This window comes from Mustela erminea, chromosome 14 (genome assembly GCF_009829155.1).
Source record: "Mustela erminea isolate mMusErm1 chromosome 14, mMusErm1.Pri, whole genome shotgun sequence".
Taxonomy (NCBI): domain Eukaryota; kingdom Metazoa; phylum Chordata; class Mammalia; order Carnivora; family Mustelidae; genus Mustela; species Mustela erminea.
In genome coordinates this window covers 54,820,396-54,891,306 of record NC_045627.1, presented here as the reverse complement: position 1 = coordinate 54,891,306, position 70,911 = coordinate 54,820,396, and the positions used below count along the sequence as shown (strand labels likewise).

Sequence of the window (70,911 nt, the reverse complement as noted above, 5' to 3'; positions counted from 1 at the left end):
GCCTCTCACTGACTGATCTGAGTTCTCTACATAGAGTAACTCATTGCATTCTCAGCGTGGTGAGATAGGTTCTGTGACTATCACATTAGTTGGGAAGCACAAAAGTTAAAGGAACTTCCATGCCTCATGGCCAGTGCACAGCACAGTAAGGAGTTAGACACAGTCTCCAGGGCTCAGATATTTCCACATGGGACTGAGCATTCCTGTGAGCTCCAAGACACTAGCTCTTTATGCTAACTCAGTTATCAGTCTGGCTTACAATTTATTCTTGTCCCCTTGCCTCTGTCTGGGAAATGAAAGGCAAAGCTGAGAATCACAGGAAGGAAAATAAACTGTACCTCCATGGCAAGGAATGCCTCAGATTCTCTTTTCCCTTTGATATGGGCTCCTGTAGGCTGAAGCTAAGGGTGGCCCCCACCCTCAGGGGCTCTTGGGAAGATGGGAAGCTCTGAGGGGTCAGCATGTTCTACAGTTATTCTCGACTGAACAGGCAAATGCAAGAAAGGAACCAGAGATGTATTCACTGAGTCAGTCGGCACGAAAACGTGTGCCTTCTGATAATTTCCACAGCCCTGCACTAGAGGCAAGGTATGATTACTGGGGGCAGGCATCCCACAGGCTCCCCTGGCAGGCCAGAAACTTTCAATATTTCTCAGTGAAATTGGAGTTACTGAAAGACCTTATAGCTTATGATAATTTACTGTTTCTCTGTTGATTCATGCTGTTGAGACTAAAGTCCATTCTTGAGGCTTCTGGGTGGCTCAGTCATTAAGCATCTGCCTTAGGCTCAGGTCATGATCTCCAGGGTCCTGGGATCAAGCCCCACATCAAGCCTACTTCTCCCTCTCCCACTCCCCCTGCTTGTGTTCCCTCTCTCGCTGTGTATCTGTCAAATAAATAAAATCTTTAAAAATAAAGTCCACTCTTTCAGAGCAGCCCCCAAGAACTGAGCAAGGCAGGAGGCTCACCTGGCCATCTCCACTCAGCACTTTGCTATTGAAAAGGCAAGTCCTTGCTCTGAACTCCCGCTGGGTTGACCAAGCCATTCTCAGGTCTGCATCATGGACTGAGTCTCCCTCTGCCCAGGCCTGTATCTTTCTGCTTTCCCTTTCATAGGCATTGCTCCCCAACAAACCCCTTGCACACATCCCTTTGAGGCAGAGCATCTGAACTGACACCCTCTGTCTTCAGCTGCTAACAAGCAGATTTGGGGCCTTGTGACAGGTTTTTCAACCATCAACATGGATCTGGCACCTTCCCTCTGCTCACCCTGTGATGTGTGGAATGGATATTAATGATATGGGATGACGGCAGGAAAAAAGTTAGATGGGGCCCAACTTACTGAGGTAGGCTTATTGAGCAGAGAGCACAGATTACAGATTGTTGTAGGTCGAGGGGCTAGGAAACATTCTAACAGTTGTTTTGGGTTTTTTTAAAGATTTTATTTATTTATTTGACAGACACCCAGGTGCCCCTCTAACAGCTGTTTTGGCTGACTGAAAGCTGAACCCAAAATGGTCTACACTAAATTAAGTTGAAATGCCAGAACTGCCTTGGTATACTATCGAGGAAAGTATCCAAATGCTTGGGAAAATTATAATATTAAGAGTGCATTTAGGGGCGCCTGGGTGGCTCAGTGGGGTAAAGCCTCTGCCTTCGGCTCAAGTCATGATCCCAGGGTCCTGGGATCGAGCCCCACATCGGGCTCTCTGCTCGGCCTCTCTCTCTGCCTGCCTCTCTGCCTACTTGTGAGCTCTCTCTCTGTCAAATAAATAAATAAAATATTTTTTTTTAAAAAAGAGTGCATTTATAGGGGTGCCTGGGTGGCTTGGTGGGATAAGCCTCTGCCTTTGGCTTAGGTCATGATCTCTCTCTCTGCCAGCCTCTCTGCCTGCTTATGATCTCTATCAAATATATAAATAAAATCTAAAAAAAAAAAAAAAGAGTGCACTTATGGGGGCACCTGTGTGGCTCAGTGGGTTAAAGCATCTGTCTTTGGCCAGGTCATGATCCCAGGGTCCTGGGATGGAGCACCGCATCGGGCTCTCTGCTCAGCCGGGAGCCTGCTTCCCCCTCTCTCTCTGCCTGCCTCTCTGCCTACTTGTGATCTCTGTCAAATAAATAAATAAAATCTTTAAAAAAAAAAAAAAAAAAAAAGAGTGCACTTTTGATGCAGAACCTGTTCACCCATCCCAGAAGGATCCAGAAGAGACATTTTCACCATGACTGTAAGAAAAATTTGTGAGGGGCCCCCAGCATCCTTGAAGAACAATCTGGTCACTCTTCTCTATACTGTACGTCAAAACATCCAGTAGGAACTGCTGCCACTGAATCGGGATCCCCAAAAGCAATGGGGATAATTGGGTCACGAGGTGGCAGGAGCCAAGTGATGGCCTTCAATCTCCAATAGACAAGTTGGTTAATGTTTTGAAAACAGGGTCAATGCAGTAATCAGAATAGTCTGACTCACAGAGACCTATGATGTTGGCTAATTGATCATGGCATCCCTAGAAGACAAATAGATGAGCAGTATACTAAACTCTTATTTGATCTGGATTAGTAGAAGAATTCTAGGTCAGGTGAACTGAATCTTATGAACTTGAATCATAAAAATGGGAGTCACAGCCTTCATGCGATTCCCAGTCTTAAGCCATTTTACAGACCCAGAACTTCTTAAATAAAGGGGAGGCCATGTCCCCTTGAGGAAGGACCCTGCTAAACTGCCAAAAACTTATATTGTTAATCTTTCTCTTAGCTTTCCCCAAAGGGACCAACAGCTACTTTCCAGGGTCACTGCTATGAACTGGAGAAAGATAAGAAATTATACCTTCAGAAATTATTGGACACTGACTCTGAACTGATAGCTGGAAACCCACCATTCAGAGCAGAGGCTTATGGAACACAGGTGATCCATGGAGTTTGGGCTCTGGTTCATCTCACAGCAGGCACAGTGGACCCCTGATGCCACCCTCTGGTTACATGCCCAGTTCCAGAATTGGAAGAGAGAAGCTCAGCAACTGGCAGAGTTCTCACCAGTTCCCTGACCTGTGGAGTGAGGGCTATTATGGCAAGAAAGGCCAAGTGGAAGCCACTAGAACTGCCTCTGCCTAGGAAAACAGTAATTCTTGAAAGGTTTGCAAAGATTAGTGCCACCATCAAGGACTTAACGGATGCAGGGCTGGTGACCTCCTCCACATCCCCGCCCAACTCACCTATGCAGAGGACAGACTGATCCTAGAGAATAACAATACACCTGGTTGTTTATTTTTCCTGGAAGGAGAGATGCGTGAGTCTCTGCCTATTCATGGGTTGTAGCCAGTGTTTGGTTAGACGATCAAGGATTTGGAAAGAACACAATTGGAAAATTGGGGATGGTGAATTTGGAGGAAGAAGTGTGTGAATAGACCTCTCTAGGCTAAGAAACATGATTTGTGTCCTGTGTGAATGCTCACCAAAGGTGACCTCAGCAGAGGAGGCTTGTAATAATCAAGTGGATAGAATGACCCATTCTGTGGTTACTACTCAGCCCCTTTTCCCCAGCCACCCCACTCATCACCCGATGGGCTTATCATCAGAACAAAGTGGCTCTGATCACAGGGATGGAGCTTATGCATGGGTTCGGCAACAGAGATCATTCACCAAGGCCAATCTGGATGCAGCCACTGCCTCACTTGCCAGCAGCAGAGACTAAGTCCCCAATATGGTGCCATTCCCAAGATGATTCTGTTGGACAGCTTCCATCCTGGAAGTGACAGCAAGCACTTTGATCTTATGGAAATAAAAGCTTACTCTGGATATGGACTCCCTTTTCCTGCCCACAATACTTCTGCCAAAACTACCATCTGTGGACCTACAGAATGCCTTATCTACCACCTTGTCTTCTACACAGCACCACTTCTGGTGAAAGAACTCACTTCATAGCAAATGGAGTGAAGAAATGGGCCTGTGCACATGGAATCCATTGATCTCACCATGCTTCCCATCATCCTAAGGCAATTGTCTTGACATAATGGTGAAAGGGCCTTTCAGAGACTTGGTTTTGGTGCCAGGTAGGTATAAATACCTTAAGGGACTGTCAGAATGTCCTGCTGAGTGGCTCAGCTGGTTAAACATCTACCTTCAGCTCAGATCATGATCCCAGGGTCCTGGATCAAGTCCCACGTCAGGCTGCTTGCTCAGCAGGGAGACTGCTTCTCCCTCTCCCTCTGTCTGCTGCTCCCTCTGCTTGTGATCTCTCTCCCTCTGACAAATAAATAAATAAAATCTTTTTTTAAAAAAGAAGAAGAACCTGCTGAGCCAGCTTCTGCGCATCTCTCACAAGCACCAGGCATGTGAATGAAGCCATCGTGGGCCCCCCAATCACTCCAGCTACCAGTGAACACCAGCAAGCAACCCCAGTGCACACTCACTAAGCAGGAGTAGCTGCCTGAGCCCTGCCTGCCCTCCTTACCCATGAGATCATGGCTGTTGTTTTAAGCCAGTGAGCTTCAGGATAGCTGGTCAGGCCACCATGGTAACCAAAAGAAACACATTCTGATTTCATCACTGACAGCAAGAGTTGGAGCTGGGGCTCTGTGTTCCCTGGTGCTAGGCTGGTGGAAGCCCAGAGCACTGGTCCCAGGTTCTCCCTCCTCAGGGGTACCTGAGAACTCAGCTCACAGGCAGACAGCCTGCCAATGGGATGAACCGAAGGGCCAGGAGAGAGACAGCATAGGACAAAGGTGTGCCTTTGTCCCCATTCATGGCCAGAGAATAGTCATCCCTCAGAGATTAAAAAGAAGGTTCATCCCCTCAAAGAGCACCCATGAAAACAGCAAACACTGATTACTCCTCATGGACCACCCCAAGCTTTCTTAACCTTTCTTCAAACCCTGCAAACCCTGTGATATGAGTAGTACTGTGAGCAGGTGGGGAAAACCAGGCCCCAAAGCACTTATTACCCAAGGACACAGATACTGTTGGAACAGAATTCAAACCCACGAGGCAGTCTCTCTCCAGAGTGGTCTGTCTCGCCCTCCCACTTTCACTAGGAAGGAGAGGGCCTGAAAAGGATGAGAAGGACTCAGGTAGGTTGATATAAAATACAAAGAGAAGGGATGCTCACAGATGGATGGAAGGACGGACTGGACCAGAAGGAAGAAGCCAGCAAGGAAAGGGGTGGTCTTTCCCTGAGGAGATCAAACCACACAGGATGTGGACACCCAGGAGGAAAGGGCTAAATAGTTAGCTGGGAGATGGAGGAAGAGAGAAATAGGCTCTGGCTCTGGCCTGTGGGCTCAGGTCGGCTCCATCTCCTCCAGGGACTCAGTCTCCCTGGATGGTGTCTCCTCTGCTTACCTGCTGACCTCTTGGCACAAAGAATCCCAGGTTAGTAGGGGACCGTCATGGCTTCACATTTGCTGATGAAGTTACAACCCTCTGCAACCAGGACCTCTAGTCTTATGAGGCCTAGAGCTGCAGAGACAGAAACTTTCAACTCTCTAAGGGGTTGCTGAGAGGCAATGTGAGGGGGCAGAGCCTCACATAATGGGAAGGACTAAGGAGGATGGCACCCTATCCTTACAGGGTTAGTCTCTTAGCTGGTGCCTCGGCTGCCTCATCAAAAGGCCATTCCAGGCCTCTGTCAAGACAGCAGTTCTGGGGAGAGGGGACAGGTATCATTTGCCAGAATCAGGACAGCCTAGAGTCACATGCCCACTTTGCTGCCAAGGAGCTTCCTTGGTTCACTGCGATGTTCTGCAGAATCACACACTGAGGGATGAAACACTCTGTATGACCTCAGAGAGTGAAGCACGGCAAACTCACACTCAGAATATGTGTCAGCTCCACTCAAGGTCACCACTGAGCGGAAGACAACCCAGAGCAGAAGGGTCCAGGGTAATCAACTCACTACCATGTATTTGGTTTGTCTCCTAGGAGGATAACGCGACGTTGCTCATTCAGTGTTGGTCCCTACTGCTGGGAGGTTGAGCAGTGGGCCACGGTGGTATTCAGACCAGCCTTGGTGAGGGGGAGACGGGGCTGTGGGATCCACGCCCACCTCACCCCTGCCACCATGGCTGCCTTGTTCGTGTGCCCACGGTGCCCATCCTGGTTGATGCCAGTGGGCAAGCCATGCTGTATACAGGCCTAGTAAATGCTTCCTCCATGGGCATATGCAACACTTGGACCTTTACATGCCCAGTTCCATAGGTCCTCACCTTGTCTGGCAGTTTCCTAGGACCACCATAGCGAATTCATGACTTAAGAAAATAGAACATTATTTTCTCAAAATACTGGGGGCCAGAAGACTATAACTGGTGTATCCTCAGCAGGGCTGTGCTCCCTCCAGAGGCTCTAGCAGAGAACTGGCTCTTGCCTTGTCCAGCTCACGGTGCGCTAGTGTTCATGGCTTGGGGCTACTTCACTCCAATCTCTGTTTCCACCACCACATGGCCTTCTCTTCTTCCTTTTTTCCCCAAAGATTTTATTTATTTATTTGAGAGAGAGAAAGCATGCACGCAAGAATGAGCGGCGTGGGGTGGGCGGGAGAGAAGCAGTCTCCCTGCTGAGCAGGAAGCCCAATGCAGGGCTCAGTCCCAGGACTCTGGGACCATGACCTGAGCTGAGGGCAGGTGCTTAATGACTGGGCCACCTGGATGGCCCCAACATGGTCTCTTCTGTGTGTCTCCTCTCCCTCTGCCGCTAGTATAAGGACAATTGTGATGGCATTTAGGATGCACCCAGATAACCCAGCTGCTCTTATCTCAAAATACTTAAATGAATTACATATGCAAAGACCCTTTTTCCAAAGGTTCTAGGAATAGAACATGAACATATCTTTGGAGGATGGGGGTGCATTTTCTGTCAACCACATCCTCCAATCTTTTTCCTTCTAGATTCACGCTTAACTAGCCAAGCCATTAGTCACTGCCCTGAGCTCATATATATTCCAAGCTCAGTCCACTTCTTTCCACACAAAGTGAAGGACCAGTTGCACTGTCTGAATTCCTGCCCATCAGGAGGGTTCCCCTCACCCCTGTTTTTCACAGCCATCTCCTATGAGGCTGTCATAAAAGCAGCATTTTTAGCTTAGCTCAACCTACCTATTCATGGCTCATACTTGACGCCTTTCTCCCCTCCTGCATAAGCTCTTCACAAGGGACCCTTCACGCAGCCCCAGGTATAAGCTGAAAGGCCCTAATGCAACATTCGTGGATCACATGGGGCCTGGACTACCTGCTTGTACAGCTGACGTTACCTGGTCTGTCAGCCATGTGCCCTACATGGGGTGAGCTGCTACCATTTACTATAAACTGCTATTGGGCCCACTGACCTGATCCCTTGGTGGGTCTGACAGACCCCCAACTCAAGATGGGCACCTCTGGCTGTAGAGTCACTTGAACTGTCTTGATGGGTTCTGTTTTCATCAAGGTCCAAGAGCACACTAGGGGCAGGTGGGTTGGGTTGGGTTTTTCAGATGATACATATATCATTCTCAATTACAGATGAGAGGGCCTTGATCCAGAACCCTAAGGGTCAACATCAACATTGTGATTCTCTCGGGGGCTTGCCATAAGTGCCAGAGAGCATCTTTTCCTAATGCAGGTAACACAAATACAGTGAGTTTACCAGACTATGTGGTGCATGAGGCAGGGCTGCCCATGGCACAGCCCGACTCACCCCAGAGCCCTATCTAGTCAACACCAACAGCCCACCATGTCATTCAGTAAACGGGCCACAGCAACATTCCCACCCATGGAATCCACCAACCTCAGACCCAAAGAAGCCTACTCAGCATTGTGCTTCATTCTTATTGGAGGCAAGTATGAGATATAATTATTTACCTTTTCACTTTGGAGAGAATATCTAAGCATGCTGCAAACCACTAGGCCCCTAAAATCTTCACTGACCAGCTTAACAGGTTAGAAGGCACAAGGTCAACACATATAAATCAACTGGATTAACTCAAAATGGATCATAAATCCAAATGTACAATCTAAAACTATAATATTTGTATAGCACGAATCAGCTTCAGCAGATCTGGGTTAACTACACAATCATCTCAAGGTATTGACCCTTGGCCAACACTGTAGACAATATTAACTAAAGATAAATGATGTTCTAAACCATGGGTAGTGGAGCACCTGGGTAGCTTCAGTGGGTTAAGCATCTGCCTTAGGCTCAGGTCATGATCCCAGGGTCCTGGGATCAAGCCCCACATCAGGATTCCTGCTCCGTGGGGAGCCTGTTTCTCTCCTGCCTCTGCTTCTCTCTCTCTGTCTCTCATGAATAAACAAATAAAATACTTTTTTTTAAAAAAGCCCACGGGTAATAGAGTTGTTTCAGAGCAGGACCACCAACCTGTCAACACTGTTCAGTAATCACTGAATTTGTTATTGTACCCAGTCTTAATGAGGCCTGGGGGATGTCAGAAGTTAAGGCTGGTCACATAGCTGTTATGTGCCTCTGGGACCAGCTCACTATAAGACCCTACCACAAGCAGACGTGGGCTTCCAATACGGAGGGGTTTCACACATGCTGTACACAAATGGTTTGAGACCCAAAATAAAAGTGTGTCCTGAGTAACTGAGTGGTAGAAGTTCAAAAAAGCCTGCCTCTGGGATCTCAGATCCCTGGTGTGCATATCCTCCTTCTGCTGGGACTACAATTCCCATAATAAGTATGAGTCTAAACTGTATGAGTCCTGTAGGTCATCTCAGCAATTGAACACTGAAGATAACTATGTGTAAATAGCACAAACTTCTGGAAGAAAACAAAAGAGAAAATCTTAGTGACCTTTGGTGTGGCAAGGACTGCTTAAATAAAATACAAACAGCATCATCCATAACAAAACAAAAACCAGTAGAGTTCATCAAAATTAAAACTTTTGTTCTTCAAAAGACACAAGATGCTGCTATGAAAATGGAAAGGGAAGCTATAAACATGGAGACAATTTTTGCAAAAATATATATCTGACAAAGGACTTGATTCTGGAATATATAAAGAACTCTTTAAACTCAATGAGAAGAGAAACAACCCAATTTTTTAATAAAAGATCCAGTCAGTGAATGAGCAAAAGACATGAACATACATTTCACCAAGAAGATACACGTTGGCAAATAAGCTCATGAAAGGATGTTAAATATCATTAGCCATTAGGGAAATGCAAATTAAAACCACAATTAGAGGGGCGCCTGGGTGGCTCAGTGGGTTAAGCCGCTGCCTTCGGCTCAGGTCATGATCTCAGGGTCCTGGGATCGAGTCCCGCATCGGGCTCTCTGCTCAGCAGGGAGCCTGCTTCCCTCTCTCTCTCTCTCTCTCTCTCTCTGCCTGCCTCTCCATCTACTTGTGATTTCTCTCTGTCAAATAAATAAATAAAATCTTTTAAAAAAAAAAAAAACCACAATTAGATATTACTACATACCTATCAGAACGATGAAAATGCTGGCAAAGGATACAGAGAAACTAGATCATGCATACATTGCTGGTCGGAATGTAAACTGGTACATTATTTCCCATTCTGGGAAATAATTTGGTAGTTTCCTATAAAACTAAATATACACTCACCATACAACCCAGCAATCACACTCGGACATCTGTCACAGAGAAATGAAAACTTATGTTCACTCTGAAATCTGATCACGAATGTTTATATAGCAGCATTATTCCCAATTGCTAAAAACCGGGGGGGTGGAGGGGAATGTCCTTCAGTGGGTGAGTGGTTAAACAAACCGTGGTACATCCACATCAGGAAGTAGCAATAAAATGGAACAGCATACGATAAGTTCAACAGCTCGGGTAAATCTCAAGTGCATCATGTTGAGTGAGAAAAGTAACACTGATCCAATCTTGAAAGGCAACATACTGCATGATTTCATTTATATAACATTTTTCAAATGATGAAATGGTAGAGATGGAAATTGGACCAGTGGCTGCTGAGGGTTAGGAGTAGAGGAGAGGGAGAGAGGGGGGCGGAGGTCAGTAAAGGACAGCCCAAGGGAGTCTTGAGGTGATGTAATTGTTCTGGGTCTTGAGCACAGGGCCAGTTACATGAACCTACCTCTGTGATAAAAACTGCACAGAACTATTCACATTCACACAATCACATGCACGCGCGCCTGTACGCATGCACGTACGTACGCACCTGCACATGAATGCAGGTAAAACTAGTGAAATTTGAATAAGCACTGTCAATTTCCTAGTTTCATATTGTACTGCAGTTAGGGAAGATGTTACCTTTGGGGACAACTGGGTGAAGGGTACATGACACCTCCTTGTACATTTTTCTGCAAATTGTCATGGATCTATAATTATTGCAAAATAAAAATGTTTTAATATATATAATTTTTTTAAATGCTTCCCCACCCTGCTCCTCTCCATTGCTGTCCTTCTGTTGCTAAGGCCAACACCAAGAATAAAACTACAACTGTTCAGTGTTTATGTAACACTCAAATAAAACCACTCCCCACCCCCGCCCCCATCATCTCTGCGTAGTGACACAGCCAAAAGTAACACTGACCCAATTCCAAAAGCTTTGAGCAGACATGAAGACCTTAGGCTTTTCTGGAGGGGACACTGAGGAGAGGTTCCTCCCAGCAGAACCCCTAGCTCCCCACACCTCCTCTCTGCCACCGATGCCTCTCTCCCCCTTAGCTCCCAGCCTTCTCCTCCTCTCCTCCCACTCCCCACCAAAAGAATTCTTTAATTCCCCCTACCCCAGCACTCCCAGGTCTGTTCTAAATAGATCATTCTAGACCCATGCCCCTTCTTCTCATCTCTACCCTTAAAGAGCAGCAAAGACATCAACATCTCCTCAGAAGACAGAGGAAGGGGAAGGCTGTGAGCACTTACTTGCACAGTATTTTGTTCCTGTTTTTTAAAAAATGGGTTAAAAATATGAATAATCACTCCAGCAAAGAAGATAAACCAATGGCAAATAAGCACATGAAAAGATGCCCAATATCATTAGTCATTAAGGAAGTGTAAATTAAAACCACAGAGAGATACTACTACACACCCACTAGGACGGCTATGATCAAAAAGATTGACCGTACCAGTGTTGGCAAGGATGTGGAGACACCAGAACTTTCTACGCTGCTGGTGGAATGTAAAACGGTGCAACTCCTTTGGAAGAAGGTTTAGCAGGTTTTTACAAATTTAAACATACATATTCATTCGACTCTGTCGTTCCACTCCTAGCTATTTACCCAAGTTTCATGAAAATATATACCCACACAAAGACTTACTAATGTTCATAGGAGCTTAATCTGTAATAGCCAAAAACGAGAAACAACCTAAAGCGTCCATCAGTTTGAGAACGGATAAACAAATTACGGCACATCCACAAAATGAAGCACTTACCCAGCAATAAGAGTGAACTTTTGACGTGGTCATGGATGAAACTCAAAGTAATTATGCTGATGGGAAGAAGTCGGACGAACGAGTATCTATTGCATGATTTTTATCTACAGAAAATTCTAGAAAATGCAAACTCATCTATACTGGAAGAAAGCAGACCAGGTACTTGTCTGGGGAGAAGGCAGGGGGAAGGGGCTTCAAAAAGAGATGCCATCCCTTGGGTCCAAGCTCCTTGGTGGAGATGTGGCTGCCAGCAGGCAGAGACCTGGTGTCAGAAGGAACTTCCCAGTTCCTCCCACAGCTCACCTTGCAGGTGGCAGCGGGCAGACTCAGCACCCACAGGTTTTTGTAACCTTGCGGGTAGACACACAACCCTCTGAAGTGCTATCAGTGACAGAGGCACTGAGAGCAGAAGTAGGCAGGACAGGAGCTGGTGGGAGCACAGACAACCTCCCGCCAGAGCACTGGGAGGGCCAGGCAGAGGTAGCACCCTCCCCTGCACGAGCCCCAGCCCCCAAATACCCCGTCCCAATGCCCTGGAGAAATAAGACCTGTCCTGCCAGCCTGGACTAGATGATTATTTACCGGTTCCCCATTAACCCTCTTCTTGGTTCTGTCAGCCCCACCTTAGCTTGAATTATTCTTTTTTTTTTTTTTAAGATTTTATTTATTTATCTGACAGAGAGACATAGCGAGAGAGGGAACACAAGTGGAGGAGAGAGAGAGAGGGAGATGCAGGCTCCCCGAGGAGCAGAGAGCCCGATGTGGGGCTCGATCCCAGGACCCTGAGATCATGACCTGAGCCGAAGGCAGAGGATTAACCCACTGAGCCACCCAGGCGCCCCTTGAATTATTCTTTTATATTGAACATACTGCATGAGGACTGGGGACTGGGCCTGTGCAGGGGCAGTACGGGTCTCAGACTTGGTTCTTCCTTCTCTCATTTCTTCAGATAGGGTGAGCAGCACCTGAAGTCCTGGCCTGGATGCTAGGGGCCTGACGTCAAGCCTCTGGCTCCTTCTGGATGTCAGAGCTTCAGGCTCACCTTGGGATAACCATGCCGTCAACTGCAGGAAGATCCCCTTGTGCCTGGAGAGGCTCCCAGACTTCTGCTCGCTCACTGCACTGTCTTTGCTATTCATTTTTTTAAATTACAATTTTGGGCATGCCTGGGTGGCTCAGTTGCTTAAGCATCTGCCTTTGGCTCAGGTCATGACGCCACGGTCCTGGGATCAAGCCCCGCACCGGGCTTCCAGATCAGCGGCGAGCCTGCTTCTCCCTCCGCCTGCCATTCACCCTGCTTGAGCTCTTGCTCTCTCTCAAATAAATAAGTAAAATATTTTTAAAAACAAATAAATCACAATTTTGGTTTTCAAATACATGAAAAACAATGTGACAAGCCCATATTTGTTAGATGTCCCCAGGTCTCCAGAGTAGGACATCTAGGTGGGGGACCTGCGGTTGATCCCATCAACTCTCTGGCCGCAAACCACAGGTGGTTCATGGGTGCTTCCTTGCCCCCGCGGCCCTAGCAGAAGGGCTGGCCAGCAGCAGCCTCCCAGCCTCAGGATCAGGCTCAGGTCAGGTCAGGTTTGCCCACTGAGTCCCTGGACACAGCATCAGGTCAGGAACAGGAAATCAGCCTCTGAATCTTTATTCCTGGCCGAACTTTTCTCTGGTGACAGGCTCACAACCCATGTGTCCCAGATGGACATGGCCTCTGCGCAGTGAGCACCCCTGGTGTTCTCCCTGGGAGTCTCCCCACAGCTTGCTGATGGAGAAATCCACCCCACTGCTTACTGTACGCAGGCTCCTTGGCTCCCGTGGTGCTAATGATTAGACATTGAGCCGACATTTGTGAACACGGGGCTGCTGGGCCCGGGGCTCCAGGATGCCTGTGGACAGGTGAGGCCCAGCTCCTCCCCGGTTTGGGTGAGGGACACAGAGGAAGCCAACCAGCTGCAGCAGAAGGTGGAGGGCAGAGTTTGGAGAAGGGCTCCTGGGGGAGCAGGAGGAGGTAAGCCAGATCAAATGATAGATGTCAGAAGGCTTTCCTGGGAAGGGAAAATTGAAGAAGAAACAGAATTTCTGCAGGTGCCTGGGTGGCTCAGTCCTTAAGCATCTGCCTTTGGCTGGGGGCATGATCCCAGCATCCTGGGATCCAGACCCGCTTCAGGCTCCCTGCTGAGTAGGGAGCCTGCTTCTCCCTCACCCACACCTCCTGCTTGTGTTCCCTCTCTCACTGTCTCACTCTCTCTGTCAAATAAATAAATAAAATCTTAAAAACAAAAAGAAAGAAAGAAATAGAATTTCTGGAAAGGGTCGGGGAAGGGAATGTGCACAACCAAAATCTTTCCTCATGGTCCTTGTGCTGCCCCACAGCGGGACAGCAAGGCAGGCCTCACTCTGAGGTCGCACTCGGCCACCTGCCTCTCCTCAGTGCCCCAGGGTGCTCAGGGCTGCCGAGGTTCACTCTGCATCAGCAAACTGAAAACAAAAGAGCAGGACCTGGGGCAGGAAGGGAAAAATGGGCTCACTCCAGCCATCGGTTATATAGGTCACCCAGGGATTTGTAAGACGGGAACTTCTGGGTGGTGCAGGCCCGGCTCCTTATCTAGGTGTGTAGCTTGAGCTCTGTGACATAGCTGGCAGTCTGTTTATCCAGATGTATGCCTCTGAAATGGACGCCTGGGCACTCAAAAGCTTACGTCAGGCACTTGCCGGACAAAGTTTCCTTCAGCTGCCAGCCCCCCTTGCCAGCTACAAGGCCAGGCTACCCTGTGGATCTCCCTCTGCAGGAGCTGCCCTTAGCTCCAAGATAATCTGTGGCCTTTCTAAGCTTCCCTGGGACCCCTTCCCCAGGTAGAAAGGAAGGAAAGAAAGAAGGAAGGAAGGAAGGGAGGGAGGGAGGAAGGAAAGAAGGAATCGTCCCAAAGAAAAGGACAAGGCCGTGGAAAGTGAGATGTACAGTAAGCTTTGAAAGGTGGGCCTGGGTGTCTCAGTCATTAAGGGTCTGCCCTGAGCTCAGGTCGTGATCCCAGGGTCCTGGGATTGAGCCCTGCATCGTGCTCCCTGCTCGGCGGCGGGAAGCCTGCTTCTCCCTCTACCACTCCCTCTGCTTGTGTTCCCTCTCTCACTGTCTCTCTCTCTGTGTCAAATAAATAAATAAAATCTTTTAAAATAATAAAATAAAAAAATAAGAACTATACCACTAAAAGTCTCTGGAAATTGTCTTAAGGGTAGTCAATAAATGAAGAAACATTTATTCAAGAAAATCTACTAAAATCCAGTAAGAACAGTGAGATTCTGGGATTTGAACCACATCCTGTTCCTTCCCTCCTCTCCTCTCCCCAGCTCAGTTTGACAAAAGCTCTATCTGGGCAGATGTAGCCAAGAAGACAAGGATCCCTCTTCCCTCAGCCCCCAACCAAGGGTATAAAATAATAAATCATCTGCATATTGATATTTGCCCCCAGCTTCTGGCACAGAGCTCCTAAATCCCTTGTAATTTTCTAAGTGATAAGAGCGGTGGAGCATCTTTTGTTAATATTTGGTCTTTGACCCCAGTTCCTGACAGAACTCCTAAATCCTTTAGGTGTAAGGCAACTTTCAGGGTGATAGGAGTGTCTTTAATTCTTTTTTTTTTTCCCCTAAGATTTTATTTATTTATTTGACAGAGAGAGAGATCACAAGTAGGCAGACAGGCAGGCAGAGAGAGAGAGAGAGAGAGAGGAGAAAGCAGGCTCCCTGCTGAGCAGAGAGCCTGATACGGGGCTCAATCCCAGGACCCTGAGATCATGACCTGAGCTGGCAGAGCCTTAACCCACTGAGCCACCCAGGCACCCCAGGAGTGTCTTTAATTCTAATGAGGCAACTCTTGGTGGGCTTCTGGGTGGCTTCAGGATGGGAGCCAGTCACCAGAAAGACCAAGCCATGATTAGAAATTTGAAATTTTCAACCCCATCCCCTATCCTCAAAGGGACTAAAGGCTGGGTTAAGGATAGATCAGGCCTCCATGTATGTAATGAAACCTCCATAAAATAACCAAAATATGGAATTTGGAGTTTCTGGGTTGGTGAACAGACCTATATGTCAGGCAGGTGACACACTCCAACTCCACGAGGACAGAAGCTCCGGCTCTCGGGACTTTTCTAGACCTCATCCTATGTATACCTTCATCTGACTATTCATTCATGTCCTTTATTATGCCCTCTGTAACAAACTGGCAAACATAAGTAAGTATTCCCCTGAGTTCTGTGAGCCACTCTAGCAAATTATCAGCCCCCAGGAGGGATCATAGGAACCCCAGTTTATAGCTAGTCAATCATAAGTACAGACGACAATCTGGAACTCACAGCCGGCATCTGAAATGGAGCAGTTCTGGGGAATGAATCCGCAGACTGTGGGATCTGATACTCCAGGTAGTGTCTTCGGCTGGCGTTGCAGAATTGCATGATGGGTGGAAAACACACACATCTGGTGTCAAAAGTGTTGTGAGTGTTACAGCAGTATGAGAATAAAAGAGAAACACAGGAATGTTTTTCCTTTTTCTTTTTTTAAGATTTTATTTTTAAGTAATCTCTATATCCAGTATGGGGCTTGAACTCACAATTCTGAGATCAAGAGTCACAAGCTCTACTAAATGAGCCAGCCAGGTGTTTCGGGAGTGTTTTTGTTACACAAAGGATCACTATTTTTCACCAGGAGAAGCAGATGACCCGCACTAATCGTCTCCAACTCCAGGCTGAGGGGTCTATATTACTGGTGAGTGAGGCCAAGAGGTCATGGGCTCCTGTGCTCAACCTAGAGACAGAGGTTCAACGCCTGAAAACTTCTGCCCCAGCCTATTGGTAGGACACAGATTTGGACCGGGGAAAGCAAGCTGAGGAGACAGAGGCTACCACACCCACTCAGCTCCCTAAATAGTGGATCACAGATATCACCTGGGAGAGGAGCAGCCATTTAGAAAAGAGTTTTGAAGCTCTCCCCAAAGGAATTGACTTTATTTAAAATTGAGTGCAGAAAAGTTCAAGTCTAAGGACACTCTTAAAAACAATAGTTCCCCTTAATTAAGAGCAACAAACTAAACCATAGGCCAGCTAATTCACTAGACTCAACCAGGAAAAAAGACAGCTAACAGCCCACCTAGTCAAAATGGCTTCTGAAACTACCCTTGCCTGAATTTTATTGGATCAGACCAATAAGCAATTGATGCCTCAGGGCACTGTAAAAAAAAAAAAAAAAAAAAAAACCTGCAATTAGCCAGTAATTAGTGGAGCCTAACATATTGATGTAATACCGAAACAGGCAGATAGCTTAACAGAGAGATCAGAAAGAGACATGGCAAGAGCCCCCCTAAAAGCAGGATCACCCCAGGGTGACCATGCACTTGCCTGAGACTGTACCCTTGCCCTCTGTGGAGTGTCAGAGGCTTCCCCTTTGTAGGGGAAATAGACCCCACCAAAACAGACAAGTGAAATCACAAAACAAATATGTCAGCAAACAACAAACGCAAGCCAGAACGGATGGTGGGAAATCAGTATTCAGGTTGCTTTTCTCCTAAGATCAGGAATAAGACAAGGGTGTCTCCTCCTGCCACTTCTACTCAAAATTGTACTGGAGGTGATAGCCAGAGCAATTAAGCAAGAAAAAGAATTAAAAGACAGCCACATCAAAAACAGCGGGCTTGGTGCTCAGCAGGGAGTCTGCCTGAGATTCTCTCTCTCTTCCCTCCCCCCATTAGTGTGCTCTCTCTCTCAATTTCTCTCTAAAATAAATAAATAATTTTTTTTTTTTTTTTAAGGCACATCTACCAAAAAGATGAACACAAAAACATTGGAAAATGCCAAGCCAGTAGGGGTACAAGGGAGCAGACAGGGCTCTTCAGGGGTAATGTGAAATGAACAATCACTTAGAACCTGTTTGGCAGAATCTGTGCAAATCCTGAGGTCCCTGTGACTGGTGTTTGTCAGGAATAGACCCAAGGAAAAGGTGGATAGAGGTTTACCTAACAGCACTATTTTTAATAGCCCAAACCCAAATTTGCAGCCTACATGTTCATTAGCAGCATAACTAATAAACTGAAGAATATACATGGTGGTGATGCCATAAAGTAATGAGAATAAAAAGGCCTTGAGTGCATGAGAAAAGCTCTCAAATGCCTAAAATAGTACAGCCTGTTTGATTCCATTTATATGAAGTTCAAAGGCCAAAAAAACAATCTATGGGTTAGAAGTTCAAGGAGTCCTTACTTGGGCCCAGTGGGAGAGGCCTTTGGCACTCCTCTATATGTATATTACACTTCAATAAAGTGTTTTTTATTTTTAAAGGATTTTATTTTTAAGTAATCTTTACACCCACCACTGGGCTCAACCTCACAACCCCAAGATCAAGAGTCACATGCTCTTCCAATTGAGCCTCCCAGGTGCCCCAATGATAAGTTTTTTTAAGCCATTATTTTTAAAGTCATAAGCTTATGAGCATAAGGGCCTTTAGTCTAGGGTCTGCCAAAATGGACACTCAGTCTGTTCAGGCTGCTGTAACAAAAATATCACAGACTGCATAGCTTATAAACAACAGAAATGTATTACTCACAGTTTTGTAGGCTGGGAAGTCCAAGTTCAAGGCACTGGAAGATTTGGTGTCTATTGAGAGCTCACTTCCTAGTTCATAGACAGCTGTCTTTTCGCTGTGTACCCACACAATGGAAAGGGCAAGGGAGCTCTCTGGAGTCTCTCTCCCTCTCTTTTTTTTTTTCCTGCCTGCTGCAGCCGCCCCATCCACTATGGCTTCTGTTTCATGCCCCCCACCAGGACCACTGGGCATGCGTGAAAGGTCAGACAGTTGCCCAGCACAACTATTCACGCAGGGCATCCCAGCCACCTCCAAAACAATATGGGGTCTCTTTTAAAAAGGTACTAATCCCAGTCATGAAGTGCCCTCATGACCTCATCACCTCCCAAACACTCCACCTCTCTAAATGCAATCACATTCGGAATTCGATGTCAGCAGATGAATTTTGAGGGGACAGAAACGTCTATCTACTAACCCCTGGGTGCCGAATAATGATCACAATCCTAACTCTTAAACCCATTTTACTGATGAGAAAACCCAGGCTAGGACTCTCTGGCCACAAACTCTGGAACAGAGTGGCCATCACGTCCCGCCAGAAGATGGCTGTTCAGAATGATGGAAAGCAGCCATCTACTTAGAAAAGGTCCTCAGAAAGAGCGTTGGCAGAGTGCACACACGTCAGTGACAGCAAGCACAGAGTATGTAAAACATTTTATAAAATATAGGGGGAATCTGAAGGGCGAACCACACAAGAAAGGTATTATGCAACTATCTTCCTAAATTAAAAAGAAATAATAGTGCTAAAATTGATTCCAGGTAGAGAAATGGTAAAACATGCAAATACACACATTTATCTTTGTAGATAGGTAAAAATAGGCATTTCCATCTATATAGTGATTAGATAAATACAATGTTTAATAGGATCCAATGCGGCATCTGGGCGGCTCAGTCAGTTAAGCATCTGTCTTTGGCTCAATCATGATCCTGGGGTCCTGGGATCAAGCCCCAAATCAAGCTCCCTGCTCAGCAGGGAGCCTGCTTCTCCCTCTGCCCCTCCCCCTGCTCATGCTCCCATCTCTCTTTCTCTAATTAATAAATCTTAAAAATAAATAAAGGACTCTATATACCTATCATTTCTTGATAGATATGATATATTCAGTGATTCAAAAAATATATATTCAGATACTTAACGATTAGTTATTTGTCAAGGCACCTGGACACTATGAAGTCAAGTTTTTCCCACCAAAACTCCAGCCTCATCAAGCCAGTGATGATCCTGCCTTAGGATGCCAGTGGGAACACTGACCCCAGGGGGTCAGTGAACGGGGTCAGCCAATGGTGAACATGGATAGGAGCATGTGATCATCATGGTTCTCAAAAGGCATTGAACACTAAGTTTGTACCAGGACTCATTTCTCATTACCTCCCCTAGGAAGGGTATTCCATTATCCCCAGGTTAGAGGAAAGGAAACGGGATCAGCAGGGAACATCTGGCACAGTAGTAATTCTATAAAACTTTCAAATGCTATGAGAATTGGTGGGCTAGTCCTGATTTTTAAAGAAAACTTCAGATTTGGACAAATACACCCCAAATCTACCCCCCCACCCCACACCCACGCCCGCTAACCTGGGAGTGTCTCAGCAGTGAGACCACGGAGGGAAAGGAATTATATGGTAACGGTCCTCTACTGCCACCTTGTGGCCACTTGCGGTGGCCTCGGCCCTGTCTCCCCCTAATGAAAATAGCCCTGATCCCACACCCTTACTTGCCTGCCTCAGAGGTCAAGGCCCAGAAAGGGCCCCAGGTGGGTAAAATGATGAGCTAACCACGGGCTTCATGGCTGGTTAGGGCTGCAGCCCGAGGGGCGAGTTGCTGGGCCTGGCCTGAAGGATGGAGTCACAGAAATGTCAGAGACAAGCAAACGAAGGGAAGTTAAGAGTCACCTGGATAGAGCAAAGAAACAGAAATAAGGGTGCAAAAAACTCAAAAAACCAGAAGGATGAAAGAAAGAGAAAGGAAGAAAGAGGAAGAGGGTCCCAATCAGACCCAGAAAGCAATACTGAGGAATTCAGAGCCACAGACACACAAAACAGCCAGGCAAGAGTATCCTGCAACGGGAAAAACCGCCAGCCCTTCCAGGAAGTCCTCTAGCACATCTGAACACCCACTTTCCGAAGGTCCTGGGCAATCTCATTCCTAGTCCTTCCTGGGATTCTGGCACAAATAAGTTTACTTCAAGGATGCCTGGTGGCTCAGTCGGTTAAGCGTCTGCCTTTGGTTCAGGTCATGAGCCCAGAGTCCTGGGATTGAGTCCCACATTGGGCTCCTTGCTCAGTAGGAAGCCTGCCTCTCTATCTGCCTGCCGTTCCCCCTACATGTGCACACTGTCTCTCTCTCTCTCTCTCTCTCTCTCTCTCACCCCTCCCCCCAACAAATAAATAAATACCTTTAAAAACTGAAGAAAACAAAAGAACAAATTAGCTTACTTCAGAGCATTCCCCAGGACAGAAGACAGACAAGGGGGCTGCCCTGTTGTAGCCGGTCCAGCTGTCCAGCTTCCCAAACCTTCACCCCTGCTCCTCTCCTGGTGAGTAATTGATGGCTCCCTTTCATACATGGGATGTATATTTTCATATACAGAAACACGCCTGCAGCACTTGCCCAGGAGAAAACAAAACTGACCCTGGGTCTTCTCCCCACTGGCTGGCCTGCTGAGGCTGATAAACAGCTATGAATTTGGAGGGTCCCTTCGCCTTTCTTGGGTTTCAGTGAGGACCCCTGCTGGTCGGCCGAGGGACGGCCGGGCCTGTTCTGAGCCACCTCCTCACCTGCCCCAGGCAGTATGCCCAGGTCATAGCTTCCCAAGAACCAGGACACCAACCCCACCCCGCCCCTCCCCGCTCCAGCACTTGGCAGGCTCCAGAAGAATTCAGGGTGCATTAGGATGGAGAAGGTAGGAAACAGGAACTCACCTGTTCAATACACTACTCTCCCGAATTCTCTTCTCACACTCCTCAACACATGTCACCCCCTGCCCCCAACCCCCAACTCAGTTGTCTTCAGCAAACACCGCCAATGTCACTAGCCCGGAGGCCTAGATTATGAGACCTGACCTGGCTTCTAATTCTGGTCTCACCACTTACCATCCCGCTCTCTGTGCCTCCACTTCCCCAACTATAAAACAGAATAAGAGGGGTGCCTGGGTGGCTCAGTGGGTTAAAGCCTCTGCCTTCAGCTCAGGTCATGATCCCAATGTCCTGAAATCAAGCCCCGCATCGGGCTCTCTGTTCAGCGGGGAGCCTGCTTCCTCCTCTCTCTCTCTGCCTGCCTCTCTGCCTACTTGTGATCTCTATCAAATAAATAAATAAAATCTTAAAAAAAAAAAAAAAAGAATAAGAGCAGGGACTATAAAATAGAATACTAGTAGGGTCAACTTCATCATGCCATGGGGAGGAGTCCATGAGTTAATGTTGCAAAGTGTGGTAATGAACAATATTAAGACAAGGGACACTTTGGAGTCAGAATGGCCTTGGAAAATTCACTTCCTCTCTCCAAACTTCAGTTTCTTGTCTGTAAAATGGGCACAGGGACTCTAAACTCATCAGTTTTGTCTAATATAAAGGTCTTGAGAGACCCTAAAGGACTTGAGATGTGAGATTCAGCTACTGAGGCTTTCAAATGTCCTGTCCCCTCAGCTGTGCCTCGTCATCCCTCCACACCACTGAGCCCCTACCTCCTCCTCTTCATCCCTCTCCATAAAGGCTGGTCTGCCCAGCCTATGGCTGCCAATCCTCAGAACACTCCCTCCATTCCTCCACAATTCCAGCCTGTCCGAACAGCAGCTGCTGGTCCCCAGAATAATCAATTCCTCTATTCTCATTTCCAAAACCAGCTGTACCATTCCCATAAGAAACCTGGAAGGCCTTCTTCGAACAAGCAGTCCCTTTGCTCCCTCACAGCCTTCTGCCGGACGCTAAGGAAGCTTCTCCTGCGCTCTGGTGGATTTTCTTTCGCAACATAAAGCACAACAGTGAAACAGGGAGCGTCTGGTCCGGTTGAACAGACTTATTATTACTGCGGCAGGTGAAGCCTCCCTGTATACATGGAGCCTCACGCCTTTCCTCGCTTCTCAGGAGCAACCCCAGTCTGAACTGTGCACTTATTTTTAAATTATTATCTAGTCCAGTATTTTCATTCATAGTTTTACTACTATACAGTCTTGAACTATATATAAATGACGTGCTTCTACAACTTTTTCTCATTTGATACGCTGGCATTTACCCTAATCCATAACTAAATCACTCTCTTCCCTGCTGAATAAAGTTCTAACCCATGAAGTGCCATAATTTTCTTTCTCTGGTCACTGGCTATTAACACTGTTTCTGGGTTTTCTTCCACCAAAAACAGTCCTGATGGGAACATTTCTGAGGCACTGAAGCTACTGAAGCTTAAGCTTGGGGTCCCTGCCCCAAGCTCACCCAAGCTCACTCTGCCTACAGCCAGAGGACTCTCCATCCCCAGACCCCCTCCCTCAGATCCCCGACCACGTCCAGACGCCCCCTCACACGTCCCAGAGCCAGATGACCTCAAAGTTCTGTCCCCCCAATCCTAGCCACAACACTTGCTCCAGGATCCACCCTCATATCTGCCAGCCCACATCCGGGTCCCCTCCCCAAGGCCCGGGCATGCTGGCAAACAAAGGACTCCCCACTCCAGGGCCTGACCCCTCCCACACACAACTCCACCCACACTTGGGCCTCTTTCCACATCCAAACCCCTCTCTGATGTCCTTCAGTGTCCCTATCCCCCCAGTTCCAGGCCTCTCCCTCACACACCTCCAGGCGGTCTTTGCCCAGGTCCCAAGCCTCCACCCCAAGTCTGATCCCCCCCAAGCTCTGGCCACAACCCTGCTTCCAGGCCTCCCCTACTCTGTGTCCCCACATCCATATCTCCTCCCCTCCACTGGACTTTCCCCAATGTCTACGCACACCCCACCCTACCCCTCACTCGACCCCCTCATCCCTCCACTCCCCCCAACCCCGTGGCCAGACCTCCTTCACACACTGTCCAGGCTCCACACTGACCCCAACCTCACTCTCCATGGCTCTCATTTCCCGCCCCTGCCCCCTCCTCACATACACACACACTCCCGGGGCCCCTTGCAAGGCCTCTGGAGGTTTAGCGGAAGCAGTGTAACATGAAGACTGGTCAATGCACAGGAAAACATGAGATGTCCTGCATTCTGACTGCTTGTGAATAAAAAACACTCCATAGAGGTTTTCCCTAATTTAACAGCACCCAAAACTTTTACAAGACATTAGCAGTGATAAATTGTAAAGCCAAAAGCAAATTTTCTAAATTATCAGTAAAAATATATTTTTTAAAGATTTTATTTATTTATTTGACAGAGAGAGGTCACAAGTAGGTGGAGAGGCAGGCAGATAGAGAGAGAGAGGGAAGCAGGCTCCCTGCTGAGCAGAGAGCCTGACACGAGACTTAATCCCAGGACCCTGAGATCATGACCTGAGCCGAAGGCAGCGGCTTACCCCACTGAGCCACCCAGGTGCCCAGTAAAAATATTTTTAGATGAGTGGATTAATCACAGCTGGGGTGCCTGGGTGTCTCAGTCAGTTAAGGATCTGCCTTCCGTTCAGGTCATGATCTCAGGGTCCTGGGATCTGGACCCCTGTGGGGCTCCCTGCTAAACAGAAAGTCTTCTTCTCCCTCTTCTTCTACCCCTCCCCCTGTTCATGCATGCTCTTTCTCTCTCCCTCTCTTTCTCAAATAAATAATAAATAAATAAATAAACCAAAAAAAATTGGGTTAATCACCCCTAGAAGGGGCAGTTATCTTCCATTTTTTCTCATAGGAATTATTCTAATTTAAAATACTCTAATTTGGGGCACCTGGGTGGCTTAGTGGGTTAAAGCCTCTGCCTTCGGCTCAGGTAATGATCCCAGGGTCCTGGGATCGAGCCCCGCATCGGGCTCTCTGCTCGGCAGGGAGCCGGCTTCCTCCTCTCTCTCTCTGCCTCTCTGCCTACTTGTAATCTCTGTCTGTCAAATAAATAAGTAAACCTTTAAATAAATAAATAAATAAATAAATAATAAAAATTAAAAAAAAATAAAATACTCTAATTTAAAACATTCACAATCAGGGGGTGCCTGGGTGACTTAGATGGTTAAACATTTGCTTTTGGCTCAGGTCATGATCCTGGGGTCCTGGGATCAAGCCCAGAATCAGAGTTCGGCTCCCTGCTCCATGGAAAGTCTGCTTCTTCCTCTGCCTGCAGCTCCCCTTGCTTGTGTTCTTTCTCTCTTTCTCTCAAATATATAAATAAAATATTTTTTACAAAAATATTCAAAATCACTATCAAATGAAGTAGTGGCTATGATTATGCAATGTTACCAGTAAAATTAATATTTTGACAGGCAATTAATTTTAAAATGTGTTATATTAAAAATTTTGTTGTCAGCTTTTTTAAACTTGCAATTGCTTTGCTTTGTCATTCTAAACAAAAAAATAAACCTTCAGGGCACCTGGGTGGCTCAGTGGGTTAAGCCGCTGCCTTTGGCTCAGGTCATGATCTCAGGGTCCTGGGATCGAGTCCCGCATCGGGCTCTCTGCTCAGCAGGGAGCCTGCTTCCTCCTCTCTCTCTGCCTGCCTCTCTGTCTACTTGTGATCTCTCTCTCTCTGTCCTCAGTCGGTAGAACATGACACTCCATCTCGGGGTTATAGGTTTGAGCCCCACCACAGGTATATAGATTAGTTAAAAATAAAATCTTAACTATATATTACATATTTTATTATTTTGTTTATTCTATATATATTTATAAATTTATATTATATACAGTATATATATTACATACACATATATACTTGTGTGCGTGTGTATATACACCTAAACTTTCACACAAACATTATGTTCATAATTTTGTGTTCTCCTCCTAGGGAGAACTTCTAGCATTGCGTGGCTTCAGCTTCCACTTCCAGGATCTGCCCATGGGGTTCCTCTAGGGCAGGTGTGTCTGTTCTCTAAGGGACATATCTGGGGCATCGCCGCTGGGCACCAGGCTCACAGAACTTCAGTTTTCAGAAGTAATATTGTTTTTCAAGACAGGTATACCCCTTTAGAAATGGAACTGAGAACTTCTAGGCTTCTAGGTCTGGGCACAGTGGTACCCCACAGTGGTACCCCACTGTGCCCAGACCTAGAAGCCTAGAAGGTCTCTGTCACGGTGGATGAAAGGGTAGAATATAGCAAACCCCACCCACCTCTAGCAGCAAAACTGGTTCTCCAAGGGCGTGTAGTGGAAGGAATGGCTACAAGCCCTCACTGTGGAAAATCCCAATGTTGATCATTAGAAGTTAATATATTAATATTTTACTAGTTTATTAAGAACTTGAAGGTAAGTAATAGCTCTCAAGACTTTGTACATCAACCTACAAGGCATTTTATTTTACATTACAGGAAAAAAGTTAAAATTGCTACTCAATTTTTATACTATGATTTATTTCCTATTGCTTACTAAACTTCAGTTTCTCAATAGTTCTTTTTAGTTCGGTAAACATTGCTTGGAGGAACTTGTTATTCTCTTTTGTAGTCTGATTAGAGTAGAACATAACACTAACTCCCTTTGTGTACTAGTCAAACTGCAGAGCGAATGACAGCAAAACGTTGCAGGGTTTTAAAATTAGCTAATGCAGTGGAGACAACAAAGACTTTGTCCAGCTTTGATTGTATTTGAATTAAGATTTCAAGCGGCCACAAATTCAATGCGTCCTTTAACTTGACAAGCTTCTAGAAACTATTGACATTCATAATCAACATTCTGTGCTAACACAGAACTAAAACCAGCTTCATGCAGGCCCTTTCCAATCATACTGCCTTTGGTCTCTCGAACCACCATTTTTACTTCTTTATTCTTTTTAAAGATTTTATTTATTTGAGAGAGACAGAGAGAGCTCAAATTGGGGAAGCTGCAGAGAAAGCAGCAGACTCCCCACTGAGCAGGGAGCCTGACGAGGGGCTCAATCCCAGGACCCCGAGAACACTACCTGAGCTGAAGGCAGACTCTTCAACTGACTGAGCCACCCAGGCACCCCTTTAACTACCATTTTTTATCTTTCCACTTTAACAGTGCCAGTAAAAACGTTCTTTTATTCTATTATTGCCAACAACTAAGTCATTTTCCTTAAAAGACACTTATTATAACATATATAGAGATTGTTAAAAAAAATTCAACTGAGTAAATTTTAAAGATCTTATTTATTGGCTTTATTCAATGATTCGTGAATCTGGCAACATCCCATCTAGCAGACAGAAGGGAGCTCTGAGGCACTGTATAAAATGAAAGACTTTCATAGGCAGAAAGGAGCAGGAACAAAGACATTATACTAGCAAAAAGTGGACTGGCTGTGACAGGGTCATTTTCCTTTAGGAGATGGCAGGGGTCTATGAGGCAGATTACCCGTTTAGTGCCAATCAGGTAGTTACTGATTGACTGCTTTAAGATTCCATTTTGGAAAGTGTCAAAACTATAATTAAATTAAATCTAAATTTGGTGATGAGGGACCTAGCATAAGTGACTCCATTTGGGGGCCTGTTGTCTTGTTTTAACGAGATAAACAGATTTGATGGAGAGACATTTCTTGGAATGAGAGTCACTAGCTTTAAATAAAAAACCCTTTTTGTGGGACGCCTGGGTGGCTCAGGCGGTTGAGGGTCTGCCTTCGGCTCGGGTCATGGTTCCGGGGTCCTGGGATCAAGTCCCACATTGGGCTCCCTGCTCAGCCAGGAGCCTGCTTCTCCCACTGCCTGCTCTGCCTGCTGCTCCTCCTGCTTGTGCTCTCTGACAAATAAATAAATAGAATCTTAAAAAAAAAAAAAAAAAAACCTTTTTTTGTAAATTATGCTCTAACCTAAAATCTGGGCATATGTTTGACTTCCTTGGCTCAATTCAACCAGGAAAAAAAAATGGCAAAGGAAAATTTGACTGTGGCATACAAATGTTTTAAATCTATGTTTCTATCATTGACCAATTCTGACCTCCCAGTCTAAGAAAGCTGTCTCTCCCCCATCATTCTCTACATCTCAGCTGCTTTCTGTGTCTTCACTGCACCTGTCCATGAGCACTTGAAATACTGTACCATCTATTTCTTTTTCCAACTCATTGCCCTCACCGTGATGTCAGTCACTCGAGGCAGGGGCTGTGCATTGCCTAGTTCAGGGCCCCCAGTTCCTGGAACTGGGGTGAGAATCAAAACTTATGTTTATTCAATAGATATCAAATTAATTATATTAGAATGGAAATACTTTGAAAAGTTGTAAAACCAAACTGTAACATATGTTATCTTTTCTTTCTTTTTTCTTTTTCTTTTTTTTAGTACATAAACTCTACCCCCAAGGTGGGCCTTGAACTCATGACCTCCAAGATCAAGAGTCTCAGGGAGCCTGTGTGGCTCAGTGGGTTAAGCCTCTGCCTTCTGCTCAGGTCGTGATCTCTGGGTCCTGGGAAAGAGCCCCACATCAGGCTCTCTGCTCAGCAGGGAGCCTGTTTCCCCCTCTCTCTCTCCGCCTTCCTCTCTGCCTCCTTGTGATCTCTGTCTGTCAAATAAATAAATAAAATATTTAAAAAAGAAAAAAGATCAAGAGTCTCATGCTCTACCAACTGAGCCAGCCAGGAACCTCTCTAACTTATAAAATTTTTTTTTAAGATTTTATCTATTTATTTAACAGAGAGAGACACAGCGAGAGAGAAAATAGAAGCAGAGGGAGCGGGAGAGGGAGAAGCAGGCTTCTGCTGAGCAGGAAGCCCAATGTGGGGCCCAGGACCCCAGGATCATGACCTGAGCTGAAGGCAGATGCTTAATGACTAAGCCACCCATGAACCCAACTTATAACTTATTTTAAAAACCCTGGCACACATATACATGTATAGTGATACCAACTTTTTGACAACTGGGCCCCTAGTGAAAATAAAAAGTACACTTAGAATTCAACTCTTGATCTCAGGGTTGTGGGTTTGAGCTGCACATTGGACACAGAAATTACTTCAAAAAAATGTTTTTAATAGCTAAATATTATTACCTGCATAAAAATCACACACACACACACACACACACACACACCCAAAGAGAAATATATATATATAATATATTATATATATATACAAACACACATACACATACACACACACATATATATATATACTTTTTTTTTTTAAACGATGTATTTTAGGGGCATCTGGGTGGATCAGTCATTAGGCCTTTGCCTTCCACTCGGGTCATAATCCCAGGGTCCTGGGATCAAGCCCTGAGGCAGGCTCCCTGCTCCAAAGGAAGCCTGCTTCTCCCTCTCTCCCACTCCCCCTGCTTGTACTCTGTCAAATAAATAATTTTCTAAAAAATTAAGATGTATTTTGACAGGGCATACACACACACACACACAAATGTGCAGAGGGGGAGGGGCAAAAGGAGAGGGTGAGAAAGAATTTCAAGCAAACTCCCCACTGAGCACGGGCCCAATACAGGGTTCCATCCCATGACTCACGAGATCATGGCCCAAGCAGAAACCTAGAGCTAGACATTCAACCAACTGAGCCATCCAAGCGCCCTGAACTCTACATTTTAAATAGGGTAATTGCTTGGTAGGTAAATTGTTTCTCAACAGAGCTGTTTTAAATAATATTAAAAATAAATAACGCGCACAGCTTAGTGTGGAGAGTGGTGGTTAAGAGCCAGCTCTAGAGCTGTGTGGCCCAGAGCTTCACTTAACGATCCATCTCATTTTCCCATCCTGAAATCAGGCGGTGAATCCTCTCTAGATAGGCTGTTCTTAGGATAACATGAGTTAACACACGGAAAGTGATGGAAAACAGCCTGCCAGGTAGCAAGCACTCACTTAGGCTGCTCTAGTGGAGGAAGCTGCAGTCACAGAGTGAGAAGTGTTAGTGCCCTTGAAGGGTCCTAGCCTGAGGAGCAGGTGCATCAATAGAAAACTCCTTATGTGCTTAGTGGTGGCCTGTGTGGCCAGGTGGATAAGCAGGTGACCTAAGAGAGGGAACTCTGAAATATATTGGGGGGTGGGGGGGGGTGTTAAACAGTGTAAGATTCTTCTTCTTTTCTTTTCTTTTTTTTTTTTTTAAGATTTTACTTATTTATTTGAGAGAGAAAGCAGGGAGGAGGGACAGGGGACTCTGATCCTCGTACCCTGATATCATGACCTGAGCTGAAGGCCCTTAACCAACCTAGCCACCCAGGTGGCCCTTAAGTAATCTCTACACCCTACGTGGGGCTCGAACTCACAACCCCAAGATCAACAGTACTACCGACTGAGACAGCCAGGCACCCGGGAATAGTTGTTTTGGAAGGTGCCTGTCAAGTACCCCTAGGAAGTGAAAAGGACGCGTGTCCACGAGATACTTCAATTACAAGGTCGAGAGCTGAGAAATCTGGTTCACAAGAGGCACACATAGCACAACTATGCTTAGGGCCCTGTGGGTGAGAGGAAAGCTTTACTGAGGTCTAACAAAAACAACAAAAAGTCAAGGAGAAGTGACGTCGCCTGACCTCAGTTCAGTGAACAGTTTCCGCCTCTCTCCTTCCGCATTAGGGCTTCTGCCTCATATCTCGCCCTTGTGTGAAGGCCTCCCCAAGTCCAAGGTCCCTTGCCGGCTTTCTGGCCTCACTCCAAGCAGCTCACCGCCTCCTGCCCGTTCCCCATGCGGCCCTGCTCTTGGCTTCCTCCTCCCTGGCCTGCTCTGGACTCAGCAGCTGTGCTGTCCCTTCACCTCAGCTAACCTTCACAGCCTCTAGAGTCCCAGTTACCGATGACCACGACTTCCCGAAAACCGTGACAATCACGGTTGCACGAACTAACAAGAGACGCACAAAGACTCCGGCAAGATTTAAAACGAGTCACGACCTTCACAGGGCAAACAGCAGCCTGTGTGGCTGCGCATGCGTAACAAGGCGACTACTTGACAAACCCGCTGTTTGACCGGAGCAGCCAATCCGCGCGAGGAGGAACCACAGAAAGGCCCCGCCCACACAGCCTGGGTCTTCGCCCCACAGGCGGCTTCACCCGCGGCCCCGCCTCAACAGCCATATCTTAGTGCTGACTGGCTGGAAGCTACCACGGTTCTATTCCGATTGGCTGTTTCTTGGTCCTATGCGCAAAGGGAAGGGTGGTAACGGATGGCCGCTAGAAAGGGGCCTCCTAGAGGCGGAGGAATCATCATTTATGGAGGCCGCAGTCGGCCTAAGAGAGTTAGACTCTTATACAGTCCTAAGGGGAGTGGCTACCACCGAGACCCATAGACCCCGCTTCGTGAGACGACCTACCTCTCATCGTTTCCGTGTCCTCTATTCCAGAAGGCCCTTGGAATCCGCAGTGAAGCCCCCCTCCTCCTGTCTTCCTAACGCGCAAGGGTGGGCCAAAGGCCTAACAGTGAGCCCTCAGACAGTGGCTACCCTTCAGATGGCCGCCCTCCTCCTCCTCCACCCGCTACCCTCCTCTCACAGGCTGCCTCATTCTCTCCCACTCCTCTCCCGCATCATCAAAGGGAGTGAGCTCCAGATCTGCGTGACCCCAGATAGGAGCCCAGCTCTCTGAACTCACCTGGGGGACCTGGGGGAAAATGCAGAGAGAGGGGAAGGAGAGCTGAGGGACTCCTGAGGGAGACAGCACAGGAGGTGGGTCCAGGTGGAAATTCAGTATCTATTTCTCACAGGGATGAAACATTGGAGACAACTGGGAGAAGCCTCAGAGATCAGAGATAACCTCTCACCTCATGAATGCGGTCTTCTCCCTCCTCTACCAAACCCCGTCAAAATAGACAGTCTCAACCTTCTACTGATGCTGACATTCAGTCCCTCTTGGAAGGTAGGAAAAAAACACATTATGCTCCCACTATGTGCTAGGCAAGATAACTACTACTTCCCTTTCATTTTACCTCTGGTCCTTCTTAGATAATTCCTGTTTTATTACCTTTTCTCAGGAAGGTTAATGGCTTTGAGGATGCATCTCTGGTTTTCACAGAGCAATACTGGTGCTTGCAGAAGGGGAGAAGCAGAGTTCGGGAGTGTGAGGAGGTGTGGCAGTGATTGACATGAGCAGAGGTGGGATCCTGGGCATCAGTGCTGATTTTCAGGTGGACACGCTTGGCAACAGACTTACCGTCTTCCACACAAGGTCCTTTATATCCTTTGCAACACTGACTCCAGAAGGGGAAGAAAGAGTTCAGACTGGATCTTTGCATTTTCTCCCTCTCAACTTTTAATACCTCCAGGCTGTCACTTGCACCTGCCAAAGTCTGGCTCTCCTTCACCCACTCTTTCCAGCCTTCCATCACCCCAAGGCTTGATTTCCCTGTAAGTCTCAGTGCCTCTTACCCAGATCTCCCATCTGGAAGGTAAGAAATCAGATTCATGGGACATCTGGGCGGTTCAGTCGGTTAAGCATCCACCTTCAGCTCAGGTCATGATCCCAGAGTCCCAAGATTGAGCCCCACATCGGGCTCCCTCCTCATCGGGAAGTCTGCTTCTCCCTCTGTTCCTCACCCTGCTCATGTTCCCTATCTCTTTCTTCCAAATAAATAAATAAAATCTTATAAATAAATAAATAAAATCTTAAAAGGAAGGAAGGAAGAAAGGAAGGGAGGAAGGAAGAAAAGAAATCAGACCCAAATGGACGGCTCCAGAGATTCTGACGAGGAATGCATATCCAAGAAGCAGGGCAAGCGACCAGCCCTCCTTGAAAGTGATTTCCTGAAAGCAGCCTTCACTGCCAGTCCAGCCTCTCAGGAATTATACTTGGAGAGAGCGAGCAGTTGTTCATCCTAAACACTCCTAATGAATGAAAAGGACAGGTTAGTAAACACTTCTTAATATGCCAAACATTTAAAGGTTTCAACAACCAGTTTCATGACCATGTGTAAGTACTGATTTTAATATCTAAAAAGATAAATGCACTAACCTGGGAATTGACTTCCCACCACTTCCAGCGGGGAAGGCATTGCTGCCTGCCACTGAGTGAATGGTCAGCCTTTGAGGCCCCTCCAAGAGGGGATAGACAAGCTCTTCAGCTGTTCTGCACGAACACCTATGGCCAGTTTGGGCAAATGGAAGAGATGAGGCAGTGACTTACCATTGCGCTTGCAGAAGTCACACACAGGTAGCTGGGCTCTCTCTTGCTGGTTCTGCGCCAGGCTCAACCTATCCCCTACCTTGGACCAGTGTCAAGACCACGAGGCTCAGGTGAAGTTCTCTTTCTACCTGTTACAGATGATGCTATCTCACAGGGATGTGGAAGGGAGTGAAGGATGCCTGACTAAGGACAGAAGCTGCAGGGCAGAGCAAAGGTGCTAGGGCCTTCTGGAGAAGTGGATCTGAGGTCCTTTCCATGCTTCCTGGAAACCTCCAAAAGCAAAGAGGGCCCTTTTTGCGAATGCCTGCTTCATGGCTGCTACTTCCTCACTGTGACCTGACAGGGCAGAAGAACACTGCTGAAGGGTTTAATCACTTGAGCTAAGACCCCCTTCCTCCATGAAGGCACAATGTGACCTTGAGCAAGACCTTTCTCTTCTCTAGAATGTAGTTTCTCTGTCGGGGGTTGGGGGGGCTCTCTATTGAAGACCCCCTTTCTCTTATGCTGCAGATCTCTCTGGGCATCCAACAGGGCCTTCCGAGCTCCAGTTACAGTGAGCCGAGCAGCACAATCTGATGACATCGTCCCCACAAACATTCAGAGTAGGCTCGGTCATGGTTCCTAATTTATGGATGAATAAATAGGAAGAGGGTAAATTAGTTGCTCAAGTGCACATAGCAAGTAACTAACAGAGCCTGGATTTCACTTCCAAGTATGTGCAATTAATGGTTCTGAATCTTGAGGTTGACGAACTTTCCTCGCACCAGACCTAGGAGGCATTCATTCCACAAATACATATTGAGGGCTGATCATGGAGCAGGCCCATACCCCCGCAGAACCTACGCCGCAAACCTCAAAGGTCAGTCCTGTCATTATTCCATTTTAGAGGAGAGGGAACTGGGGTTCGGAATGATAAAGGAGCTACCTGAGCTTACCCAGTGAGCAAACGGGAGGCTGGGCTTCAATTCTAGCTCTTCTTGGCCCCAGAGCCCCTGGACTTGAACTTTTGAAGACAGGGGGCACCGTGGAAGGTTTTCATGAGAAGGTGTAACATGTTCGTACCAGGAATACCGACCCCCTTCCTACTCACCCTTCCTCCCCAACCTGCCTTTCAAGGTTTTGTTTTGCCCCCTCATCCCCAGGACTGGGAGCCTCTGGTGGCTTCTTGTCCTCACTGACTCAACAATCCAATCAAAACTGATTTACTAATGTCCATGACTGGCCATTGGGAATAAGGGAACGAACAGCCCTGACCTCAGCTGATCACCATCCAGTGATAAAAGCAGCAAAGAGAGGAACTGGGGAGGAGGGACAGCAGAAGGGAGAAGCCAGAGCTCATCCAGGCCAAGAGCATGTGGTGGAGTGAGGGGCGAAAGGGGGGTTTGGCCAGCAGCCCGTGAGGCAGGTATGGGGGTCCACAGAGGAAAGCAGCCCACTATTCAGCCTGGAGCTGGCAGTCCTCCTCCTGGCACCACCCCTCCCCCACACTCTGTGGAGCAGGCAAGAAACCAGGGCCTGGGCCAGGCTGGTTTCTCATCTTAGCCATCAGTTTCCCTGGGCTTAAGTGGGTGTCAGGGCCTGGTCAGACGGTGGGCAATCCTGAAGGAAGCCATCAACCCCAGCCGTCCCCCTCAGTAAACACCCAGTCCAGGGAAAAGCAATGGGACCACTGAGCAAATGGAGCCTCAAGGCCAGTCCCTGACTCCTTGACTTAGTTGTCCCCCGGACACCCCACACAGCAGTCCTTGAACCCCGGCTGCTGGCACAAGAACCCAGAAACAGCGTATCCCCCTTCCAGCAACCCTCTGGACCCCTCTAAATGAGCTAAAGAAGCTGAAAGTCCACTTTCTCCTCAAGAAAATTCTCACCACCTTAGCCTCTGATGGCCCCAGCGCCCCCAGGAGCTCAGCTCTGCACTGGGTGTGGCAGGGCAAGCTGTCTCAAGAGCTCACAGGGTTGGGGGGGGGTGGGAGGAGTGGAGAAGGAGCTCCTGGAATCTCAAGGAATCTGACCAGTTCTCTCCTGCCTACAGGTATTGTTGCCCTGGGCGGAGCTGTTGGGTTTAAAGAGCTGGAACCCACCTGGGCTGAACCCAGCCCCAGCAGCCTCTCCAGATCTGCGCCCGGCTCTCAGGTGAGCAAGTGTCTGGCTAGGACTTCAGGGCTGCTGGGCGGAAGGGTGGCAGAAGAAGGGTGAGGGTGGAGAGTGGTACCAGTCTGAGGAAGGGGTGGTGGGTGCCTGGGTATTCTCAGTAACAGGGTGCATTTTTGAGGGTTTTGAGCATCAGAGGCCGTTGGCTCTGTGACCACTGTCATACAGAGAGCAGGATAGGGGTGGGAGGAAACAGGAGCCGGCCTCTGGCTAAGGAATCCCAGGGTGGTGAGAAGGGTGAGTCCAAAGGAGAGCCGGCTTCAGAGACTGCTAAAAGTCGACAAACTTCCACATTCAGAAGCTGGACATTACTAGTCCCTCCCATCTAGGGCAAAAGGACCTATGTATGTATGTATGTATGTTTGTATGTATGTATCTATATATCAACTTTTATTAAGCGATTCATGAATCAGGCAGCATCCCATTTAGCAAGTATGGAGGGCTGTGTATTTCTTCATTGTAACACGTTTCATTACTTACTGTGTGCTAGGCATTATTCTTGGGCTTCACATAGAGTAATGCATTTAATTCGATCATAACTGTATGCAGTTGCTATTGATTGTCCTCATTTTACAGGACACTGAAGCACGGAGAGGTGAAGCAAGCCACTGAGTCACACAGCTGTTAGGTGGGTTTGAGGGGATTAGAGTTACAGATAAGAATGGGGGCTTCAGTTTGCAACAGCTGACAGTCCCTAAGCTTGCCTGCAGCTAACTATATGCAGAGAGCTGGAAGGGGTTTTATCTTGAGGAAACAGCCACCCTAGGAACTAGTACTTAGGACATGAATGGTTCCCACCCCAGGGGGAAAGAAAGGAGCAATGTTCCTTCCACCCACTAGGCAGTTTCCTGCTGTGGGATTTGGGGCTGCCTTGGAGCAGGATCCCTGGCTGGGGCTGGAGTGGGAGGCCCTCACATGCTTCCACTACCACCTTTCCCCTCCTCAGCTGCCTGTTTCTCTGCGGCTCAGCCCGGGTGTGCTCGCCCTTTGCAGAGACTATCTTGGAATTCATCCTGATTCGCCGGAGGCCCAGACCTTTGGGAACAATAGCTCAGGGTACCTAGCCTTTTGGAGTGTGGGTAAGGAACCAAAGCCTGAGTTAGAACAGTAGCCCTGCTCCTCTGACCTAGAGTCAGGCTTCTGATTAAAGACTTTAACAAAGAATTTAACAAATCACTTACTAGGTGTGAGCATTGTTCGAAGTACTTAACTAGTATTAACTCAATCCAGGTAACTCCACTGGGCATTTACTATTATCATCTCTAGATGAGGAAACTGAAATCAGTAACTTTCCTAAGCCCACCTCATAAACTAAGTGCACCCTTGGGATCTGTGCCCTAGGCACTGTGAATCTGGGGCAGGTCCTGGCTATCTGACCCCATCCCGCCCCCCTCCCCTGCAGTCCTGCTCTGCAGCCATATCATGAACAGAGTGACCCGGGGCCTTCTCCTCACACTGGCAGGTGAGTCCTCCCAGAAATGAACCTGCTACCACTCACCCTCCCCACAAGGCAGAGAAAACCAGGGCAGCATCTCCCAAAGGGGGCCTGATGTTGAACAAATGTTTTTTCACTTAAACTGTCCATTTAAAGAGTGACACTAGGAGATAATAGTACAGGGAGGAAGAGGATATTGCAAAAATTGTCCTAAATAATTGAATGTTGGAAAACAGTAACCATCTGTTGGCATAAAGAGAGAAGCATTCCCTGTTCCCTGTAGGGCATTAGCCAGGATCTCTGTAGGAAGCTGCTCAGAAGAGGGTAAAAAGATACCAACACAGCATGCATTTCAGATGCAAGAAATAGCAGGAAGCCTGAGAAATGGCAGGAAGGGCTGGGGGGTGGGAGGAACAGCTATGGGGTGAAAGACAAAATCCCAGGACTATCTGGGGCTGGGGAAGGTATGAGGGTCCAGGACCCAGGAGGCTGGTCTGGGCTGAGGACATGCCTGCTGCTTCCTTTTGAGACGAGTGTCATGAATTAATACCTGATCCCTCCTTTTCCCACCCAGGCCTGCCTGCCTTAGAAGCCAATGACCTGGTTGGTGAGTGAGGCCCCAGACTGCCCTGCTCCCACTGCCCCACATTTTCCCTCTAAGACCCCACATCCTGGTTCTGGTCCTTATTGGTTTTTTTTTTCCCCCACCCCCTTTCCTGCAGATAAAGACAGTCCCTTCTACTATGGTAAGAGCTGATCTCCCTCATCCCCCACCCCTGCCTTTGCCTATCCTGGACCTCTTTGCTAGAGCTTGGTGAGGGCTATTGAGGAAAGGGGCTGGACTGGGGATTACAGAGTCGGAATGGTCTATGAAAAGAGCGAGAGGGCAATATGCAGCATGGGCTTTGGGAGAACTTCATTCCAGCAAGGAGGGAAGGTACCCACAGGATATTTAGGAAGATTTCTGGGGAAAGGGCTGGAGGCTTTTGAGCCCCCAGGTATCTCATCTTCCACTCTCTCACTTGCCTTCCCCAGCATGGTCTCCTTGTTGCCCGACAGCCCACAGCAGCTTTCCTCTTCCTCTGTCCGCCACTGTCTCCAGTGTTCTACACTCTCTTCTCTCCCTCCAGCCTCAGCACAAATGCCACCTTTCAGAAAAGACTTCCTTGATCAAAAAAGCTTCCAACTCCCTTCTTTTTCTGTGCTCTTCTGCTTACTTTTTCTTCCTCATGCTTCCCTATCTTTTTACTGGCTTGTCTTTCCTGTTGCCTGAAATGTAAGTGCAAATGCATGAGCAGGGGACAAGCAGGTGATCAGATGTGTGTTTTGAATGAACGAGTGGAGTGGAGCCAGACTCGTGCCAGCTCACTCTCTGCTCCCCCAGACTGGGAAAGCCTGCAGCTGGGCGGCATGATTTTTGGAGGGCTCCTGTGCATCGCTGGAATCTTGATAGCCCTAAGTGAGTGGTCGGGCCACGGGGCTGGGCATGGTGGAGGGTGTGGGGTGGCCCAGGTGCCCCAGGTTCTTTGCACCTACCAGCTTTTCCTCTCACAGGTGGAAAATGCAAATGCAAGTATAATCAGAAGCACAGGTGAGACAGGGCTCCTATTGTATGCCCTGGGAGCAGAGCATACCTCTTTTGGGGTAACATCCTGTAATTTAGAGCAAGAGGACAGCCCCTGGGTTGCATCCTGGGCTTGCAGTGAGATTTGTTATTCATGGATTATCAGCCCTGAAGTGCCCCAAATCAGGGAAAGCTATAACCCTTGTTATTGTTTAAAGTGACAATGAAAGAATAGCAAGGAAGTGTGTGTGCCCCCCCTAGGGAGGGAGCACCAGGTGTCTTCCTGGGGGATAAAGGACAGAAGGACTGGGAATGCTAATTTGATGTGCTCCTTTCTCAGCCCCTTACCTGAGAAAGCCATTCCACTCATCACTCCAGGTAAGATGGGCTTCTTTGGTGTCTTTGAGAAGCTTCCAGGCACTCAGGCAGGGTGGCCATAGTATTTGAGCATTATCAAATGCCTTGTGTAAGGCTGGCCGAGCCAGCCCAGTCTGGGGGTTTCTGGAGGCTGAGAGGATTGTCTTTGTAGTGACCATGTCACAAGGACCTGACTCCCATTCTCTCCTCAGGATCTGCCAGTACCTGCTGAGCACAGGACCAGCTCCATGGCACTCTTGGTACTGGCTCCGATGCTGTTCCTTCCCCACGTGGGGGCCCTGCGCTCCATGATGGCCTTTTCCCCCCACAGTGGGCCCTTAGTCTCCCTTCTGATCAGAAGGCTGTCCAAAGCTTATTTCTAAATTAAACTGTCTCACCCCTCCCTCCAGCGTGTGAGTGGGTCCTTCTGTGTGTCTGATCCCAGGGATGGGCAGTCTGGGCAGGGACTCTGACATCTTGCTCAGAAATGTTCAGGCCCTCAGTGGCTGGTGGGGAGGGGGTCCTGTGGATTGCTGTTGCTTCTTACAGCCATGTGTCTGTCCTGAGGCCTACTCCCAGCATGCCCCCAGCTTTGAAAAACTAATCATTGGTTTTCTTCCCCCTTGCCTCATCCATGCACTGTGCAAAATACCTCAATTTTATATCAAAGGACCTTACAATTTCCTTACCTTGCCTAGAGACCCTAGAAGTCCCTGTGAACCAGGTACCCATGACATTCTCTAACCCAGAATGATCCCCAGGGGCTCACCCTCCATGAACAGGCCACCTCACTCAGTGAATGCTGTCGTTCACAAAGCTCAGGAAATGAAGCAATTCCTTCGTTGACCCACCCGATGTAAAATCCTATATAACCCTCAGACAAACCCATGGACTCTCTGCCTACCCTAGATAATATCCTATTGAACCCTAATATGAGCCACATCCCAAGAAGCCCTGCATCTTAGAACCAAAGACCATCCATACAAATCTAGGTTCCCCAGTATGTCCAAAATCCACTCCCAGAACACCTCACTTGAGAGGTTCCTACATGTATGGGGTTGGGCTGGGGAAATGCCTCTCCCATCTCGTCAGCCTGTCTGTCCTGCAGCCCTATCCTTCATGCCAGTCTCCATAGTCCAGAACAGAAGGAGCTAAGGTGCCCTCAGTCCAGCCCCTGCTCCCAACATCGGTCCTAGGGTGGAATCAGACTGAAGCAGCAGAGATCTCCCCTGTCCCTTCCCGATGGTGGTACACAGTCTGGAGTGCACCAGATCTGGAGTGATGGACAGCCATGTTGGGGCAACTTGGTATATCTTGGGGTTGCTTCAGGCCAGCTCTCTAATGGTGCACTGCTCCAGATCCTCCCTCTACTTCTCAGGGTGGGACCGTGTCCTGGAAATTACCCTGTGTCCTAGACTTCAGGCTACTGACTTGTAGACTTGGGTTAGAATGCCAGAGCAGGGGAGTCTGAAAGCTGAACCCTTCCTCCTGGTTGGCACCCCATCCAGGAGGTTCATAGATCTGCTTGGGGTCCTTGAAATAGGACACAGGAGGAGGTAGGGGTGGGGGAGGGTTCCAAGGCTGGACATGAGCTGCCGCAGGAAGTCCAGAAACCTGAGTGAGACCGGAGACACCTGTCTAATGGAAGACCAAGGGTGGCAGGGAGCCAAGCTCATCACCCAGCAGGACCAATCCTATAAGGCCCTTAAGGCCCCAGGATTCTGAGCTGAGGCACCCTGTGAAGAAAATGAGTGTGTTTCAGCAGCCGGCGTGCATGGCGACGTGATCGGGTTAAGAGGTGACCTCTGAGCTGAATCCTCGAAGGTGAATGATCAGAGGAGCCAGCTGCACAGACATCTTTCCTGGTAGAGAGCCTAGCACTTGCAATCGGCCTTTGGAGGACCAGAGAAAAGCCAGTGTGAGTGGCACATCAGTGAGGAGATCAAAGAGGAGGCAGGTGCGGTCACTGCAGGGAGAACCACTGCCCCCTCCTGAGCCGGGAATTGGGGGACCCTGGAGCCCCATGGGAGGTCGGAGCAGGAGGAAGGCAGGAGAGCACCAGCTGCGGGGAGCCCAACATAGGGAGCAGCCAGAAGTGGCTTCCAAGCTAGCTTTTCCATCCTGGGAAGTGGGGTGCCTGACCCCCTCCTCCTTGGGCAGGGGAGGACGCTGGTGTGAGTGGATTGCAACTGTGAAGTAAAAATAAGCTCCACTTAAGAAAGCGAAGTCTGTGGCCGTTCGTTCATGGGGCTGGTGCGGCAGAGACTGAAGTGACGTTGTCAGAACGCCACCCTCTGAGTGACGGAAAACTGCTTTTTTTTAAAAAAAGTTGATTTATTTAAGTAATCTCAGAAACCCATGGTGGGGCTGGAACTCACCCGGAGATTGAGAACAGCATGATCTACCCACTGAGCCAACCAGGCGCAGGGGAACCTCAACCACTTTGGCCCGAGATTCCGTGATTCCAACCTGGGAGCCCCCTCTGGTAGAGGGTTTCCGGACAAAACCTTCCACATCCCTCTGAACGATTTCGTTCCCTGGCTCTACTTCACAGTGGACACCAGTCCCCATCTTCCTGTATCTTCAGCCTGCCAAACACAGCTTTATTCCAAGTTCGTCTGAACAAATTGCACAGTTCCCTCCTGGAAGCAACCACTCTGGGGTGAAGGACCCCATGAGACCTACACCCTCAATATATGGGACTCGTCATTGCCCAGCACTAGTGAGCCTGACTTGTCAATTACAGGCTGGTATCTAGTAGGTTAGGCTGATTCTGCCTGTCCAAGCCTGGGGCAAGGTCATCTTGGGTCTGGGTTAACCACAGGTGGAAGTCAGGGAATGTGACGGGAAGTGGGTGGGGCACCATGCAGGTCAGAGTCCATGTTAGCCTGTGACTTTGGCCGCTGGGCTCTGGAGTTGGGCTGCTGATTCCCGAGAAAAACAAGTCCTTCCCCCACCCTCTTCTCACCCTCCATTTCAACCACCACCCCTCTGGCAGGGAGAGGGAAAAGTAGCCATAGGATGAGAGGAGTCTCTGTCCAGCCTTCTCTGTGTGGAAGAGTCCCCTTCCCTGGGCCTATTTCTCCTTGGAGGAGCATGGCTTTAGTCACAGTTCCCTCCTTCTGTTTTCTTCTCCCAGAGGAGGGGTTGTCCAGGAAAGAATCCAAATAAGCAAAGAGTAATTTCTACTTAATTGAACACTTACTATGTGAAGGTCACTGTTACAAACACTTCATATTAACTCAATTTTCCCAGCAGCTTATGAGATGGGAACTTGTATTATTCCATCTACACACAGGAGGAGACAAAGGTTCTCAGAGGTCTTACAGGCCATCTCGCTCCTAAGCGGTTTCTGGAGGACTGGGCTACCCTGCCTTTCTGGTATCACTATCTGAGAAAGAACCCAGTGACTGTGCCTGCCTGGGGACTAGCTATATCCCTTACCCTTTGTGTATGTATACATATGTATGTGTGTGTGTATATATATTTTTTTAATGTAAACTCTGTGCCCAATGTGGTGCTTGAACTCACGACCAGGAGATCAAGAGTTGCATGCTCCAGCTGCCTGCCTAGCTCAGTTGGAAGAGCATGAGAACCTTGATCTAGGATTTGTGAGTTTGAGCCCCAGGTTGGGTATAGAGATTACTTAAACAAACAAAACAAACAAAAAAACAGTTTATGCTCTACCCAGTGAGCCAGTCAGGCACCCCTTACCCATTTTTAAAATTTAAATCTTTTTTATTTTTTTTAAGATTTATTTATTTATTTTAGGGAGAGAAAGAGAGCAAGTGGGCACAAGAGGGAGGGACAGAGGAAGAGAACCTTCAAGCTGAAAGTGGAGGCCAACTCAGGCTCAATCCCATGACCCATGAGATCATGACCTGAGCCAAAGAGTTTGACACTTAGCCAACTAAGGCAACCAGGCACCCCATCTTATTTTTTTCTAAAGTTGTTTTAAAGATGTTTCTAAACAGCTTTCATGCTTATTACAGAAAAGTTGAACATTACAAAGATATCTCACTTAGGTAAATCAGGTTTATTTTTATTTTTTTTAAGATTTTATTTATCCGACAGAGAGAGAGGGATCACAAGAAGGCAGAGAGGTAGGCAGAAAGAAAGGGGGAAGCAGGCTCCCAGCTGAGCAGAGAGCCCAGTGTGAGTCGATCCCAGGACCCTGAGACCACCACCCAAGCCGAAGGCAGAGGCTTAACCCATTGAGCCACCCAGGTGCCCCAGTAAATCAGTTTTTAACCCAGCACTCAGAAATAATCAAGGTAAAAGTTTGATATAATATTTTATAGCTGTTATATATGAATAATATTTCATGTATATAGTATTTATATATATGTGTATGTGTGTGTGTATATATATAGTATAATATATAGATACAGTATTCTGTATTTCTCTGGAGATCCAGCCAGGTTGTTGTTAACTTCAATCGGTAGTTCATTACTTTGTACTGCTGAGTAGTCCTCTGAGAGCTTTTTAAAAAAGGGCCTATTAAAAAGTTGTAAGTTTTATTCTAAAACTTGTGCTTAAACCTTGTAATATTTCTGTTTCCCAGAAGGTAGCAGCACCTTACCCTCCTTTTTTTTCTTAGGTTTTAAGTCACCTCTACCCCTAATGTGGGGCTCAAACTTGTAGCCCTGAGATCGAGTCACATGCTCCACTGACTGAGCCAGCCAGGCACCCCTTACCTTCAATCTTTGTGCAAAATGCCATAGAACCCAGGGTAAGAAGGGCTAACAGGGAACACAGGGAGCATGCCCGGAGGCATCTGGGTGGATCACTGGGTAGGTCCTATGCTGGGCTCTGTAGAGGGATTTATTACTCAAGTCTCAACCCAGCCATCAGAGGAATATTCCTAAGACAAGATCAGATCAACTCTGCTCAAAATGAACCAGAGATACCCTATTTATCTTTCAGAACAATCCCCTTAACACGGCCGATGGGCCCCACTTCTGACCCCAGGCCCTACCAACATTCCATCTTCACCTACTCTCCACTCCTGCACTCACCCTGCTCCTAGATGTTTGAACACAGCACAGGCTAAGGCCTCAGCCTTGAGGCACCGCACTCCCTTCCCTGTGCTGGCCCTTGTCCCGATTCCCCAGCACCCCTGCATTACCAGTTCCCTTCCTCTAGGGCCTTGTCAGGGGGCCTCCTGGCCACACTACAACCGCAGCACGTTTTGTCCTCATCACTGTTCCCTGCGGCTTCTTTATATTCAGTCCTAATTCTCATATTATTGACGTTTTATTGATTTGTAAACGGTTTCCTACCCCGACCAGAATGTACCTTCAAATTGGCACCTACAGAATTTCCTGAGTTTGATTCACAGATTTGGCTCTTCTCGAATTGCCATTTTATGGTTTCTTTTGAGTACATATTGGCCATTTTGAGCTTCTTGTGTTCTCAGCGTAATTTTAAAAAATCTGGCTGCATTCCTATCCTCATCCCCTCATAGATGATAATAGCACATGGGTCTTATAGTGATCCCATGCCTCCGATATATGTACACAGTACCTGTACCCAATTAAAAATATCTAAAAAAAAAAAAAAAATATCCAGGCATGAAAGACAACCTGACACCAGACAACATAAACAGAGAAAGAAGATGCAGAGATACTGGAGTGATCAGACCAATACTTTAAACTGTAACTAGTATGTTCAAGGAATGAGATGATATGTGGAGATTCTCAGAAGAAAACTCAATGTATGCATTGTGGGTTAAGCCGTATACTTCAAAAAGGTATGTTCAAGTTTTAAAACCTCAGTATCTGGAACTATGACCTTATTTGGAAATAGGGCTTCTGCAGCTATAATCATTTTAAGATGGGCTCATACTGGATTAGGTTGAGTCCTAATTCAGTGACTGGTGTCCTTACAAAAAGAAGAAAATTTGGACACAGCTAGAAGGCCATGTGCTGGGACACAGAGGCCATGTAGAGACACAGTGATGGGAATGATGCAGCTACAAGCCAAGGAACACCAAATTTGCTGGCAACCATGGAAGCTAGAAAGAGGCATGGAAGGATTCTTCCAGAGGGAGCATGGCTTTGTCAACACCTTGATTTTGATTTCTCATCTCCGGACTATGAAAAAATCAAAGTGTTTATACTGTGCAAAACAAGCAAAAAAAACCAAGTGGAAATTTTAGAACTATGAAAGTTTTTTTTTTTTTTTTTTTTAAGTTTATTTACAACCTCTAGACTCAACGTGGGCTCAAACTCATAACCCTGAATCAAGAGTTGCATGCTCCATCGACTGAGCCAGCCTGGTGCCCAAACAGTATTTTGAGGGAGATATAATGAAACCTTTCTCTCTGAAACTGATAATAAGTCAAGGATGTCATCTGACCCCAATTTTGCTCAGTGTCACTTTTTTTTTTTCGGCATTGTGGTTCTACTGATAAAAAACAAACTTAGATCTAAGATTAGGAAACAAAGAAAGAAAGAAATAAAGTATATAAGGATTAGAAAGAAATCCAACATGGGTGCCTGGGTGGCTCAGTGGGTTAAGCCTCTGCCTTGGGCTCAGGTCACAATCTCAGGGTCCTGGGATGGAGCCTCAAATAGGTTCTCTGCTCAGCAGGGAGCCCACTTCCCCCCCTCTCTCTCTGCCTGCCTCTCTGCCTACTTGTGACCTCTGTCAAATAGAATCTTTAATTAAAAAAAAGAAAGAGGGGTGCCTGGGTGGTTCAGTGGGTTAAACACTCTGCCTTCAGCTCAGGTCATGATCCCAGGGTCCTGGAATCAAGCCCCATATTAGGCTCTCTGCTCCGCAGGGAGCCTGCTTCCCTTCCTCTCTCTCTGCCTGCCTCTCTGCCCACTTGTGATCTCTATCAAAATATTTTTTTAAATCAATAAAACTATCAGTATTTGCATGTTTTATATAGAAAATCTACATTTAAATTAGCATAGATAAGTTAAGCAAATTTAGCAGGCCACAATATAAAAAGCCACAGTATCTCAGGACATTGTGTAGCTTAGTTGGTTAAGCGTCTTACTCTTAATTTCTGTTCAGGTCATGATCCCAGGGTTGTGCAGTTCGGCCCTATGCCGGGGCCCCATGCTCAGCGGGCAGTCTGCTTGAGATTTTCTCGTCCTCTCCTCCTGCCCTCCACCCCCACACTCACTCTCTAAAATGAAAATTTGTTTTATAGTATTTCTTGGGGCACCTGGCTGGCTGTCTCAGTCGGTACAGCATTCAACTCTGGATCTTGGGGTCCTGAGTTCAAATACCACTTGGGAGCAGAGTTTACTTTAAAAACAATCCAAGGGGGCCTGGATGGCTCAGTCATTAAGCTTCTGCCTTTGGCTCAGATAATGATCCCAGGACCCTGGGATCAAGCCCCTCCTTGGCAGGAAGTCTGTTTCTCCCTCTCCCCCACACCCCCACACTCACTGTGTCTCTGTCAAATAAGTAAAATCTTGAAGAAAAAAAAAAAGAAGTAGTCCCAGCAACAAATTCTTGGCAAATCGAATCAAAGACACCATGTAGAATATAATAAAATACCTGGAAACAAATTTCATATAATACATGCAAGGATTTTTACACAAAAACTAAAAACAAAACTAAGATGCTTTAAAAGAGCCTTAGGACTTGCACCTGCCAACATCCCAGAGGATGGGTGATAGTGCTCAGCAGCTCTGGGAGCTGCTTTTTGACTAGTAAATAGCCCTATGATGCAGGAGACATGGCCTTCATAATACTCGGGGTCTAAGCTGTGACCGTTCACTGAGACTTGTCAGAGACACCACACAAAACCATTTGTGATCACAAAACACCTGCATGACAGGGTCTACTCTGTCCTTCGTGGCAGATGGCAGGGCAGCTTGTGAAACCCCTGCAGCCTTCTGGTCACCTAATAGGTAAAAGCAGTATTTTCATGTGTAAAATAAGCTTTCTCCAAAATCCAAAATGCCTTACCAAAAATTCTGCTTCTTAGTGATTCAGTATCTTGACATTTACTTTGGAGAAAATGTCCCAGTTCTGCCCAAGGCCAAAGATTGGTAAACATTTCCTGTAAAGGCTGATTGTACATACATGAGGATAATGTTAGTCTTTGTGGGCACATGGTCTCCGATGAAACTACCCATCTCTCTGCCAGTGTAGCACAAGAGTAGCCACCAGACAAAACGAATGGGCATGGCTGTGTACTAAGAAAACATTTACAAAAAACAGGCAGCAGGCCCAATTTGGCCCTAGGGCCTAGTCTGCCCATCCTTGCCCAAGATTATTAGACCCTAAAAACTTCCCTGATGTGGCAGAGGCCTGAATTCTTCCTCCCTCTGGCACACACATTTCCTTCTAAGGCATCCAGAGTACTCGCTGCTTTCTCCCCAACAAACCCAGTGAGGTCACTAATACCGTGGATCATGGCGAGATGATCAGCAGGAGAGTTACCAGAGCCCTGGAAAAGACAGGGAATGTGTTCTAATATCCATGTTATGAGAAGGTATAATTTCCTCCTTGATGCTGATTGAGGAGAATGTATTCACTAGGTCAGGAGCTTCTCAAGTGCTGGAGACTTAATGATCTTTAACTGGCAAGGGCACCACATTAAAAGCACTGAGCTTTGGAAGGCAATTACTAGGTTAAGGTCCTGGTCATCGGCTATCCTCTGCCAGAATTCAACTGATGTTCACTGAGATCAGACAAGCAAATTAAAAGGGCATTTGCTGGGTGCCTGGGTGGTTCAGTTGTTAGGCGTCTGCCTTTGGCTCAGGTCATGATCCCAGGGTCCTAGGACTGAGCTCTGAAATCAGGCTCCTGGCTCTGTGGGAAGCCTGCTTCTCCCTCTCCCTCTCCCCCTGCTTGTGTTTCCTCTCAGTTTTCTCTCTGTACAATAAGTATGATCTTAAAAAAAAAAATTTTTTTTTAAAAGGGCATTCACTTGCCTTTTTAGTCTATGAGCATGGCCCACCTCAGACGTGGCACTTCTCCTTATTCAGGTCTTGAATGGGGAATGCCATTTGAGAGGCCAAGAGGACTTGGCCTTTCCTACCATTATGGCTCTTCACATGCCAAGGATCGTGTGTGGGGGTTGGGTGGGTGTTCTGTCAGTTGTCTAGTGCCCCTTCCTAATTCACCCAGTGAGATAACCTAAAGGGTCTGCAAACCTATTCTGACCTACAGTGAGATGAACTTGGCCTGGGGACCCATTTGACACCTAGCCTTCTCATGTTCCCACTCTAAAAGAGATGATTCTGATTTTCAATTAGCTTTCTGCTCATACAGCCAGAGTTTAACAGCTGGGAGAAGCTGAGACCTTGCTGCTGTGCCATGTGGCCACTGGTCAGACAGAAGTGAAACCCTTATACTGCCTTTTGGGCTTTACTGACTGCCACTACCCTGTCTCTGCTTTTGTCATCCTTTTATCCTCTGTATTATTGTACTGCCAATCATGGCTGAGAATTTCCATTAAACTTAAAATGCCGGTGCACATCACTAGCACATTCCTTTATCAAATTAGAAGCATCCTTGGGTCCTTCAACAAAAACTTGTTGAACTAATCACTATACCCAACATGAGGCTCAAACTCACAACCCCAAGATCAAGGGATACATGCTCTTCTAAGCCCACCATGAGCTCCTCTGCAAACATTTTTAGCTAGTTTCTCCCACCGCATATGCAAAACCCTACCATGCCCACTTGAGTCTGATTATCCCGTTCTCAATACCCAACATCCCTCCCTCCTGTAGGTCACAATCTCCCAAGTTTCAATAGTTCACTTCAGCAAATGAACTCCCCAAGCATTTTATTCAGAATTTTAATCTGAGTCCCAAAAGGTACCCATTACCAATCATTTTACACTCAACCCTCTGGCCCACCCCTCCAGAATCCCCTGGGGTACCAGGAGTCCTGTCCACACATATCAAGCCCTGAAGCTTTTTGGTAGCATTTGTTTCCTTCCGTAGTGGGACATCTCCCTTCTGTGTCATGCTAAGTCCTGATACTAGTTTTCTGGAACATAAAAATCAAGTTTTCTTGAAGGTGCTAGATCGTGAGCATTTTAAGTTTTGCAGGCAGAGGCATATTTCCAATTTCCAGTACTTTTTACTTATGAAACTCAGTACAATGTTTTTCAGTGCAATTCTACTGGTAAGATTTGGATTCATTTGGGTAGTTTTCTTTGGGGTCCCCAGACATTAAATCAACTCATCTGTAAAAACCATGTTTGTGTCATAGATCATGTGAAAACAGGTAGTCTGGGTTTGATGGGTGGCTTGCCAATCCATTTTAGAAACAGTACCTGGAAGACTTTGATGAGGTAGACAGCAAATCTATCTACCACAGGTGAGGCCTCCACATAGTCAATTCTAGGAGGGAGCCACTGCTGCTAGCCCAGCAATTTCAGATAATATAGCACATTCCTCTGGATATCCCATACCAGGTTCTTGAAACCCACTCCTTATATGGACCCTAAACCTAGAAAGGGAGGTAGGGAGGTTAATGTATTCCTTAAACTTCACACTATCTTACCATACCTTGCTCTCTCATGGTATCTTACCAGGACAAGTTTCTTAAGCTCCCAGGTGCTCTATCAGGGTTTCTCTGGGTCTTCTTCACAACCCAGGCCTTTACTTCCCTCTGGGGGACTGCTGTTGGGAGACCAGGGGACATGGTAGACACGTGGGATGGGTGGAGACCCTGTGAACATGGCTTAAACCAGGTGTGTGATCTGTGCCTCCCTAGAATTCTTGTTATTACAGTGGAACTTTTCTAGTTCAGCCTGTGTCCAAGCACCTGTAGCATTCCCGGGCACTGAAACTGCCGTACCTCAGGCCATCTGAGTCTGCAGAACACTGGTGGGAAAGATGGGCTGGTAAGGAGGGTCTGTGAAGCCATAGGAGGCTCAGAGAGTCTGGGTAAGACTCTAGTCTACAAAAATGTTTTAACAAATTCTTCCGGGCTTAACCAACAGAGGATCAATCCTTTGAAATTATACCAGAGGGAGATCTACAAGTGATGTATAGTTAGGGTATCTGGGCTACATTCTACAGTTATTAAAGATCTTGGGTGAGGAAATCACCAATAGTATCCTTCTCAAGCAGTTAAAAAATAAAAACTCCCATCTCAAAGTCTGTTTTAGTGTATAAAGCTGTGTGCAGAGATGCCTGGAATTTGGACACCGTTTTCTACTGCTAGGTGGATGACCACTTGATGTGGAAATAGGTCTGTCCCAAACTTATTGTGTGTATACTGTAATAACCAGTAACTGCTAACCCAGGAGTATTAGAGCTAAGAAAAAACTGCTCAAATCAGCTTATTCTGTGGTTAGTGACTGCCAATGTATGTGGCACCCAAAATTAAGGATCTCTACTTACGAGAAATGAACATGACTCCAGCATAAAATAAGGGAAAAGCAGGACATTACAAATGGCTGGTAACAGCACTCCAGTCTCAAAGGAGGCTGGGGCCCGTGTGCTTCTAATTTTCATAATCTCTGGGATGTGTTTCCATTTCCACCACTCATATTTAACATTTTTAAAATCAAACTTTTAATTTAGCCTATAGGAATATAAGGGAAATCTTAGATTTCATGTGCTAAATTATTTTGAAATTCACACTGAAATACAGCAGTACTAAATTCTCTTCAATCACCCATTTTGCTACTTTGCTGGTGAGTATATAGTCGGTGCCAGTCATTGTGAAAAAATCTTTATTTTAAGAAAAAAATTTAGTTAACAAAAAAATTTAACAAGTTTCACTTAGCAAAATACACCCAAAAGGAAATCACAGTACAAAGAAAGTTTTAAGTCAAGGCCTCACCAATTCCTACAGTATTAGTAATGTGTCTCAATTTTCAAAACTAACTTATTTTTTAAAAGCTTAAACTTAACCTAAAAGATTTTAAATGAAAATAAACTAGAATGAACAAACATGAGAAATGTTCCTCTTTGAATCAGGGATCTAGCACCTTGAGTTTTCCAAAAAAGCACGCCTCCCCAATGTGTTCACGGTGATGTGGTGTAAAAGATCCATTTAATGTACTTAAAACTACTTTAACTCAGATAACATCACTCTGAAGTACGCTACCAAAATGTTAATTGAGAAAAGCTGAAAATAGTTTTAGTTTACTCAATATCACATGCTAGAAGAAAGTTTGCATGAGAAAACACTGAAGAGGTAATTTTTTAATCCAGATTTCACAAACTCATGGTGCAAAATGGGTCCCACAGCTTCCTCTAGAGTAATAATTGCTTTTCACTGCTTGTTGGCTGCCTGTGAAAATTTGATTGCAATAACTCAAATGCTCCTACAAAACTAGTCATATCCACCCATGCTGTTCTGGCCTCCATAGCCAGCCCCGTAACAGCCGCTCACAGACTGGCTCTCGAGGCCACTGTAAGTGGACTGGGCCGACACCCCCATGCCTTGCATCATCTGGCTGCTATATGCCCCATTGCTGGCCCCAGTTGTGGAATTCAGGAAAAGTTCTATGTATCTGTGCTGCATGTTGGCCCGGTCTTTGGACATAGCTGCCACAGCTTCTTCATGAGTGGCAAACTCAACATCCGCTTCGCCCGTCACTCTTCCATCAGGGCCAATCTCAATATGGACTCTCACAGGGTTGAGTGGAGAGAAGAAGTTGTAAATGTCGTTCTCTGTGGCTTTGTATGGCAGCCCTCTCATGTGGACGCAGTGCCCAGTGGTACTCTGGACAGTGAACTCGCCGTCGCCGTATCTGTGGTCATACATGCCTGAGAGACAGTAACTGAGGTCTCTCCCAAACAGATCGGTGGTGAAGCCGTAGCCATCGCTGAGGCCGCTGTACTCCTCATAGCCCCCATAGCCTGCACTATATGCACCAGACCTCATCCTCTCCAGGCCTGCTTGCTTGACAATACCAATATACCTCCTGGCTGTGCCGGGGCGGTCATAGGGCCCCGGCCGCTGTACAGACATGAACTTCAGAGGGGGATCTGAGTATGACCTAACTTCTTCCTGACTGCTCTTAAACACTTCAATATACCTGTGCCCTATTCTCTCCTTGTGCTTCCCTAGGGCCTTCTCAGCTAACTCCTGTGAGGCAAACTGCACAAAGGCTTCCCCTGTTATCTTGCCCTCGGGGTCCACAGGCAAGGTGATCCCGTTTGGCACAATTTCCAACCCTGAGAAGAACTGAACAATTTCTTCCTTGGTGCATCCAAATGGGAGTCCTCGAAGCCGCACGAAGCCATCATTGGCGGTGTCGGCACTGTTTGGACCACTGTGCTTCAACACCCAATCCATCTCGGTTCTGTGGGACTTGAACACCTCAATGTACCGGTGTCCCATGCTTTCCCTGTCTTTTTTAAGGGCCATTTTTACATCATCTTCTGATTCAAGTTCAACAAAAGCCTCACCACTCTGCCTGCCTTCTCTAGTGTAGATGAAATGAACGCCTGCAGCCCCATCATGAATTGTGCAGTCAGAAAGGAAATTCTGCACATCCTCAACAGAGCAGGACCAGGGCAGGCCACGGAGCTTGACCACAAAGCCTTCACCTCCCTCGGGGCCCAGCATCATGGACACTTGAGAGGATAGACGTCAAACAAGCTTGGGTGCAGCTTTTTGTGGCTGAAAAGAAAGCAAAAACTACTTTACATAATTTTTCATTTATTATATACAAGAATATGCAGTAAATCTTGTTTTCCTGATTTTACAGATGAAAAAAGAAGAGTAAAATATGTTAAGAAATACACCGAATACATCTGAGCTGAGATTCAATCCCAGGTCTCTCCCAAAATATATGTAATTACTCACAAACAGACTGAAAAAGAACAAATTATGTATGAGTCTTAAACAAATATAATAGCAATCTGGAAGCTTTAATCATTAAGCCAAAACTTACCAATTCTAACAGATCAACTATATTAAGTTTTAGAAAGGAAGACAAAAGAATGAAATAAGCCAGTATTTCAGAAATAGTTAAGAGAACTTTTCAGAACTGGATGAAAACATGAGATTATTACGTATTTCAAGTAAAAGGACATTTTGTTACTAGAGGAAAAGGCAGAGCAAATTTGTAATAAATACGAAATGCTCAACTGCACGGGTTATCAGAGAAAACCAGATTATTGACAAACTGCCATTCTAACTCACTGTAATTTTATAATTTATAATAATTCAAGTATCTGATGAAGTCACCTTATGTAGCACTTTTAATCATTATTTTTAAACTACCAACATACAAAAGGGTAATTTTGTAATGACTTCAGTCCATCCCCCTACAACAAATGGAATTCATATCTTCTTTCTCCTTTATTGTATGCACCCAGTAAAAAGCGCCCAGGAAAATTACCTGTTTCGTGGTTAATACTGGGTGGATGGGTGGCTCAGGGACACAAAGCCAGGCAAAATGTTTCTTATTTTGGACAATTCTTTGTTGTGGGGAATAGGCCTGTGCACTGTAGGATATTACACAGCAGCATCCCCGGCCTCTGCCTACTAGCCATCAAAAGCAACCCCCTCTCCAGATGTGACAATCCCAAAGGTCTCCAGATATTCCCAAATGTTCCCTGGGGATAAAACTGCTCCTTGAGTTGAGAGTAACTACTATAAATCGGGGCCACCAACCTTAAAGTGGGCCCTCAATACTGCCTACAGTTCCACCCCTCTCTTCCAAAGCCCTGAGCTGTCTATGGTAACTCACCTATTCTAATCTCTCCTACCTTCAGCTGGCCTCTCATCTGGTTCAAATAGAGATCACGTAAAGGAACTACCACAAAGTCTAGACACTTAAGAAGGATTTGCTTCTCTTATCAGCTGACATTACATTAGCAGGATCACAATCCTGCTCTGGTCCCAACTCCACTCACCCCAGAGAAATTATTATTATTATTACTACTACTACTACTACTACTACTACTACCACTACTACTACTACTACTACTAAGTGAGTTCTACTACTACTACTACTACTACTACTAAGTGAGTTCCATGCCTAGGAAATAAGCCCAATTTCCCTGCTATCAAGGGGGATCAAGACCTGAGCTGAGATCAAGAGTCACTTAATCAACAGATCCACCCAGATGCCAAGAGAAATTTATCTTCATAGTCTCTTCACTGAAGACAAACTAAATAAGTATGACCATGTCTAACCAATGCCATACCTTCCCTTACATCAACTTTGCCTCCAGCTACTTGATTTGTAAAATTTCAGAAGGCAGGCCTCTACTGTCCCCTCTACTCCTCACCAATGAAAAGGCAAAATCTCTCACTCCTTGTAAGAAAGAGAGTTATTTTCTTCATTTTACTCATCCCCATAGCAGGATTTAACCACTCCCTCTGGAAATCCTTTCTCCCTTTGGCTCTTAATGATGCCAACTGTCTCCTAGTTTTCTATTAATTCCTTCGATCTGTTCTCCCAGCTTCTTCCTCTGAGTCCTTTTCTAGGCAGCCTCATGTGATCTCCATGGTCAACGAGCCTCGGGCCCAGGACTCAAGTCCCTCAGACTTCATGAAGCCCAGAATGGTATACAAAATTCTACTCGGTAACTCCTACACCCCATGAAAGAAAGCAGCATTTTCCGTGAAACTCTTCTTTAGCATCTCAGGTGCAGATATAAATAGCCTTATCTGTCATCCTTAGGTTCTAGAAAAAAAGTGAAGTAATCCTTGGACAACTTCGCCCAAGCTCTCAAATCCAATGAGTCGATTACCTCTCAGTGATTCCATTCACCACCCTAACCAACATTCCTAAATCCTGTTCAAGAGCTCTTGATTTCAATATAAAGGCTTGTCACAGTTCTATCCTCAGCCCCCGAGCCACTGCATAGCACAGTAAGAGCTCAGTAATTCCTCTGTGAGTTCAATTGTCAAACAACTTTCTGCATTGCCCTCCTATCCCTTTCTACTTCCTCATTTCTAATTCCAGTACCAACAGTCCATACCAGGATATTCTTACCTGGTTCTTAAACTTCTCCAAGTGTAATCGCTAACCCTTATTGCAACCCCATCTGTAGCTCAAGTTTTCCCCTAAACCGACTTTGGTATTCTTCTGTTCCAAATCCTTGGTGGCTTCCCACTAGCACTGGAACACAAACCACAGAGCTAACGGGGTACTCAGAACTTGCAACTTTGGCCTACAACACACTTATCTAGAGTCACTACCATCAAAAAAACAAAAAACAAACAAAAAACCAAAACACCAACAAAGAGCAGCCAAAAAAAAAAAAAAAAAAAAAAAGAAAAAAGAAAAAACCACCCACTCCTTTATTCACTTCTGTGCCTGGAATGTGCCAGGCTTTCTGCTCCCTGGGATTCAACCACACACGACAATTATCTCCCCAAACATACTCCACCCAAACTTCTGTCTAGCTAAATCCAACTAATCCTTAAGGTCTCAGCTCAAACATACTACCTTCCCACAAGATCTTCTCCTTCTACAAATTAAGTCTTATGATTCTATACTCCATGGCATTCTTGCTCTGGTTTGTTTAAAACATGTCTTCAAAACTGCTTGGAAAAGCCTAACAGGACAGACTGTTCGCCCCACCCCTAGCACAGCAGGCCCAAGATTAGCAAGAGATTAACTGATGGTCAACACCTCCCTCTACAATATGGCAGTCTAGGCTGAAAAAGACATGCAGGAAGCACAAACTAACACAATTATTTAATATAAAATTACTTAAAACTTAACAGTACAGTACAGATTATGAATGTTTTACTTCAGAAAATAAAGTTCCGGGGCGCCTGGGTGGCTCAATGGGTTCAAGCCTCTGCCTTTGGCTCAGGTCATGATCTCAGGGTCCTGGAATGGAGCCCTGAATTGGGCTCTCTGCTCAGTAGGGATCCTGCTTCCTCCTCTCTCTCTGCCTGCCTCTCTGCCTACTTATAATCTCTCTGTTAAATAAATAATAAATAAAAATCTTAAAAAAAAAAAAAATTGACATTAAAAAAAGGTCCAAAAACAAAGTAACTTCTCTCAAAGCAAGGTGAAGAGCACGTTTTTCTAAAACACACATCTCCATGTAAAACTTTCATTGCTTACTTATACTCGAGAATAAATTTTCTCTGGTATTTCTCACGGTTAAGTCCCAGACCTGCTAACTCCATATTCTTTTAAAACTTCCAATGGAACACAAATCTAATTTTAGGTGCAAATATAACTTAACATCCTCACTCTGCCCTCAGAACCTTCAAGCATCTGCATCCCTTATGGAGTTTTACAGTACTTAGGACATTAACTAAAATTCAGTAGCAGAGTGTAGATTTTTACTCCACATTAGATTTAAAGCTAGTGACAAAGATCTTCAGGGTAAGAAATATCCTGCTTAAATACAAAGAATGTGAACAAAAAAATACTTTTTCTTAAAAGAGCTCACCTTAAAGAACCACCCGGGGAGGGGATGCCCACAGTCGGAGACACTCCTTGTAGGTAACGAACTGTCCTAAAAAAGAGTGATATGGCCGTCTTGCCTCAGTGTCCCAGCAGTCACAGAGCAACCAGAGGTGGTGCCCTGGCTGGGATGGGCTCCAGCTCCCTCCCCCGTCTCTGAGAGTCAGGGCTGGGGCTGCTGGAGGCCCTTCATAGCCCCAAGGCTTCCATAATTAAAACACACAACAGGGACTGCCCCCACAGCATTTAAAAGGTTTACCTTTTCATAGGGTAATAGAGAAAGAGCAGGGAAACAGCGCAACAACCAAGAAGAGACTTGGAATTCTAACTCTAAGCTCCGCGCGGAAATCTAAATACCGAGGGTGGGAGGGGCCTCTTCAGAGAGAGGGTGGAGCAAGTCCACAATAGTCCCGGGTACCCAAGGGGGACCGCAGGAGTAGGAGGTTGAGACCCCAGGTAGCATAATCTTTACTGGGACGAGCTCAGCAGAGTCGGTTGCTAAAACTGTTCAACAGGATTTACGATTTATAAGAATCCGAGGGAGGGGGTGTGGAGGGGGGCAGGGTGGAGATGGTCAACGTCTTTCCTTCCCAGTTTTATTTGGTAACTTCATTTCTTGTGACCTGTATTTGCTCTGACACTGACAATAAAGGGAGGAAATTTTGAAATACGCTTTTCAACAGGAAAAACATCACTACCATCGCCCACAACCAAATGATTAAAGTGTCCCCAAAGACTAAGATACATGAATTCCAAGGAGTGCGACGGAGAACCAAACCACATTCTTAATTTTGGGAAAGTGAATTTCGCTGAGAGTCTTGTTTTAAAGATAAATCTGCCCTGTCCTAGCCTCCTGTATTACTACATTAGATACCATGGGGGGGGGGGTGTATAAATGTCAAGTACCACAGTTTAAAAACAGTTAACTTGAAATTCTCTGGCAGATGGCTTCAAAAAGCTTCATCAGTCCCTCTCTTGTGCCCCCAGATACATCTTGACGACTTGATTGATTCCCCTCTTCTACGGTTTACCCCAGCTCCTAGCTCCTTCCAGTGTGGTCTGCAGACCAACATCTACCGAACCGTCCTCGGACAAGCAAGCGCCGGGATGGCCAGCCACACCGAGGCCAATTTTCACCAGACTGAAAACCGGGAGGCGCACGCGCGAACACACGCTGAAGCACTGATAAAGGACGGGTCTCACCGGCGCACGACCTTACAATCGCTGGAGTAGGAAAAAGTACTATTCCTAAGTCCTGCACCTGGAGCTTCTAATTTAACTGTACCGCACAGGATGTGGTCAAGGATTTTGCAAGGATTCTTCTTTTCCGCTCCCCCAAGTGAGCGGAATGTGCGCTGTGCACAGACCCCCCCTTGGATGGATGTTGTTAAAATGCAAAGATTCCTGAACAATAGACTGGGGATAGGGCAAGATTCCGCATTTCTAACAGACTCCTAGACTCCCGCGAGGCTCTCCTTCACTCTACTGGTTAGACGGGATTTAGTTCGGATTCAGGTAGATCCAATCAAGATAAAAATGGGGTGCGCCTCCGAGTGCCAGGACTGATTAGGTTTATCTACGGAGTACTAGGGCGGCTTAAACTCCCACCCTCTTATTTGTGCTGCAGCACATTCTCACCCGTATTTGTAAATAAATATTCACCTGCAGCAGGTAACACGCAAGAGCCAGGTTATCCTGGGGGTCCTAATTACTCAGAAAGTTCTACTCTTAAATCACAGTGGGCGAGAGAGACGCTGCTTCAGGATTACGCAGTTGACTTTGTTGCTCTTAAGACTTACCGCTGAGGGGAGCAGGACTGATTTCTATTTTCATCAAACAAGCGCGGTTTAGAGCCAAAGGACCCCTAATTCCACCCGACGCTTAAAAACGCAGACGGCTCCGGGGAAAGTCCAGGTGCGTCTCCTTTTGTTATTAACCTGAAAATGAAACTCAAGCGGCTGTGGCCGAACGCCTCAGACGACGGCTCCAACTGCGTTCTGTAGCTCGCAGCCGCGCGGGCCGCCAGGGGCGCGTCTGAGCAATTTCGGCGGGAAGCACAGCGGCGGTCGCAGGCGCTGAGCTCCCCGGGCGGGGAAACGGGGACGAGGTGCCGGGGGCGCTCACTCGGCTTCTACCTGGCGGATGCGAGACCCTACGGTCCGCCAGGCCCCACAGGAAAAGGGGCCCCGGAGCGCCCCTTCGCGGGGCCTGGGCGGGGTCAGCGGGAGCTTCCGGGGCGGGGGCGGGACGAGCCAAGGGAGGAGGGATGAGGGAGGAGGAAAGGGGGGAGGAGGGGGGAGAGAGGCTTCCCGGGCAGAGCGGGAGGGGGAGGGGAAAAGAGGTCACCGGGCGAAGGCTTCCCGGGCCAGGTGGAGGGAGGGGGGAAGCTTGCGGGGGCGGGGGGATGGGGAGGGAGGTCGCCGACGTCGCCGAGGAGGTAGTGAGGTGGGGCCGAGTTCCTAGTCCCGGCTTCCCGGAGCCGCGGGGGAGGGGGCGGAGCTCCCGAGTCGGGGGGGAGCTTTCTGGGGTGGCCAGGGCCGAGTTCTCGGGACCCGTGGGGGGCGGAGCTCCCTGGTCGGGTCGGGGGGACTTCCTGGGGCCGCGGGGGTAGAAGAGTTCCTGGGGCAACCGGGGGGGGGGGGGGGAGGGGAGAAGAAACAGTTCCTGGAGCGGGCGGGATTGGGGGGGGCCGGGGGGGGGGGGCGAGTTCCCGGGACTCGCGGGCGGTGGGAGGTGGATTGGGCTGAGAAAGGGTGGATGGGCGGGCGGGCAGGGGTCGTCCGCTCGCGGCGGCTCACCACGACGGGTCCGGAGTCCGGAAGGCCGGCGCGCGGGGCTGCGTCCCGGAGGCAGAGGCCGCGTGACTGAGGGCGGCGGGCCGGACGTGGGTCACGGGGTGTAAAGGAGGAAGTGCCACCGATGGGCCCGCCAAGATGTCACCAATGGAAACGCGTCCTGCAGGTGCGGCCCGCGGCCCGCGCGTTCGGCCCAGGCAGGAAGTGGGAGGAAGGAGGGAAGAAAAGCAACGAGGAAGACCGTTCTGTGTGAGTTCCCCGGAAGGGTGCCAGGACGGGGAAAAGTCCAGAATACTAGCGTAGGGGCGGGGAAGATTGGCACGATATATGTGGAAGAGATGTAAAATTAAAAAAAATAATAAAAATCTGAAAAAAAATCTCAAAGCAGGAAGAATTGTGAAAGGAAACTAACAGACAAAAGGTAGAACCTCTTTGTATATACAGTACCTTGTTTTATATATTTGGGCATATATTCATGTAAATACTTAGCTTCAGTTTAAAAGATTTTAAAACTCGCAATTCTTAATACCCCACAAAGAATTACATTTCACGAACCTCTGAATCCGAGTTCAAAAGAACAGTCTTGAAAATAATTACTACGGGCGCCTGGGTAGCTCAGTTGGTTAAGTGTCTGGCCTGCCTGCCTTCGGCGCAGGTCACGATCCCAGTATCCTGGGATGCAGCCTGGCGTGGGCTCCCCGCTTTGCGGGGAACCTGCTTCTCGCTCGCCCTCTTAGTGCTCGCTCTGTCAAATAAATAAAATCTTTTTAAAAAGTAAGGCAACTGTGTGCAACATAAGCAATGATTACATTTTATATTACTGAATTTAAAAATTTTAGTTTTAATTATGGTGCTATGGTTTTATTTTTGAAGTCAATACTTAAAAGATATATTTGATGTCTAGAATCTGATTCTAAGTCTGAGTCTATGGAGTGAGATTACACATGAAACAAACGGGTCATGATTTAGTAGTTCCTGAAACCGGGTGATGGGTAGGTATATGGAGTTTTCCTTTTACTTTTGTCTCTACTTCTCTGTAGGTTAAATACTTTTAGTAATGAAATTATTTAAAAAAAGAAAATCATATAATCTACATACTAGAAGTAACTATGAAATGAATAGGATTTATAGGGAAGAGGAACCTACTAGCTAAGTAAGAGTATGCAAAGTCAGACTGGCAAATGAGTTCAGCCTTCATTACAAAATAGCTCCAAGGGAAAAGACCAAGTGAACACTTACTGAATATAAGAAATCTGAGAGATTTATCACGGATTCACAACACATGGGGTATATCTGGATTTTCAGTCAAACAAATTGATAAACATTGTGGTATTTCAACTGACTAAAAATTTGATATTAAAGTGGTTTTTTATTGTTGAAGTATATTTACTTATTTTAGATATAAAACTAGTTATGTTTAAAAATAAAAGAATTCATTTCTAGAGTTTTATTCACTGGAAGTATCTGTGCATGAAACTGCTGGCTGGGATTTTTTTAAAAATTACCGGGGGGGGGGGGGGGGGCGCCTGGTGGCTCAGGTCATGATCCCAGGGTCCTGGGATCGAGCCCCGCATCGGGCTCTCTGCTCAGCGGAGAGCCTGCTTCCTCCTCTCTCTGGGCCTGCCTCTCTGCTTACTTGTAATCTGTCAAATAAATAAATAAAATCTTTTAAAAAAATTAAAAATTACTTGGGGGGTAAGGGGGGAGTGGCTCAGTCATTAGAAGCCTCTGCCTTCGTTCTGCTCAGGTCTTCATCCTGGGGTCTGGAATGGAGCCTTGTGTCAGGATCCCTACTCTGCAGGAAGCCAGCTTCTCCCTCTCCCACTCCCCCGGCTTATGTTCCCTCTCTGGCTCTGTCAAAATCTTAAAACAATTAGGTGGAGAATATAAGAAAAACTGTCCCTAATTGTGGAAGCTGGGTGACAAGAATCAAAATCCAGCCATATCAGGAAAAGTTATACATAACACTAAAAACTCATGAATTCAAGAGAAGTAAAACAATATTCCAAAGAAAAATTAAGCCACAAAGCTGGCTTGTTTTTGGAAAGAATATCTCTACAGAACTGAGGTACCTGACTACTTCATAAGCATTTATTTTACTTCATGAAGACCTCTTCAAAATATATTCTTGATAATTTATGTAACTGGTATGTTTTCTCACTTTATTTATTCGAATGTATTTGCTGAAGTTAAGTAGTTTTACATATGCCTTCCTGCCTCAAGTGGTTGGTGACACTAGGAAGGTGACAGTTAATAATTGATCAGCCATGATAGGGTTCCTGCCTGGTGAAGGAACAACGTGTACTGAAGACATGGGGACTTGCCCTGCTAAGACCAATGAAAGAGGAAAGGAGAGAAAGATCCTTCTTTGCCTTGAAAGCCTGGTTTGGTATTTTGTACATTAGTCTAAAACCAATGGGAAATCATTTAATTGTTTCAAAATGGAATGTGGTGTAATATGTGTTTTTGCTTTTCAATAGAACAGTCTAGCTGTTATCTGGAAAACAAATGGTGGGAACAGATGCATAGAGAGGAGATGGGAAGCAATGAGCAAGTTTAGGAAAAATTGATGGTACCCCGAAGTAAAAACACTGTGGTAGAAATGAAGCAATTGTGCCAAGATTTGAGTGATGTGCAGTAGATAAAAATTTACCAAACTTGGGAAAGTCATTCATTAACTCAGAAATACTGTGCACTTACAAAATGCAGGCACTCTACTAGGTCCACAGAACAGTAGGCTGAGAAATCAATAAAGAAATTGGGCTCCCTGCTCAGCGGGGAGCTTACTTCTCCCTCTACCCCTCCTCCCCACTCATGCTCTTGACAAATAAAAATCTTAAAAAAAAATAAAAATAAAAAATAAGAGGAGGAAGAAATACATGTATGACAACAAAGTCTGAATGACCCAAAACTAGAAAATGGAGATTAATTTACACTGGGGCTCTAAGGAAGTGACAAACAGATCCTAAGCATGAGAAGGGGTAGGAATGGGAAACTTTTTGCCCCTGGTAAATACCTAAGGTATAAAAGCAGATTTTAGAAGGACCCCCCCCCCAACTTTTTTGTTCCTTTGTGTACTATCCTACTTATTCCTCCCTCAATGCTTGGGGTTTTTTTGTTATTTATTTATTTATAAAAGAGATTTTATTTATTTGACAGAGAGAGACACAGTGAGAGAGGCAACACAGGCAGGGGGAGTGGGAGAGGGAAAAGCAGGCTTCCTCCCGACCAGGGAGCCTGATGCAGGGTCCCATCCCAGGACCCTGGGATCATGACCTGAGCTGAAGGCAGAGGCTTAACAATGGAGCCACCCAGGCGCCCCTCTTTATATTTTTAAAATGCAGCCCTTTGCCAGGGTCTGTTTTTGTGCTGGTTGCTTTGAATAAATATTTTACTTTGCGGTGAATCCTTTTATTTTTTTAAAAGATTTTATTTTTTTAAGTAATCTCTATACCCAATGTGGAGCTTGAACTTAACCCTGAGGATCAAGAGTCGCATGCTCTACCAACTGAGCCAGCCAGGCACTCGTGGCAAATCCTTTTAATCTTCATATTCAGGTCTTATTAAATTCACAAAAGAGAATTTTAGATATTATTTCTGCTGCTTATGTCTGTTTTTCCTTGAGGAGCAAAGATGGGTCTGGGAAAAAAGCAATTCCCTGTCTAGGGACAGTGCATGAGCAGAGCCCAGACCCCTAGTTTATTATGGGTAGTTTTCCTGTTCCACTGGAAACCTCAGCAATTTTTATAAAGTCCCATTTCAGTGGCTCTTAAACATTTCTGGCTGTCAAATACTTGAGAATATGATGTAGTTCTGAACGGACTACTTCAAGAAAGCACACCCCCTACAAAGTTGTGCCAAAATTTTCAAAGGGCTCAGGCATCCCAAGTCGGACTACTCTGACCCTAATGTGTACAACAAGCCAAGTTCAATACATAAAGCTACCTCAGAGCTATTGAGAGAAAAGCTGTAGATGAATCATTAAATGTTATTAACATTCTAAATGTTTAGGGCGCCTGGGTGGCTCAGTGGGTTAAGCCTCTGCCTCTGGCTCGGGTCATGATCTCAAGGTCCTGGGATCAAGTCCCACATGGGCTCTCTATTCAGCGGGGAGCCTGCTCCCCCCTCCCCTGCCTACTCATGATCTGTCTGTCAAACAAATAAATAAAAACTTAAAAAAAAAAAAACATTCTAAATGTTTATTATTACTACGTTCTTATCCATCAAGAGATACGTATGGGGCGCCTGGGTGGCTCAGTGGGTTAAGCCGCTGCCTTCGGCTCAGGTCATGATCTCAGGGTCCTGGGATCGAGGCCCGCATCGGGCTCTCTGCTCAGCAGGGAGCCTGCTTCCCTCTCTGCCTGCCTCTCCATCTACTTGTGATCTCTCTCTGTCAAATAAATAAATAAAATCTTTAAAAAAAAAAAAAAAAAAAAAAAAAAGAGATACGTATGAACAGGAAAGCTACTTTACATTATCTTTTAATTACTAGGGCTTTTAGTTTGTGTACTGTAGCTAAGTCTCAGGTAATAATACACTTATTATAATATTTCTCAAAAGCTGTGTTAACTAAAACCAAAAATACTATGTGATGTTAGGTAAACTGTATCTATTATGCTTGTATTAAAATTAACATAAGGTACAAAATTTTACCCTACACAAAACAAGCAGCTATTGCTCTATATTACTGATTGCATTCTGCTGGTGACTCAGGAATCAAAACCCAAGTTACCACAGAGAAAAAAAAAAAACATATCAGGTGAAGTTTTCATAAAAAGAAACACTGCTATTTGACTTCCACTGCTTAAGATAAAATCTGTTTTCAAATGAGGGAAAAATTTCATCATCTCTATTTAATTGGTAGTGCTTTCCCCACAGTAAGAAATTATGATTCAGCACAGCTAAGAAATTTAAGGCCGGAGTTGGGGGGAGGTTGTTAAAGAAAATACGATTGCTAATAAGATGACAGTCTCCCAACCACCTCCCCTATGAACTTTCCTGTAGCTCTTTCCCCTCAGTAAGCAGCCCCTGGGCTGGGTGACCATTTAGATCCTAGAACCAGGCAAAGGCCTCAGGAGGCCTTGTGGGTTACACTCATAGTCTCCAGAGAGATGGTTAGAGAACATGCCCATAGCCCCTCAAGGGGCCTATAGCTACCTCCTGGGGCTCTGTGGAGAGCTGACACCTTGTCAGGTCCCATGCAGCTGCCATAGGAGCGAAGACTGCTGTAGCATCTTGTGCTCAATTTTTGCTGCTCAGGGGACCATACCACACTGCCCTGGGAGAGAACAGAACAGATCCAAGAGGAAAGAAACACAGCAATGCACATAAGAGTGGCTCAAGCACCCGCAGAGAATACCATGCATTCAGACAACATCTTAGAACAATAGACAGTTTTAAGTGAATGAGAAGCAATGGACAAAACTAATTTTTTTTAACAAAAAAATATGAGAACTTTCAGATACTCAATTACAGAATATAAAACTTTTAAAATTTGAATTTTGACTTTATAAAGTTAGTAATAAACTGAAAGCACAGTGGCCTGAAAAACCAAGTGGAAGAAGTATCTCAAAACAAAGAGAAAGAAATAAAGAGAAAAAGATATGAAATTTGGAGGACACGGATGTAACACGAGACAACAGAAATAACATGTCAATAATAAGAATTCCAGAAGGAGAAAAAGACACAAATGGAGGCAGAAGAACAGATAAAGAACAAAAGGGAGATTTTCCTGGCTTAAGATAAACGTGATCCGTGTAGTTCCCAACAGATATTTTTGAAAGACACAACCTAGGCATATGTTGCTAAAATTCCTAAATTTAAAGTATAGAAAAAACGGCTTTGGAGAAAGAACAAACTGGGTACAAAGGATAAAAATACGATAGTTAACCACACGTGCCTACTGAACACTTAAAAGTGACAAATACAAATTGAGATGTGCTCTAAGTATAAAATGCACACCAAACTGCAAAGATTAAAACAAGAATATAACATCTCAATGTTAAAATACTGATATGCTGAAATATTATTTTGGATAATAGTCAATAAAAATACATTAAAATATACTAAATTAAAATATTAAAACACATCCCAACTCATCTTACTAAGGCCAGTATTAGCCTGTTTTATGGGTTGAAATGCGTGTCCAAAATTTAGATAAGGCCCTAACCCCAGCACCTCAGAATGTGAGATTTGGAGACAGTCTTTTTTATAAAATGAGGTCATTAGAGTGGGTCATATTCCATTATGACAGATACCCATCTAAGAAGGGGAAATCTGGAGACAGACAAGATGAAACAAACACAGAAGACAGCCATCTGACAAACCAAGGAGAGAGGTCTGGAATGTATCATTTCCTCATGGCCCTTAGAGGAACCAACCCTGCTGATGCCTTGATCTAGGACTTCTGGCTCCCATAACTACAAGACAAAAAATTTCTGTTGCAACCCAGTCTGCAGTATTGTTATGGCAGTCCTAGTAAACTAAACAATCTGATACCAAAACCAGACAGACATCACAGGAAGAGATAACTACATACTAATATCCCTTGTGAGTACAGGTGCAAAATTCCTCAACAAAATAACTACAAACTGAATCCAACAACATGTAAGAAAGGTTATACACCATGACCAAAAGAATTCATCCCAGGAATGCTTAAGGGTATTTCAATCTAAGAAAATGTTCTTGAACTAGGCAGAAGTAGGTAGTGATGGTCTTCACAATGTTGTGAATATACGAAAAACCTCTGATTTGTACCCTTTAAACTGGGTGAATTGTATAGTATGTGAATTATATCTCAAATATCAAACAAAATAAATTTGTCATTCATTCTATTGGACAACATATTCTATTGGACTGAACAAATTTTGTGTAAAACAGAACAAAAACCTATAGAGATGCCAATAATGAATCATCTCTGCAATGTAGAAACTTGTAAGAGGGCAAGGAATTTTTAGTATTCACATGAGGTCAGAATATTTGTAAAAGCAGCATACTGTCAGGAAAACCTAACAGGAATTCAGAATTTTTCATTCTAGTCTTTTCCCCCCTTAATAATTATCACTTTTTGTGCTACGTTTAAGAAAATCTTTTTCTTAAGCCAAGGCCATATGGGTTTTTTTTTTTTTTTTTAACTTCAAAAGCTCTGTTGTTTTCATCTACATTTTTATGTTTTGATCTATAATCAACCTGGAATTGGTTTTCTATTTCCAAGAGTGTTAGAATTAGTTTATGGAGTTTCACAGGCTAATTTTGCTCATGAACTCAGATGAAAATATCCTAAAGAAATTATCAGCCAACAAAATCCAGCAACACACAAAGCAATAATCATGACCAAGTTGAGTTTGTTCCAGGAATACAACTGCAGCTCACCATTTCAAAGTCAATCCCTGCAATCTGTCACACTGACATATTAATGAAGATTAAATGAGTTAACTAAGATTTTTTCATGTTTTATGAGAAATGCAAAGAAATATCCTACACAACAGAAGAAAATAAGAGGAAACTGATGAATTCCTCCATAAACTGGGAGTAGGGAACTTTCCTGACCAAGACCCAAAACCCAGAAGATGGGAAAATACTGAAAAATTTCATTACATGAATACAAACAAAAACCCCAAAACAGAAACCTCCAAACCTCTTATGCATAGCTAAGAGGTTAAGCTAAGTAAACATATGAATGATAAAATGGGAAAGATATTGCCAATTTTCCCCAAAGCATTAGTATCTTTAATAGAGTATCTAAAAAGAGAAAGTCCATCCACCCAAAAGGAAAATGGGTTAGAAGTATAGTCAACAGTAAAAGAAATGACCGTAAACATGAAAAGATCCTCCACCTTACCCATTTAAGATAAATTAAAATTTTACATTTAAAATAACCAGATTGGCAAGAAATACATAAATTTGAAAACAACCCCTTGGCAAAATAGGCCCTTTCAAATACCATTTGTGGAAATATTAAATGCCCCCCCCAAAAAAGAAAAAGCAAAGACACATACAAAGAATATTCATCTCAGCTCTATTTCTAATAGGAAAAGGCTAGAAACAACCCAATTGCCCATCACTAGAAGTACAGTTGAATAAACTTTGTTGGACCCACTTAATGAAGGATTACACCTTAAACTAAGGAAGGCATCAAAGATCACCCGGTGGTTGTGTCAAGTCAGGAACCAATCTGAAGGGCTCCCACTGGCCACAAACTGGATAATTTCTGCACCAAAGAATAAAAGCCACAGTGAATTAAATTACATATTAAAACTCCCGACTTCAAAATGATACCAGAAAAAGTGTCTTTGGCACATGCTAGAGATCACTAATTATGTTGGATACTGATATACCACAGGAATGGATCAAAATTTAAACTACCATTTATAAAGTACAACTTAGAATAATCAAATGATTAACAAGGAAAGTTTCCTCTCTCTAGAAATATTCCTACTACTAAACAAGAAGGAATATTTAAAGTGTCACTAATTTGGAGATATTAACAAAACAATGGGTTTAGGGAAAGACCATCCATAGCTGCCAACATCACAAAGGGGGAACACAAGTGCCTGAGGCAGGAGCCCGCAAGAGTGCACAGCACCTCCAAAGAAGTATTCTCTCCAAAAATAAAATTTCAGCGGAACCAGAACAGCCCTTACAGGTAATTATCATTTTACAGGAAAGGCAGAGAGGTCAGAGATTCAACCACCACCACTGAATGTAATCAGAAAAACCCAAAGCCTGAGGAAGGAACTCTGTATGTGACACTCAACCCAATTCATTCAACAAAGGAAAGAAGAGAGAACCTCTAGACTGCACTAATAAGGTTACTTGTCCACACTGAAAATGTGGCTAGTAAGAAGTGAGATGTGCTGGGCGCCTGGGTGGTTCAATTGGTTAAGCTACTGCCTTTGGCTCAGGTCATGACCACTGGGCTCCCAACTTTGTGGGGAGCCTGCCTCTCCCTCTGACGTTCTGCCCTCTTATGCTCTCGCTCGATCTCTCTCTCTCAAATACATAAATAAAATCTTAAAAAAAAAAAAAAAGTGAGATGTGCTGTATATATAAAGTACATACTGGATTTTGAAAGCTTAAATGGAAAAAAAGTAATCTAAAAATTACATGAGAAAATATTCTGAGCATTTACTATGTTAAACTAAATAATTATTAGAATGAACATTTTTTTTCCTATTAAAAATGTTATTTAAGTGGCTTGCATTTTATTTCCACTGGAAATCGCTGCTCTGATTAATAGAATTTAAAGAGATGGCCACCAAATTAAGGTGTGACCTTGTTTGGATTACAATTCAAACCAGCTATAAAAAAAAATTATTCAAGAAATATACAGTCAGGTGCATTTGAACATGGGATTACTTAATGATCTCAAGGAATTACTATTTCTTCAGCTGTGATAATGGTATTGTACTTGTATTTTTTTTTTAATCTATAGAATGGAAGCTAAAATATTTATGGATAAAATCCTCATTATGTCTGGGATTTGCTGTCAAATAAGCCAGATTGGCTTTAGATGAGCTAGATTCTCCCTCTGATATGCCTCTTGTTATCCACAATAACTCCCAATTCCGGGCGGTAAGATGGGAGCAGGTTCCCTGGCAGAGGAGGGCTGTCCCTGTCAGACAGACCTGAGTCCTATTCCCTCCATGGGCAAGTGACTTCACTTCCCCCTGGGCCTCCATTTTCTCATCTGTACAACACGGATAACAGCAATTACCACCGCCCCCCTCCCCCCACCCACAGACCGGTCATGAGCACGTGACTTAAAAATACGATCAAAACTCCTAACTCGGGGGACGCCTAGGTGGCTCAGCTGGTTAAGCAGCTGCCTTCAGCTCAGGTCATGGTCCCAGCGTCCTGGGATCGAGTCCCACATCCGGCTCCTTGCTCAGCAGGGAGCCTGCTTTTCCCTCTGCCTCTGCCTGCCGTTCTGTCTGCCTGTGCTCGCTCGCTCTCCCTCTCTCTCTCTGACAAATAAATAAAATCTTAAAAAAAAAAAAAAAAAAACCTCCTAACTCGGGGCGCCTGGGTGGCTCAGTGGGTTAAAGCCTCTGCCTTCGGCTCGGGTCATGATCCCGGGGTCCTGGGATCGAGCCCCACATCAGGCGCTCTGCTCAGCAGGGAGGCTGCTTCCTCCTCTCTCTCGGCCTGCCTTTCTGCCTACTTGTGATCTCTGTCTGTCAAATAAATAAATAAAATCTTTAAAAAAAAAAAAAAAACAAAAAAAAAACCTCCTAACTCTGTGGACCCAATTAAGGGTCAGACTCTACAAAGAGTCTGCGAGCCAGAGCTCGGATTCAAGAGACCCCCTTCCCACTTCTGCAGCGCTGCAGGCACTTATCCGGGATGGGCCCCCTCTGTCTCCACACTCTCCTTCACAGTTTTGGCCATTTCTGGCCATATCTTAATCCTTTCACTTATATCAATTCACATTTTTACTTGAATATTTTGTATTTACAGAAAGCCTTGTGGCAGTATTTAAAAAAAAAAAAAAAAGTCACTCGCCTATTAAAAAAACATTAAAAAAAAAGCAAATACCACAAAAAGAATGTTAAAATAGAAAAATTAAAAATAGAAAAGAGACCGTAATACAGAACAAGCCTAATAAATTTTCAAAATGCATACGGGCACAAGAGATGACTAAAGATGGGCTTACTTAAGTATTAGTAATTAGTAACAAGAGCAATCAATCCTAAAATTCATTAAAAGTAGAAATTTACTTATTTTAAAATGAAGACTCGTGTCTAGAAATTAACACTAAAAACATCACTTTTCACTGACATATCCTAATGTATTTTTTGCGTTACCGAAGAACCCGAGGTATTTTTTCTTACTAGAAATTCAGAAACAAATAGTTAACCTTTAAAAACGTAACTATAAGTAATAGAACTACATTAAGATAGGTAATTTCGACAATATTTTGAACTGAAATGGTTATTTGAATTGTTCATAACTCTTCCAGCTCCACTAGGTTCCGGATACCTGAGGCGCGGCCCTAACCTCCGGCACCTCCGCGCCCCCCCCCCACCCCCACCGAGCGGTTCCCCGCTAAACGCGCCGCCGCTCGCGGACCCCTCTCCCGCCACGCATGCGGCCCGCGGTGGCAGACAGGAGCCCGAAGTCCCCCCCCCAACAGTAGGAAGAACTACAGAAGGAAGCACGATTGTCTGTCCTAGGGCCTCGGGGAAATAAATTACTGCGAAGAGCTTCAGCGGGCAAGCAGGCCAGGACCCAAGGGGCGCCGGGTGGGGGCGGGGGCGGGGGTGGAGGTCCTGCAGGAGCTGGGGAGGGGGGCTCCTCCGGGTCTGGGGATTTCTCTGGCAAGAACCTGAGAGCTCCTTAAAGGTACAAATCAACGGGGAGGGGCCTGTGGCCTCCCAACCAGGTCTATAAAAGACCAGGGTCGGTCGAGTCCCCGAGACTCGCTCGGCGTCACCAGGCCGGCCAGCGCCACTTTCAGTGAACCACGCGGGAACGCTGAAGGTAGAGGGCGCAGCGCGAGCACCGGCAGACTCCAGAAGTTTCTCAGGCGCAGTCAAGAATCAGCAAAAAATATATTCAAGGATACAAAGAAAAGATTAAGCTCGCTCGGCAGAAGTGTGGTCACCAGGCAAAGATAACGTGAGCGAGAGTTTCTACCCAAAAAGCAGACACTATACCTCTAAAAGCAGGAGACAAAACGCAGACAGGGACACACGCCGCACGGAGAGGAAGAAAAGGCCGCAAAGACCGAAAGTGGAGGCTCAGCGAGCGGGAACGTGGGAGGGGGGAGGAGCCAGTTCCCAACCAGTCTGGTGCAACTCAACCACGTGAAAGTACTGCTTTCATTTTTAAATGAAGCCCCCCTCCCACGGCCGCCAGGTGCCTCACGCTATTCTTGGCAGGGGTGCTCAAGCTCTACGACCTCTGGAATCCGCACCAGGCCTTTCCTCCGTTCCTCGCCGCGGGCCCGGCCTTCCCCCGGTCCTAAATCTCAGCCCAGCGGTCCAGTACCCGAGTGTAAAGCCGTTGACCTCTGATCCCACCTCCCCCCACCCCAATTCTCAGCCCCGCCACCCCTAGCCCCAGTGAGCCGAGTACCCGGTCTGTACCCGAGTAACCGGCTTTTGACCTCATATTCTACCTCTCCCGACCCCAACTCTCAACCTCGTCGTCCCCAATCCCCATTCGGTTCCCATGTGTGAGGCCCTTGATTTCAGACCTTGCCTCCCCCGACTCCAAATCTCAGTCCCACTGTCCCCATACTCAAGGGCCCAGTTCTCGGTCGGTCCCAGTAGTGCGGCCCTCAGCCCCGGACCCGCCGCCCGTCCCGCCCCTCACCTCGGGATCCGAGTCTCCACGCTCCCGCTCTTCACATCCGGCACCTCGATCGTCCCTCTGAGCACCTAGAGGAGGGTGGAACGCGGGGAACTTGGCAGTTGTAGCTGAGGCAGTTGAGGCTTGTTTACCATCACCATGGAAACCCCTGGCAGCGCGCCCTGGGCGGGGCCTCTGAGGGGCCGGGTCTGGCGCGCGGCAGGCCCGAGTGCACAACTCCCGCCCGACGAGCGCACGAGCCGTTTACCCCGCTGTTCTGGGTTTGCCCGACCCCCGCTTGGCCCTGTACCCTAGCACCTAGGAGCAACAGCCCGGGAGCCCGCGCCCCCACCCCACTTCCGGCTGCCGGCGTAATTGCCGGCCTGTTTCCCCGCGGAACCCCACCTTCTTCTCCAGGAAGACGCGGCGCAGGACGACTTCCACCACGGAGCCGGAAGGACGCAATGAGCGCGGGGAGGGCGGGGCCTCCGCGGCCGGCGTCCGGGGGCGGGGCTGCGAGGGCGCTATTGTGACGCGCATGGAGCGGAGCCAGGGATTGGTCAGCAGGGCGCGAGGCAGGCCGGGGGCTGTGGAAGCGGGCGATGTTGGGATGGGAGCTGCACGACACGTGGGAGCCCTTGTGGGGCGGGGGGGGGGGGGGGAATGTCTGATAGTGTATAGTTGCGCTCTGAAATGTACTGACTAGGAGAGTCCTTCCCGAAACAGAGCTTTAAGGATTCTTGGATTGAAGACGATTGAAGACCATCGTGAAAAGAAAATGAGTTATTTCCTGCCGAGGAAGAAATAGGGAACCGAAAACACCAAAACAGATAAAGGCGGCTCCGATTGCAGGATTTAGGGAAGGATTAACGGGTTTACTGAGGTGGTTCACATGATTATCACTTGGGCTGAAAACTCC

The 70,911-nt window shown here is 46.2% G+C and overlaps 2 protein-coding genes across 12 annotated transcripts; one reads left to right on the top strand and one right to left on the bottom strand.

Moving 5' to 3' along the window:
* The first annotated feature begins 29,527 nt into the window (after positions 1 to 29,527).
* Positions 29,528 to 37,975, top strand: FXYD4 (FXYD domain containing ion transport regulator 4). 2 transcript variants are annotated; one of them, XM_032313372.1, is made up of 13 exons: positions 29,528 to 30,366; positions 30,650 to 30,801; positions 30,958 to 31,330; positions 31,579 to 31,786; positions 31,922 to 32,923; positions 34,097 to 34,197; positions 35,618 to 35,677; positions 36,225 to 36,257; positions 36,373 to 36,396; positions 37,035 to 37,109; positions 37,205 to 37,241; positions 37,555 to 37,592; positions 37,784 to 37,975. In XM_032313372.1, exons 7-13 carry the CDS (start codon positions 35,638 to 35,640, stop codon positions 37,801 to 37,803), a joined length of 267 nt encoding a protein of 88 aa, XP_032169263.1. In that variant the 5' UTR covers positions 29,528 to 30,366; positions 30,650 to 30,801; positions 30,958 to 31,330; positions 31,579 to 31,786; positions 31,922 to 32,923; positions 34,097 to 34,197; positions 35,618 to 35,637; the 3' UTR covers positions 37,804 to 37,975. The 2 variants fall into 2 exon arrangements, with proteins under 2 accessions (XP_032169263.1, XP_032169262.1); XM_032313371.1 differs by lacking the exons at positions 29,528 to 30,366; positions 30,650 to 30,801; positions 30,958 to 31,330; positions 31,579 to 31,786 and adding an exon at positions 34,792 to 34,843 and having other exon boundaries at positions 31,808 to 32,923; positions 35,557 to 35,677.
* An 11,724-nt stretch (positions 37,976 to 49,699) lies between these two features.
* On the bottom strand, positions 49,700 to 70,503 carry HNRNPF (heterogeneous nuclear ribonucleoprotein F). Of its 10 annotated transcripts, XM_032313827.1 has the most exons (6): positions 70,398 to 70,503; positions 70,017 to 70,081; positions 57,702 to 57,858; positions 56,703 to 56,840; positions 54,890 to 54,955; positions 49,700 to 51,140 (listed from the first exon to the last, which is right to left on the bottom strand). In XM_032313827.1, the coding sequence occupies exon 6, from the start codon at positions 51,087 to 51,089 to the stop codon at positions 49,845 to 49,847; it is 1,245 nt and encodes a 414-aa protein (XP_032169718.1). In that variant the 5' UTR covers positions 51,090 to 51,140; positions 54,890 to 54,955; positions 56,703 to 56,840; positions 57,702 to 57,858; positions 70,017 to 70,081; positions 70,398 to 70,503; the 3' UTR covers positions 49,700 to 49,844. The 10 variants fall into 10 exon arrangements, with proteins under 10 accessions (XP_032169718.1, XP_032169723.1, XP_032169721.1 ...); XM_032313832.1 differs by lacking the exon at positions 54,890 to 54,955; XM_032313830.1 differs by lacking the exon at positions 57,702 to 57,858.
* Positions 70,504 to 70,911: the final 408 nt, after the last annotated feature.

Bases quoted from the DNA above. Each gene is read 5' to 3' on its own strand.
- FXYD4 (XM_032313372.1), top strand. From the start codon at position 35,638: ATGAACAGAGTGACCCGGGGCCTTCTCCTCACACTGGCAG. The intron at 35,678-36,224 runs GTGAGTCCTCCC...TTTCCCACCCAG, and splicing joins CCTTCTCCTCACACTGGCAG to GCCTGCCTGCCTTAGAAGCC. The intron at 37,593-37,783 runs GTAAGATGGGCT...TTCTCTCCTCAG, and splicing joins CATTCCACTCATCACTCCAG to GATCTGCCAGTACCTGCTGA.
- HNRNPF (XM_032313827.1), bottom strand. From the start codon at position 51,089: ATGATGCTGGGCCCCGAGGGAGGTGAAGGCTTTGTGGTCAAGCTCCGT.